This window comes from Miscanthus floridulus, chromosome 19 (assembly GCF_019320115.1).
Source record: "Miscanthus floridulus cultivar M001 chromosome 19, ASM1932011v1, whole genome shotgun sequence".
Classification (NCBI taxonomy): domain Eukaryota; kingdom Viridiplantae; phylum Streptophyta; class Magnoliopsida; order Poales; family Poaceae; genus Miscanthus; species Miscanthus floridulus.
In genome coordinates this window covers 54,422,793-54,492,637 of record NC_089598.1, presented here as the reverse complement: position 1 = coordinate 54,492,637, position 69,845 = coordinate 54,422,793, and the positions used below count along the sequence as shown (strand labels likewise).

At 43.0% G+C, this 69,845-nt stretch overlaps 6 protein-coding genes across 16 annotated transcripts; 2 read left to right on the top strand and 4 right to left on the bottom strand.

Annotated features, from left to right (window-relative positions):
• Positions 1–15,680: 15,680 nt before the first annotated feature.
• On the bottom strand, positions 15,681–20,585 carry LOC136529799 (uncharacterized membrane protein At3g27390-like). The gene is made up of 10 exons (XM_066522862.1): positions 20,223–20,585; positions 19,962–20,070; positions 19,659–19,851; positions 19,433–19,569; positions 17,357–17,645; positions 17,170–17,276; positions 16,864–17,032; positions 16,555–16,750; positions 16,193–16,433; positions 15,681–16,092 (listed from the first exon to the last, which is right to left on the bottom strand). Exons 1-10 carry the CDS (start codon positions 20,314–20,316, stop codon positions 15,861–15,863), a joined length of 1,767 nt encoding a protein of 588 aa, XP_066378959.1. The 5' UTR covers positions 20,317–20,585; the 3' UTR covers positions 15,681–15,860.
• A 179-nt stretch (positions 20,586–20,764) lies between these two features.
• On the bottom strand, positions 20,765–24,819 carry LOC136529513 (large ribosomal subunit protein mL46-like). The gene is made up of 6 exons (XM_066522583.1): positions 24,546–24,819; positions 24,375–24,440; positions 22,736–22,810; positions 21,760–21,889; positions 21,488–21,607; positions 20,765–21,275 (listed from the first exon to the last, which is right to left on the bottom strand). The coding sequence occupies exons 1-6, from the start codon at positions 24,746–24,748 to the stop codon at positions 21,126–21,128; spliced, it is 744 nt and encodes a 247-aa protein (XP_066378680.1). The 5' UTR covers positions 24,749–24,819; the 3' UTR covers positions 20,765–21,125.
• Positions 24,820–40,385: 15,566 nt separating this feature from the next.
• Positions 40,386–46,103, top strand: LOC136527791 (uncharacterized). Its single transcript, XM_066520633.1, has 8 exons — positions 40,386–40,533; positions 40,697–40,908; positions 42,346–42,426; positions 43,577–43,625; positions 43,718–43,808; positions 44,524–44,576; positions 44,940–45,002; positions 45,403–46,103. Exons 2-8 carry the CDS (start codon positions 40,715–40,717, stop codon positions 45,757–45,759), a joined length of 888 nt encoding a protein of 295 aa, XP_066376730.1. The 5' UTR covers positions 40,386–40,533; positions 40,697–40,714; the 3' UTR covers positions 45,760–46,103.
• Positions 46,104–49,154: 3,051 nt separating this feature from the next.
• On the top strand, positions 49,155–52,247 carry LOC136527570 (enhancer of mRNA-decapping protein 4-like). Of its 5 annotated transcripts, none has more exons than XR_010776849.1 (6): positions 49,155–49,847; positions 50,380–50,429; positions 50,702–50,858; positions 50,944–51,162; positions 51,414–51,569; positions 51,667–52,247. XR_010776849.1 is itself a non-coding variant. In XM_066520346.1 (5 exons), the coding sequence occupies exons 1-5, from the start codon at positions 49,158–49,160 to the stop codon at positions 51,676–51,678; spliced, it is 1,128 nt and encodes a 375-aa protein (XP_066376443.1). In that variant the 5' UTR covers positions 49,155–49,157; the 3' UTR covers positions 51,679–52,247. The 5 variants fall into 5 exon arrangements, 1 of the variants encoding a protein (XP_066376443.1); XR_010776850.1 differs by having other exon boundaries at positions 51,414–51,587; XR_010776851.1 differs by lacking the exon at positions 51,414–51,569 and having other exon boundaries at positions 50,702–50,850.
• Positions 52,248–52,416: 169 nt separating this feature from the next.
• Positions 52,417–53,011, bottom strand: LOC136527571 (chaperone protein dnaJ 11, chloroplastic-like). Its single transcript, XM_066520347.1, has one exon. The coding sequence runs from the start codon at positions 52,865–52,867 to the stop codon at positions 52,541–52,543; it is 327 nt and encodes a 108-aa protein (XP_066376444.1). The 5' UTR covers positions 52,868–53,011; the 3' UTR covers positions 52,417–52,540.
• A 4,252-nt stretch (positions 53,012–57,263) lies between these two features.
• Positions 57,264–64,131, bottom strand: LOC136528164 (ERAD-associated E3 ubiquitin-protein ligase HRD1-like). Of its 7 annotated transcripts, none has more exons than XM_066521086.1 (8): positions 63,836–64,131; positions 63,107–63,741; positions 60,680–60,856; positions 60,457–60,606; positions 60,166–60,371; positions 59,895–60,036; positions 59,504–59,720; positions 57,264–57,640 (listed from the first exon to the last, which is right to left on the bottom strand). In XM_066521086.1, exons 2-8 carry the CDS (start codon positions 63,637–63,639, stop codon positions 57,551–57,553), a joined length of 1,515 nt encoding a protein of 504 aa, XP_066377183.1. In that variant the 5' UTR covers positions 63,640–63,741; positions 63,836–64,131; the 3' UTR covers positions 57,264–57,550. The 7 variants fall into 7 exon arrangements, with proteins under 7 accessions (XP_066377183.1, XP_066377186.1, XP_066377185.1 ...); XM_066521089.1 differs by having other exon boundaries at positions 59,895–60,030; XM_066521088.1 differs by having other exon boundaries at positions 60,166–60,368.
• Between the last annotated feature and the right edge of the window lie 5,714 nt (positions 64,132–69,845).

Genomic DNA, 69,845 nt, shown 5'->3' with positions numbered 1-69,845 from the left:
TGCATGTCGCTTGGTTTGAAATCCTTCGTGGTTTCACGGACTACCGGGTTATACGTGCTTAAGTTTGCTAAATTATCTGCTTCGACAGAACATTTTCTTACTTAATCTCGTATAATTGGTCGATTCTATTACAGCTAGCATCAGAGAAAGGTTTAGCAGGTTACTGTTCATGCGTGTATTTAAAACAAAAGGGTTTTTTGTGTTACCAAACTAATTGCAAACTATAGTATATAGGTGTTTCAACCTCTAATTAAAAACTTAAGAGTGTGCCAGTGGTCATATCCTTTATGCCCAGTTAAGGACTCTAGGTGGCTTATTTAAGTATTAACTTGGGGGTCTTTGCATCATAATTCTATTTCGTCGCTCATACGACGTGCTATTGTATGAGTGCCATTCACTTGAGTGGTAATATATGGATTCTTTGCCTCTACGCCTCGGTAAGTGAGAGTTGTGAGAGCATGATCGGATACACTGCCGATCTAGGGAAGTGCTTGTATGATGCCGGATTATTTACATGCCATACGCGTGTTTGTATGAAGGTATCCGATGTGTGGGGAAAATTATGTCCTGTGGTGATGATGCCATCAATAGGACAAGGGTTCGGGTAGTTGCTACCGTTGTACGCGTATCTGGGGATGTGTGTAGAACGAGTAGATTACTTTACTGCTTTCGTGCATATTTTCATACTATCAGGGTTTGGGCTGAAGTGGATCTTTTGCAGGTACATAACAGCGCTATCGTATAGTACGTATTAGCTACATTATCAGAGACCGTTGTATGCCACCGTCTATGCCGCTAGCAATTGTTATTTTCCTAAGTTTGTGAGAATGTACGAAATGTGCATGCATCATGTTGTTACATATCGATCATGGCATTGTTCCTCCCCTTATAAGTTGATTACCTCATTTTGATAAAAATGACAACTTAAATTTGTTCTCACGTGAGTAATATAATAAATTTGCTACAGATGGCGCGCACAAAGCAGATCGCTCGCAAGTCCACTGGAGGCAGAGCTCCTCGCCATCAGCTTGCTCCACGTACCCGTCAGCGCCACATGTTTCTTGGAGAGTTTGGGATTCCTACACTCTTGTGGAGAGTGCTCAGCTATGTAGGCTATCCTAATGGAATGGAGCCCTGCTACTTCTGGACAAATGAGTAGTTGGGAGAAGGTCTCTTGGTTACTGTGGAGGCTGTTGTTCATCCCCGAGATGATGGTTCTGAGTGGATTGGTTGGCGTTATGAGTCAACTAGCAGGACCACTAAAGAAGCAGCTGACAGGGCAGCCTTTGGGATACTGAGGGATATCAAGGATCGTTTTCCTTAGGAGTTGGCAGCCGCTTTAGTTGGAGTCTTTCCAAGGGGCAACCCCTCCACTGACTCATGGCAGCAAGCAAGAGGAAGATCTTTGGAGATTGGTGCAGCAGAAGTGCAGAACAGTGATAACCCTACCATGAGCGCTATGTTCGCAGTGATGAAGGCTTTCAATGGAGTAGAAGGTAGCCTGAGACGTGTGTCTGGTGCTCTTGGTCATGCCCGAGATGATCGATGTCAGCTTCAGAGGGATCATGACGCTGAGATAGAGAGGCTCAGTGCAGAGATGGCACAATTGACTCGTTAGAGGGATCAGGCAACCTAGAGGACTGTAGCCTATGAGGGAGACGTGCATGCACTGAGAGAGCAGGTTGAGCGCCTGACCACCACCAATAGGAACATTGAGCGCATGTTGATCCATGTGCTCCACCAGAGGAATGAAGCCTGGTCTGCAGAAGATGTTCTGAGAGCTCGACAGGTTGAGCTAGAGCAGCAGCTGGCCAATGCAGAGGAGTACAACGACAACCTACATGAGGAGGTTCATCAGCTGAATAACCAGCTCCACCCTTACGTTCCGCTTGGAGTAGCAAAGATGGATCTAGATGAGGACGAGGATCTCGGGGAGCCTAAGGCACCAGCTGATGATGACGACGATGATGTAGACAGTGACGATGTTGACCTCTCCGACCTCGACAGCGACCATGATGAGTAGGCTAGTAGTTGTTGCACTAGCTACTAGGGTTTCGTTTGCAATGACCTTTTGCATGGTTGACACGTCTGGCATGTACTCCTGAATAGGACTAAAACCTTGATGTAATGTTGGAAAACTTGGATGTGTTTGTGGCGATATCTGAACATCAAAAGTCCAGTGTATGTATGCTGGCAATTGGGTAGGATTGGATGCGATGTGTGCGCTTCAGTAATCTATTTAGTAATGTTGTGTTAATTGGAATGACTTATTGTGCCCCTGTTTTATTGTATGAATTTATTCTCTCCAGTGAATTCAGTACGGCATAATTTTTCATTCCCCTGCAATTTCTACAACATCGCCTAATGACTACTGTTGCTGAAATATGCAGATGCTGAACACTCCTCATACCATGTATGACACGATTGAGGCAGGTGGCAGTGCCACTAGGAATGAGAACCGTGAACCACCACCACCTCCTCCTCCACCGTACACTGCGGAACAGTTCTTCACACAGTTCCTTGGAAGTCAACGCAACATGGAGGGCATGCAGCAGAATATGGAAGCTACATTGTGCCATATTGCTGACAACACTCGCCGTGGGTTAAACCTAGGTGAACATGAAGCAAATCAGCATAGCAGTTTCAAGGACTTCATGGACACCAGGCCACCAATTTTCAAAGAAGTCGCAGAGCCCTTGGATGCAGAAGAATGGATAAACACCATGGAAGATAAGTTTCGTGTTCTAAGGATGACAGAAGTATTGAAAACCGAGTATGCAGCTCATCAGCTACAAGGCCCTGCAGGAATGTGGTGGAAGCACCACCACACCACTTTCCCTCCCAATGCCCACATTACTTGGAGGGAATTCACGGAGGCATTTCGTGGAGTTTACATTCCCCCTGGTTTAACTAAAATGAAGTTTGGAGAATTCCTAGCACTGAACCAAGGCACCAAGACTATGACCCAGTATCTACATGCATTCAATAATCTAAGTCGCTATGCCTCTGACATGGTGAATACCGATGCCAAAAAGATCACTAGTTTCAAGAGAGGTCTGAATCTCAAGATGATGAAGCACGTGGGTACCAACACCAGAACTAGTTTCAATGACTTTGTTAGTGACTGCCTAAAGCAAGAAAAGAACAACAATGTTTATGCTACATCCAAGACCCACAAGAGGGCTTTTGAGTCAGGTCTGTCCTAGCCAAGGACCCTGATGACAAATTGTTCTACATATCGTCCGTCGGCCCCTGGTGCAAGGTTTAGGCCACTCCAATAGAGGAATCAGAATGCCCAGCAACCCCAAAGGAACTAGAAGCCATTCAAGATGGCGGTACCACAAGCCAAGGCCGGACAAGGCAGTTCATCTGGAGCTGCTACTCAAGTAAGAGGACCGTGTTTCAACTGCAATCAAACTGGGCACTTTGTGAAGTTTTGCCCATATCCCAAGAGGCAGCAGACTCAGTACCAAGCTCATGTGCACCACACCACCATTGATGACATTCCAGAAGGAGAGCCTATGATAGCCGGTATGTTTTCTATCAACAATCATCCTACAGTTGTTTTGTTTGATTCTAGATCATCGCATTCATTCATAAGTCAAGCATTTGCAAGAAAGTATGAGCAAAAGATAGTTGAATTGGAATGTACTTATCGGATCAGTTCAACTAGGGCTGATCTGTTAACTAATCAGATAAGTCGGGGAATAACCCTGGGTATAGCAAACAGGCAGTATAAGCTTAATTTGATAGTTATGCCAGGGCTAGTTCTGGATGTGATTATAGGAATGAACTGGATGACTAAGATGGGAGTAATAATTGATGTTGGAGGAAGGAGCATTTCTCTCAAGGAACCTGTTGGAGAAGGTACATTTCAAGTAACCTTACCTCAGAGAATAGATCTAGCCAGTACAACTTGTGTAGTCCGAACTACTCTTCTAGCCAAGATTCTAGTAGTGTGCGAGTTTCCAGACGTGTTTCTAGATGAGTTACCAGGTCTTCCACCAGACAGAAATGTTGAGTTTGCCATTGAGTTAATCCCTAGAACACCACCGATCTCAAGAAGGCCTTATCGGATGCCTCCAAATGAATTAGCCGAGTTGAAGAAACAACTCCAAGATCTATTGACTAAGGGTTTAATTCGTCCAAGTTCATCGGAATGGGGATGTCCTGCACTGTTCGTGAAGAAGAAGAAGGATAACTCCTTATGGATGTGCGTGGACTACCGCCCACTGAATGCAGTGACAATTAAAAACAAGTACCCTCTACCTCAGATTGATATCTTGTTTGATCAATTGTCCAAATCCAAGGTGTTCTCCAAAATAGATTTGAGATCAGGGTACCATCAGATCAAGATTAAACCACAAGATATACCCAAAACCGCATTCTCCACCAGATATGGTTTGTACAAGTATCTTGTCATGTCCTTTGGTTTGACAAATGCTCCTACATATTTTATGTATCTGATGAATTCGGTCTTTATGTCGGAGTTAGATAAGTTTGTGATTGTGTTCATTGATGACATTCTAGTGTACTCAGAGAACGAACAGGATCATGAAGAGCATCTAAGAATTGTCTTAACTAGACTCAGAGACCACCAGCTATATGCTAAGTTTAGCAAATGTGAGTTCTGGCTGAAGAAAGTTCCTTTTCTTGGTCATGCGCTATCTGAGAATGGAATCTCAGTGGATTCGAGTAAAGTACAAGAGGTTATGGACTGGAAGGCACCAAGCACAGTTCATGAGGTTCGGAGTTTTCTTAGATTGGCCAGTTACTATCGTTGTTTTATACCGGACTTCTCGAAGATTGCCAAGCCAATGACAAGTTTGCTACAAAAGGACCATAAGTTCATTTGGACAGAGGAGTGTGAGGCAGCTTTCAGCACCTTGCGGAATTTGCTAACCACTGCTCCTGTTCTGGCGCAACCGGATATAGCGAAGCCATTTGATGTGTTTTGCGATGCCTCAAAGAATGGTTTAGGATGTGTTCTGATGCAAGATGGAAGGGTCATTGCGTATGCCTCACGATAGTTGAGGAAGCATGAGGTTAACTATCCTACGCACGATTTAGAGCTTGCTGCTGTTGTGCATGCTCTAAAGATTTGGAGACACTACTTGCTTGGGAATGTGTGCAATATCTTTACAGATCATAAGAGTCTCAAGTACATATTTACTCAGGCTGAGTTGAATATGCGACAGAGAAGATGGTTAGAACTAATAAAGGATTATAATCTGAATGTGCACTATCATCCGGGAAAGGCAAATGTAGTGGCGGATGCCTTAAGTAGGAAGTCCCATTCTCTTGTTGTGCAACCGTTTGTTGAAGATGGGTTCAATCTGTTGCATCCTGCAGTGTTGCATAATATCCAGGTTAGCTGTACCTTGGAAAGCAAGATCATTGAGGGTCAGAAAACAGATAAGGGAATATTCCATATCAAGGAGAAAATGAAGAAGGAACAATCCAAGCAGTTTAGAGTGGATGAACAAGGAGTGTTATGGTTTAATGACCGTCTGGTTATACCTAAGGATCGAGAGCTCAAGAACAAATTGATGGATGAAGCTCATCACTCGAAGCTGTCTATCCATCCTAGAAGTAACAAAATGTACCAAGAATTGAGACCTCGTTATTGGTGGACAAAGATGAAGAAGGAGATTGCAGCGTATGTTGCTCGTTGCGACATGTGTTGTAGGGTGAAAGCTCTTCACATGAGACCTGCAGGAATGTTGCAACCTTTGTCAGTGCCCGATTGGAAATGGGATGATATAAGTATGGATTTTATCACCGGTTTTCCCACCACACCAAAGGGGAATGATTCGATTTGGGTAATTGTAGATCGCCTTACCAAATTAGCTCACTTTTTACCAGTCAAAACAACATTTCGACCACCTCAATATGCTGAGAAGTACAATGCAGAAATTGTCCGATTACATGGTATACCAAAGACTATCATGTCTGACCGTGGGTCACAATTTACTGCTCATTTTTGGGACCATCTTCATAAAGGTTTGGGTACTAGCTTGATTTAGAGTACAGCTTACCACCCACAGATAGATGGGCAGATAGAGCGAGTTAATGCTGTTCTTGAAGATATGCTTAGAGCCTATGTGTTATCGTCTAAAGGTTCATGGGAATCATGGTTACCTTTGGCAGAGTTCACTTACAACAATAGCTACCAAGAGAGTATCAAGATGGCTTCATTTGAAGCATTGTATGGCAGGAAATGTAGGACACCATTGAATTAGGTTGAGCCTGGAGAAAGAAGGTTTTACGGAATCGATTTTGTTGACGAGGCTGAGAAAAAGGTCTGTATTGTCCAACAAAACATGAAAGCGGCACAGTCATGCCAAAAGAGCTATGCCGATAAGAGAAGGAGACCGCTAGAATTTCAAGTTGGTGACTACGTTTATCTGAAGGTTACTCCAATGAAGAAAGTACAATGGTTTGGAGTTAAAAGAAAACTTGCTCCTAGATTTGTAGGACCGTACAAGATCATAGAGAAGAAGGGTCCCGTGGCTTATAAGTTACAGTTACCAGAAGTGATGGGTTCGATCTTCCCAGTCTTCCATGTATCATAGTTGAAGAAGTGCTTGCGTGTTCTAGAAGAGAAAATAGAACCTCAAAGCATTCAGCTCAAATCAGATTTGGAATACCGTGAGCAACCGGTTCAAGTTTTGGATACTAAGGACCGAGTCACTCGGAACAAAGTGGTGAGAACATATAAGATACAGTGGAGTCATCACGATGATGGTGATGCGACGTGGGAAACAGGAGAATATCTGCAAAATGCTTATAAGGATTTTTATAACAAATGGTTCATAACTCAAAATCTAGGGACAAGATTCTTATAAGTGGGGAGGGCTATAACACCTCGGTGTTAAGCAGGCATTAACATTCCATATCATGAGCATAAGCATCATTTCATTATGCATAAGCAACATTCATGCATTTCATTTTGAAAGAAATGAAGTATCATTTCATGTGGTGTTTAAAATGATTGAAATTCATCATGTTTAAACTATTGGGAATACCATGCTCATGTTTGGATGCCATGATTTCTTGGTTTGATCACTAAGATAGCTTATAAACAATTAGAATACAATTTGGAGCCAAGTTTATATTTAAATTCTTGCCAAATTTTGCTTTTAAAATAGTTCTTCAAAATTAGGGTTTTGGGATTTAATTGACTTTAATTCTATAGTTCAAAATCTAATTGGAATTTGACTTTGGTCATAAAATCAAAGTTGTAGAAAATAAAATTTTGAGCAACTTGTATTTTGGGCCAAAGTTTGAAACTGTTTTGAATTAGTCCAAAAAATCGTTTGAATGAAAATGGAATTTAAAATAATTTGAAAAATCTCGTTTTTACCTTAGTGGGCCTCGCGCCTCCCTTCCCGGCCCAGTTCGCAAGCCGGCCCGACCTAGCTCGGCCTCCCTCCCGCGCGCCGTGCGCCGACCGCGCTCAGGCGACGGCCACCGCGTGGCGATCGTACGCCGGCGCCGGCAGACAGGTGGTGCTCCTGTGGGTCCCACCGCCCCCCTCGCCTCGCCTAAGCGCCCGCTAGTGCCCCGCTTCTCCCCACTCGCCCCATTTCCACTCGCTCTCTCCCACTCACAGTAGCAGGCAGTAGCCGCGGCGTAGCTCAGCGCCGTCGCGTCATTCGTCGCCACGTTCCACCACAGCCACCGCACCATTCCCCGCTTTCTCGCGCCACAAGCCCCGCCATTTCGCGCGCCACGCTGTTGACCCGCTCGCCTCGTGAATCGACCGGAGGTGAGGCCCAATTGTGTGTTTTTCTTCATGTCACCGCTCGCCGGAGCTCGGCCGCCGCGCACGCCTCCGTGGCCATCCCTGCTCCACCTCCCTCTCTTCCTCCTTTCGCGCGCACCGTGCCCGCCTCGCAATGGTGAAGCTCGGTCGCGAGCCGAAGTCACCGCTCCGGCCACCATTGTGCCGCAACGAGCCCGCACCGCTGCCATGCAGCGCCACCGTGCGCCATGACCACCAGTCACCCTGCTCTGGTGATCCTCTGGCCGCGCAGGTAGTGCCAGCAGGTGCGCCTCCTCTTGTGGAGTCCGACGGTCGAGACCATGCCGCCGGTGAGATCTGGCCGGTCAAGGCCATCCCCTGTCTCCGGTTGGCTGACCAGCAGGGCCGGTTGACCCGCTGGGTCCCGCCTGTCTGTCTCTGTGGAGCAGTCTTGGGTGCAGATCCGGGTGCACCCAGCGTTTTCTCTACTGGTTTTAAAAAGGAATTAGGAAATGATTTTTTAGATTTCGGTTAAAAGCTTTGGAAATTTATAACTTGCTCAGATTGGCTCCAAATTTGTTGAAACCAATTTTATTATGTTCCTTGTCACCAGATCTACATGATAAAAATATTGCATGTCATTTTTTAGATACTATAATATAGAGCTTTATTTAATTCTTGATATTGCTGATATCTTGTGAAATGTGTAGTAAATTCTATATGTATCAGAAAAATATGATTCCAAATTTGTTAGTCTATTCTTGAGATGTACTTTCAGTGAAAAATATATGCCATGCAGGTTATGTGGAAAAACATGGCTAGGTAGGTTATGTGTATTAATTGCTGATTTTTGTAAAATTGCTAGGGCTAAAAATATGAATAGTACATGTAGGTGAAACTTTTTGGACAATACTTGTATGCTCTGTAGATCATGGGAAAAATACCAAATCTGTTGTTTGACACTTTTCGTAGTACAAAGTATTTTCATGCTCAATTATCTACCATGGATTGTCATTTTCGTGTAGGCTGTTATACTTAACTAAATGCAATGAAAATTTTATGGTAGTCTACTTAGAATAGTACTATACTACTATAATTTTCTCAAATTTTTATGAGCACCAAAAATATATGTTATTGTTGTAGCCCTAGATTAACATGAAATAAACAAATCTTCTTTAACGTATGATTAGTTAATAATGTTGGCTTTGGTGTATCTTTGAAGCATCTTAGATTGATGTGGTGATTTGGCATGTTAGTACAGTGGTTGTCGTAGTAGATAGTAGTACATGTTCTTGGATGATGTTGACTACCTTGTAGAAGAGCTTTGCTACGACTATGTCCAATAAAGTTAAACATGCTCATCTACATTTCATGCATCATGATCATTACATGTCATCTCACCGATGCACCTATGCATTAGCACTTATACATCTGCATCATACAGGATCGCAGGAGGAGTTGCTAGTAGCAGTTTAAGAAGAACAGACCAGGACAGATCCACAAGAAGTCCAGGCATAGGAGGTGCCAGAGGAAGAGGAGTCGGGAGAGGACTTGTCCGAGTGTGTGGATCATCAACCTAGTTCGTTCGAACAAGGCAAGCCCCAGAGCATTCTAAGTCTCCTACTTTATAAAAGCAATTCTTTTTATATATATGAGTTTATATATTGTTGCATTAAGTTGTAGGAGTTGATTGAAACCATTGATGCATTTATTACTATCCTTGCCTACCTTATTACCTTGTTACCCTGTTAGGTCATGATCGAATAACTGCTTAGCCTTGCTTAGACTGGTAGCGATTGGTGATATCCGGTCACCTACATTATAGGTGGTTACTAGAAGAATTTAGCTATGGAAAGAATGATATCCTGGAATTAACCTTATGTGATGGATAAATGGAGACCGGACGGAAAAAAGTTGGAGGCAACCAGACAAGGTTCTAGGGTGCTATTAGTTTCCGTCTGTGTCAATTAAGGACCAATCGTTGCTTGTCCCTCTTGTCATATTGAACGCATGCCTCACATTTAGCTAGCCGAATAAAGTACCTTTCGACAAGCTAGTGGCACTATTCGGGCCAGGATCTACACGGGTGCGCATATTGGTGCTGATGGGGGTATGATAGGGACGTGAAGAGTGAGCCCAAGGGCAGGTGCACCCTGATTCCTGGCAGTCAGGCGGTCCCTAGGTACTGCCGCTCCAGATTGTCCCACGGCTACCTAAATAGTGTCCTTGGTGATCTAGGCTACCCTGGCAGGGGAAGCATGGTTTGTGTGAGGAATAAATCACCAGCTAGTTAGGAATCGATTCGAATCGCCATCGCTCCTAGATAGTGAGCACTTGACTCGAGCTACAGCATCGTAGTAATTATGATAGAACAATGATGGTTATCTGAATGGTATGGGATATGCTCAATCTAAATTGGTAACTGGATGTTATGGGTTAATCAAGTGATTGCTATAGTACAGGTGATTACATAGATGGATAGGTTATAATAAAGATGATGCAAAATACTTAAAATGGTTTCTTCATGATAACTTATGCTTTTCGCAAACAAGTCAGCTAGCCCACTAAAGAAAGCCTTGCATAATCCTTGGTGTCGCTTTATTTTGGTTTAAGGCGGTTAAGTCTAGCTGAGTACCTTCTCGTACTCAGGGCATTGTTCCCATTGTTGTTGCAGATAGTCAAATGTACTACGGCTATTGCATTAATTGCCTGTACCCGGCGATGGGTGACAACTAGGACCAAGGGCAAATGGTCACTCCGTATCTCCCCTCTGATGCTTTTGTTGGAGACGGCTACTTACTGGCACTGTATCTGAACTAAGAATGTGTGTGTGGTTTTAAAACTATTTGTTTCCGCTATTTGAGATTAAGCTTGGTTTGTAATAACTTTATATTCTCAACTCTGATGTATCCAACGGTCATTGTGAACTTTATGTAACATGACCTTTATGTAACATGTGACGGTACTTGCTAAACTTGTACGATCTTGGTTTGCATGTCGCTTGGTTTGAAATCCTTCGTGGTTTCACGGACTACCGGGTTATACGTGCTTAAGTTTGCTAAATTATCTGCTTCGGTGGAATATTTTCTTACTTAATCTCGTATAATTGGTCGGTTCTGTTACAGCTGGCATCAGAGAAAGGTTTAGCAGGTTACTGTTCATGCGTGTATTTAAAACAAAAGGGTTTTTTGTGTTACCAAACTAATTGCAAACTATAGTATATAGGTGTTTCAACCTCTAATTAAAAACTTAAGAGTGTGCCAGTGGTCATATCCTTTATGCCCAGTTAAGGACTCTAGGTGGCTTATTTAAGTATTAACTTGGGGGTCTTTGCATCATAATTCTATTTCGTCGCTCATATGGCGTGCTATTGTATGAGTGTCATTCACTTGAGTGGTAATATATGGATTCTTTGCCTCTACGCCTCGGTAAGTGAGAGTTGTGAGAGCATGATCGGATACACTGCCGATCTAGGGAAGTGCTTGTATGATGCCGGATTATTTACATGCCATATGCGTGTTTGTATGAAGGTATCCGATGTGTGGGGAAAATTCCATCCTGTGGTGATGATGCCATCAATAGGACGAGGGTTCGGGTAGTTGCTACCGTTGTACGTGTATCTAGGGATGCGTGTAGAACGAGTAGATTACTTTACTGCTTTCGTGCATATTTTCATACTGTCAGGGTTTGCAATCCTTCGTGGTTTCATGGACTACCGGGTTATACGGGCTTAAGTTTGCTAAATTATCTGCTTCGGCGGAAGATTTTCTTACTTAATCTCGTATAATTGGTCGGTTCTATTACATGCGTCATCCTTGATGTAAAACCAAAGTGAATGCCACCCCTTGTTTGAGGTTGACAGACGCATCGACGAGTATTCATTTACCGATTGTTGCAGAGATGAATGACGGCACATCCCACCGGCATGCTCAGCTCTTACCTCTTCTCCCATTTCTTCAAGAGGGTGACGACAAAGAAATACCACCATAGGTCGAAGTGGGGACTAATCCCTAGGAATCCCTCACATAGGGCAACGAACGCCGCAATGTGTTGGACTCCATTGGGGGTAAGATGTTGTAGCTCCACCTTTTAGTAGTGCAGCAAGCCCCAAAGAAACTTGTGGGTGGATATGGCGAATCCCTGCTCGTGGAAGTGAGCAAAGGATACGACATACCCTTCGAGCGGCGACGGTGTGTTCTCATTGCTAGGCAGCCGCCACTCCTCGGCGGCGGTCCGTGGGCAAAGGAGGCCACGGTGAACGAGGTCCTCCAGGCACTGAAGGGTGATATCAGATCTACACCATGGCTCCATTGAACGATTGGGAGCGATGATTGGAAGCAAGCTTGATGGCGACTGTGATGTGGGTGTGGGAGGCTCAGGCGATTGGCAGCGAAGATTATAGATGCAAAGGCGAGGAGGCAAAGTACGGAACCCTAGGTGCGAACCCCTTGGTTTAATAGGGGCGACGGATGTGAGAAGGGCAACCGTCCACCTAGATCTCCGTGTCTACCATGATACACCACCATGTCATGTCGCGGGATATGCGTCCGCAATCCCTATCCTTTCCCACCAAAGCCGTGCCGGACGATTCGCCTTCCCAGGCGGAATAGGACTCTTTTCCTGTAGAGGGGATACGGGTCAAAAAGCATTTCTCTAGCCCACCTGGGCCCAGGAGTTCGAGGGCTGGCCCAATAAGTTTCAACGGCCGTCCCAACAAGGGATAGGCCCATGAGCGGCCAAAACTTAGGCGCACGAGCCTCAAGGGAGTCTCGATCTACAATCGAGTCTCAACCGGGCTGACCCTGGACAAATCCCCACGAACGGGATACCAGGGTTCCCTTTAAACTATATAGTTGTCAAGCACCAAATCTCACAGCCATACCCGCGAAGGATCTGAATCACCCCCCGGGCGATTCTATCTGAATCACCTAGGGGCTCGAGGGCTACTCCCGACGGGTGCACTCGCGCGCACCCTCTAGCGAATCGAAATACCCCCTGGGTGATTCTATCCGAATCACCCGAGGGCTCAGGGGCTACACCCATCAGGTGCGCTCGTGCGCACCCTCTGGCAAGTCAAATCACCCCTGGGCGATTCAATCTGAATCATCCGGGGGCTCGAGGGCTACACCCATCGGGTGCGCTCATGCGCACCCTCTGGCAACTCAAATCACCCCCCGGGCGATTCTATCCGAATCACCCGGGGGCTCGGGGGCTACTGTCGAGGACCTAATACTAGGGTACCCAATGAGGTGGAGCTAATAACCATTAAACGTTGATGCTTATGAATAGACAAAAACGCAGTTGCGCTTCTTGCCCAAACGACTAAAGATTGGCTCCGCCTCGCCTGACGTCCTGAGGGCAAGCTCCGTCTCGCCCGATGTCTGAGGGCAGGCTCCGCCTTGCCTGATGTTCCAGCTGGCTCTACCTCTTTTGACGTCTGAGGGCAGGCTCTGCCTCACCCAACATCCAAGGGCAGGGCTCCGCCTCGCCCGACGTTCTAGGCTGGCTCTGCCTCGCCTGACATCTGAGGGCAGGCTCTACCTTGCCTGACGTCCGAGGGCAGGGCTCCGCCTCACCCGACGTTCTAGGCTGGCTTCGCCTCGCCCGACGTCCGAGGGCAGGGCTCCACCTCGCCTAATGTTCCGAGCTGGCTCTGCCTCGCCTGACGTCTGAGGGAAGGCTCCACCTCGTCCGATATCTGGGGACAAGCTCCGCCTTGCCCGACGTCCAAGGGCAGGGCTCTGCCTCGCTCGACATCGTAGCTCCACCTCGCCCGACCCCCAAGGGTTGGGCTCCGCCTCGCCCGACGTCCGAGGGCTGGCTCTGCCTCGCCCAACATCTGCACCCTGCTCCTTCATAATGACGAGCACATGGTAAGACAGGACATTCGAGTCAACCGCAGTACCGAGGACCATATCCTGCACGCCTGCGGGCAAGTACTGTCAGGATATGACAGGACGGGCGCTTGAAGCCATTCCAGGCATGACAGAGCCTGAACAGTGTTGTAGGCGCCGACTTTTGTCTTACAGTGTTGTGGACGCTGCCATCAGCCCTCGGGCGTGGATCCTGACATAAGCATACAACAACCACTACAATTCAGAAGGGAACTCACATCATCTACAGTAACGGGTGTATGGTCACTTCCCCGTCTGCTCCCCGTAGGGTCACAGCTCGGCACCGTGGCACGCCGCACCATCCACCGGAGTAGGATGGGACGTAACCACTTGCTGAACGAAGCTAGAGCATGGCCCTATGAGGATCAGCGAGCGTGCTATCCCTAGCACTGTTTGCCATGTCAGCAGGGCAGGCTCAAGGGAAAAGAAAGACTCGGCACCTTCGAAGGACCTTCTCTACCTCTGATTTTTCCTCTTTCTCCCATCTATAATCCCTGCTCTCCCTTGGTCTATAAAAGGGAGGGCAGGGCACCCCACTAAGGGGACGGATTGATTTCAGACACAACACGTCACACAACACACAGCCAAGTAGCAACCGAGCTCTTGGCATCCTTTCGACCTTTCCATCAGAGACTTGGGACATGTCCCTCTCTCGATCATTTGTACCCCCTACTACAAACCTTTTTTAGTGCTAATAACACGAGCAGCAGCAAACTGGACGTAGGGATATTCTGCCCGAACCAGTATAAACCTTGTGTCCTTTAGTACACCATCCGAGCCTAACGCGCAACAAATATAAATTTACTAGTTGGTGTTTATTCGAAACACCGACAATGCTCGTCTTTGAAAATGAATCACAAAAGATATAAAAAATACTCGCTAGTGCGCCTAAGCCCACCAACATAGCTACCACCGCTGCCATCCTGCATTGTTGTCGTCGTTGTCGTCTGTTGATATCAACATTGACAAACAGATAAAACCGCAAACGCAGAACTATCAATGTAGCTTTCGCCTGGAAATATTTAAGAGTATCAAATTCCATGGAGAATGTAAAGTGGTCTAACAAAGGTGTAGGTTTGTCCTAGGATGAAACAAGGGTATAGATTGGGTAGAGGATTTCTATGGTTATGATAACCAGAAAGGTAAGGTAGATACAAAGGTTTTTTACTTCGGATCACTATATGAAAATTAGCAGTGGAAAGGAGTGAGAAGGGCACTAAGGCTCCTACAAGGGAAGGACCAACAATTTAAGAACTTGATCTAACGTGGTGGAATATAGAGATCAAACACGGTTGTCACCACCTTCTAATTACCACAAAACAAACCACCTATACACCACGTGTCTATAATATATTTACTACTCTGATCTAGATCCCAACAAAATTGACTAAAGCACTCGATAAGAGTTGAACCAGCTAACAACTCAATTAATTACTTAACAGATCTAGGGATTAATTACGATAAACAATCATGTATGCTTATTTATAAATAAGCCCACATTCATCAAGGTACAACTGAAGAAGATGCCGACAAGCCCGTCAATCCTTCACATTGTCCTCACTCTCTCTTTATTTTCTATGCTATCACTAGAGTAGGGCTTCACATAGGTATAGAATCTGTCCTTGGTGTCTTTAGAGTGAGGGAGTACCCACACACATATATATATAGTGGTTGAAGGTGGGTCCATTGATCCAAGTGCTCCAAATATAATTCATTGGATCAAACGCCATCAAACACACGATGAAGATAAGGAACTTTGTGTTTCTGTTTTGGCTTTTGGCTCGTGGGAGTTTTTTTGGCTTTTGGAACCCAAGAAGCTGAAATAAATAGGGCCTAAAGTACAAAGCCACCAGCGTGAAACAAAGACAAGCGTCAGACTTTTTTTTTAAACCATCATCGTTTGCTTGGGAGTTTTTTTCTAAAGGCCCTTATACTTGAGAGTTAATAAGTTTTATAAATGATAAATGAGGTGCGGAAATGACTCCGGCAAGAGTGAACAGGAGAACTGCTATTGGAGACAATAATACAAATAAACTACATCAACCACATCCCACAGAGGTCGTGCCTTGAATCCTTGATCCCTTAAACATGCCATTAACAAGTTTCTTTCCACAATAAACCGTATATACTAGAGAGATACAGCGATCCTAAATCAAGGCTCACGGGAGTGAGGCTGAGGAGTGTTCAAAATATCTTGTGCACACTACACTAGTACACTATCACACCATGTCAATGTTCGATTGAGGTTGAGTTGATGAACCGGCAATATCCTCCGCACCTCTGTCACCGAATCTTTCAGTACCAACATCTGCCTTAACTTTGCGTTTGATGTCACGCGATCCGTCGATAGCTCCTGCTTCGATCGCCTCTAGATACATTGCCTTCACCAGGTTGATGAAGCGCCTCCTGAAACTCGGTACTCGGGACATGTTGGCCACAATCCCTTGCAACCTATTATGAATAGATGGGTTTGTTACTTGGAGTTGCTTCAGGTTTATTTATTGTTGAAAGTACAGCATGTGGAAATAAGGGTGCGCTTGTACGATTGTACCTTCTGATTATCGCTTGCAGCTGACCTCTCTTTATATTGTCGTCTGACGGGAAACCGGAAGCATCCCAGTCAGATGGCTTCTCGTTCTTGTTTGTCATGATCAGCTTCCTCAAGCACATCTCCTCGTCTCCAGTGATCTCCAGTTTCCTCATTTGATCCTTGATGACCAGAAGTGGCCCGAGCAACCAGTCAAATACTCTATCTTTAGGCCAGTTGAAGTTTGTCACTTCGACATTATCAGCTACATGAACATACGAGCTATGTTGGTGAAACAAAAAGATGAAACAGGGACAGTGCACACTGAATCATATTGTTAGGTTTTGAAGTGGACATTCGTTCACATGTTGGGTACAGAATCATACATATGAGCAAACCGTCCGAATCAGAATTTGCAGATCGTAACAGACACTGAAAGAGACACCAGGTAGGTAATTTAACGCCTAACTTCTTGCATTTTCCTTTGGTGATATATTCCTCCATATCTTCGGCAGTTATCAGGCCCTCGCTCAGTAATATCCTTCCATTGATCTCACAGGAACGGAAGAACCAATCCCATATCTATGGAGTTTATAAGTGAAAAAAAAGAGAGGCTATTAAATCTTAGTTGCTAGAACAGAGATATAGATCAGGCATGATTAAGAGAGAGGCATGATTAAGAGAGATTTGCATACTTGAATCGGTCTTAGTCGCTGGACTGTTTGCATGAATTTCTTTGATGGATACAACACCCTTCTATGCTTATGATGGTCATTTTGTTGCCTCTCTTCAGGTTCAGTCGTAAGCTTGTGCCCTTCCTTGCCAGTTTCACACTTCCTGATATCTGCTTTCAGGTATTTGGGCCTGCTGTCAAAAGTGGCTTACTGACAAATTGAAGAAATAATCTATGCACATGGAAGAAATGGCATGCAAGTGATAAACAAATTGTAGAAGGTAACTGCTAAATGTAATGGAAATATGAAATATACATCGAAACATACCTTGGAAGGCATGATCCTTCTCTTAGGTAAAGCAAATCATTGGTGTACTCATCAAAAATTGCTACTGCTGAAATCATGTATGCAAGTCCCATTTGTAAAGAAGCCTCCTGTGCATAATTGTAAAAGCATATGAGTACAGCTTACTTCATGTGTATTCTTGTTTCATCAGAGGAAATACTAGACAGACCTGATAAGCAATCAGTCCTGCACGAAAACCGAAAAAGAAGCTGCTGAAAAACGAAGCTAGTAACCCCCCAATCACAGCAAGTGGCCATAGTATAATGGCCAAACCAGCAAAAGGCACACATACAGTTTCTAAAAATGGCCCTTCCCTTCCAACTAGATCCTCACATAACCTTTGCCATCCTTTCAACAACATGCAGGGGCTTTTCCACAAAGCCACTGCACTTATCATCAGCACATCCACTGGAACAGCGATGAAGGCAACGAGCATGCTTCGTGGTAGGTAAGACAACCTACATCAAAGCACCGTATAATGTTAGTAACAAAACTGCACACATGATTTGATCTTACCTCCGGTCATAAATGTCCAAAATTTATGTAGATTGGCAACAAAATATTGAGATTACTAGATTCTTAATGAAAAAACTTTATAATGTATATAATTGTTTCATTTAATACAATATACTTTTAGTTAAGACGAAAAAGGGTTTGGCCTACACCGTCCTTGGAGACTAATGGATGATGTTCTGTACACCATGGTAGCGAAGGAACCAACTTGTCACAGGAGTTAATGTCCACACCAATGCACCAGCACCCGGCTGGATTTGTGAACCCTAAGCCTGCTTCAGTGGAGGACCATGAACTAAGCATTGAACAAACAACTACACAGTCTGGTTTACAGCCCTTCACTGCACTGGCGGAGCCTCATGGTGCATTCAATGTGAAAACAGGTTCAACAAATGGAAAGTAAAGAGAAAACGTATTTTGCTACGCTTAATAATTTGATAGACTTGATAATTGACATATGGCACAATATGATGCATTTCAACTATGATCTTATTGAACAATTTGGCCCCCGCTTATTTAGTCCCCACGCTCCGCCACTTTTTCACTGGCAGCTGAAGTGGAAATGCAGATTGACAAAATCACCACCAATGCAGCAACTGTATCGGTGATGCAATCTGGCGGCACTAAATCCAGCTGTACTGCTACAACGAGTGATTTTTTTTAGATATACAAGGATAAGATCAATTCCTCGTTAGCATCACAACTACACTATCAGTACCATTACTAGCTGCATCACCCACAGGGAACACAAAGTAATCAACGAAAGAGTAGTCAGCTAGCTGATAAAAGCCAAGAACTTAAGGCAAAGATACTATCCAGTGGGCACAAGAATTCTCTAACAGAAGAGATTAGGTGAATTGTCACCTTTCTCCAAGAATATGGGTTCTGATCTGTTCAATCATTTTGCACAGCATTTCAAACAGCCCTTTTCCAAGATGAAGATGGAAGCATCAATGATTTTGGTTGAACATGGAATGCGGAAGAGCATCCAAGGCTGTGGAACTGACTATAAGGATCTGTCATAGTGTAAGGCCAATAGACCCTAGTGATCTGGTCAGAACTCAGAAGAACCCTGGTTGCTGCTATGTGATGACATGCAGTGGCCTGGAGAGGTACACATCAGTTTGCACAAGGCCCCAATATCCCCATTACATGGTCCCTCCTGAAATATCTTTGGTCGGAAACATTGACCAGGATGAAGGTTCTGTTTTTTTTTCCCCGGGGTCGTTTTCAGTATGTTGGGCTATTAATGATACACGTTGTTGCTCTAGAGCTGTTGTGGGGTCATCTCTTCTCAAAAGTTTTGCTGCTTTAGTTTTTTTTTTTAGTCATGTTTTAGTAGTCATTCCTGAGCAAGTTGTTGAGTAGTAGTTGGCGGGGAGTGTTACTCCATTGGTCAGTGGTGTTCTGCTCCCTCCTGAGCAGGGTAGGTGTTTGTTTCTTTTAAGGTTTTAGGCTCCTTATAAACTGGGTCAATTCTCTTCTTATAATAAAACTACAATAAAGTTCTTCCCGTCCTTTCGAAAAGAAATAGATTGACTTAGGACAAACCTAAACAGACTTATATTTATGATCTGAGGAAGTATAAGTATGCTTATTAGGGTGTATGTTTTGAAGTTCAATATCGGTTGAAGATATATGCATGATTAGCATTGGTTCTGAAAAAAGATGTAATATGCTCAATAGCTGGTCTTGATTACTGGGAGAGGGAAAATGTAAGTTCAAAACATACTTGATGTCAAGAGGGGCTTCATCGTCCCCCATTTTCTCAATAAGATCATCCATGAAAGAGAAGTACGAGTGGAAGCAGAAATCGGTGACATCACGGACAACCGTGCAAGCTCCAGCTATTGTGCTTACAGTTCCATCCTACAGCAATGAGATGATGTCAATAGAATTATTACACGACTCTTACCCGATCAAAGGAAAGAATCTGAACCTAAAAGGCACAACCATACCATAAAACAATGAGTGAGCTTGTCAGTGACACCCTCGCCAACAGCCTCAAAGGTCACCATAAGAGGTACAAAAACTCCATAGCCTATACCACCCAGAAGACTCCCAACAATAGCAAGCCCGGGCAAGAGAAGCAGCGGTAATGGTAACAGTGTTCCAATAAGAATCTTCAACTCCAGCCCGATCCTTTCGGTTCTGCAAAACCAGAACTAACAGAAATGATCACATTCATTTAATTAATCAGGATACAGATGAGAGGCAAGGAAATCACACAAAACTTGCCAATGTAGAGGAAGTTACCGTACTTAAGAACACAGTAGTATGTCCAGATGAAATGCGCAGGCCAGAGACCAATAATAACCGCAGAGCTCCCAAAGAATACGATGGAAGCCGTAACCGGACCGACTAGGACAGCTGCAGAAAAGAAGAGTGAATCATTTGCATCTGCCTGAACCACACATGACATGGACAATCGTTAACACTGAGCACAATACTACAAATGAAATCATCCACACAGAGACAATTCATAAATAAAAGCCGTGGCCAATCTGTGCTGCTGCTGTTACCTTTGATGGATCCCAGGAGCAGGAGGAGGATGAAGAAGGGCACGAAGGACACGAAGCTCCAGAGCTTGCCGAGGAAACCCGCAGGGACCTGCATGGATCAGAGCGAGGCCTAGGTCCTAACCAATCGCCTCGCCTCGCAGGTCAGTATCACGAGCTCAAAACTCTGCTGCTCGTATGTGTAGTCTTCTTGTTGTGCCCTGCCCTGCTCTGGCAGCGAAGCCGGAAGCCTCTGTAACAGGCTAGCAGCAGCGGGAAGAACAGAAGAGAAAAGGGACTTGGACGCCTGCAAGACGAAGGTGTTCATCGGCATGTGAGAATCAGAGGCGGTGTGCTTTGGGACTCGCCACGTGTTGGTCTGCATGAGCCACGGGCCACGGCGTATACACGACGGTGTGGGCCCACTCCCTAGAGATGTGCATGGCATCACAATAGATTAGAGGGAGGAAATCATGACCTTCTAACAAATCAGAAGAACATACTTGATTTTTTATTCAGGATGCAGAATAACCTGAATGAAATGCTATCAGGAGCGTTGCCAGAATTCCCCGAGTGCCGGGTCCAGAGCTACAGATTCCACAAACATTGACCAGGATGAAGGATAACAAAGCAGGGGAATCAAATGTCACCATGCTAATTATTTTTTCCCCATGGACAACAAACTGATAATACGTCATGTGAACATACAGCAGCTAGGAGAGGACTACATGCTACAGCAATGTCATAGTGCCAAACATTGATACATGATCAGCCCAAGGAAAGAAAGGCAAAATGGCCATGTGTCATCAACTGCCCGCACTGGTGGTTTCCTGCCAATGCTGCTCGTGACGATAAAATAGTGGCGCTAAACTTGTACACCAGTCAAGAAACAAAATGGTAATAGCCCATGGCCTGATTACAACAGAGCTATCTAATGTGGATGATCATCTTGTTGAAGAAATCCTTGTTCTCAGGAAAATACTCCAGCAGCTCGTCTTTAGTCACCCACGCGAAGTCCTTGCATTTTCCAATATGGTATTTCGTTGTGCCAACCACTTGTGACTTGAAAAAGAAACGCTGCGAAAAGCATAACAGGATTAATGATACAGAGAATTGCCAACGAACAGATCTTCCTAGCATACAAAGCCTAAGCAGAAACGCAAAAGCCAGTGTTGACAAGCGATGAGGAAACATGGCAAGGATATTAGTGAACTAATTTCCTTACAACACGCAAGGAACTACAATGTATTGCAAAGAGCTTTCATCAATTGGTCAAATGAATTAGGCACCTTGAATGGTGAAACACTTGAATCCGTTTGTTCAACTGCCATATGAGCCATTGGAGCATTGCCAACAAAGTATGTATGGTCAACTCCCCCAAGAACAGATTTTAATGCAGCCACGGCACACTGAAACAGAAGCCAGTATATAAGAAACCACAGATAACTTCTTCAAATCAGTTGTGCATTTAAGGATGTGATGTAGGCAAAAGAAACTGAAAGCAGACTACATCATGAATTAATTGACAGTTTTTCATTCGTAAAATTGCAGAACTGCATACCAGTCGCATAGTTTCTTCATTTTCGTATACTTTTTCCGGAAAATGCCATACAGGTTTTCCATCAGGAGCCCCGTAAGCGTTTCCATACAGCAGGAGATAAAGTTTATTATCAAGAGCTCGTTGTAAAGACCTACATAAAACAATGGTTTAGTAGGGGCTTGGACAGCGCAGTACTTAAGAGCTAAGAAATGACATGGAACTAATTCATAAAATATATTCAACTTAATGCCTATTGCAGTCATCTTTGAGCAGACACAGAGAATAACATCAATGAATGTTTTAGCTATGAACCCATCCAATGATGCTCTCCATTTTAGCTTCTAACAAGAGCAGACACATTGTAACGATCGTGAATAGCCTGTTGAGATCTGTATTACTTGCCCTCAAAACAAAAGTAGCTTAAGACTTCGACAGCTTGTACTGTGAACCATATGGAGCTATAAAAGTTGCTGTAGCATAGGTCATGATAGGCAACTAGCCAAGTACAACTAAAGCAATACACATATTTGAAGATTGTAAATCAAAATCAATTATACAACTAAAGCAATACACATATTTGAAGATTGTAAATCAAAATCAATTATAATGTGTGTAGTTGTGTACCACTGTAAGAAGCAGAACAGGGAAGCACCAATGAATTGCTAGAGAATGGGAGAAATCCATAGCTTTCAGGGGTAGAAACTCCCTCCACAAATCGAAAGAATAAGAGCGACCTAGATTATTTCATGACCAAATTGCAACGCGTATTTAATGATGTTTTGGGTGTTATGGTTGCCTAACAAATGGAAGCTATATTTTAATTAGAGACATGTAATTTCATTGCACAATCACATCTGCAGTTCAACTAGTTATCATAGTAATTAGAGACATGCAGGACACCTGAGTGTATGGATACAAACAATAACCTTAAGACATGCCAGTCTTTGCTCAGAAGAACCATATAGAAACTAATAAGACATGGAGGTGCAAAACTTACTTCCGGTCATTTGTTTTGTCAGCCTCCGTAATTCTTGGAGCAGGCACATAATCAATATGATAATCACCCTTACCCCTACAGAAAGAAAAGAGTTAGGATATTTTTCACACCCAGATAAAAAAGGGTAACTCAAAGGGATAAAACTGAGAAGGCCGTAGTAAAACTTCCATATATCAGAGCCCGAGAGGAGTCATAGCTTATAGTAAAACATGTAGTGACCCGATTCATGTAATGTAATGAAGACATGTCTAAGTTTATTTATCACTTCATCTTTTTAATCAAGTTCCAATCTAGTATGTTCTACATTTAAGTATAGAGCTCATGATGTCTATCATCTATCATGAGTCTATTTGTAATTTCCCTAAGTGTGACCCAACATGGGTACCTTTTTACGTTTTGGTCCTATTTTAGTATTAGTAGAATTGTTCGTCTACCACTACCGGTCGTGGTATTAAGGCTGCCCCAATATCAGTTTCAGGATTATAGGAGAAATTATTATGTTTCTACAACAACAACAACATAGCCTTTCAGTCCCAAGCAAGTTGGGGTAGGCTAGAGTTGAAACCCACCAAGAACCCCAAGTCACGGTTTAGGCACTTCAATAGCTACTTTCCAAGTACTCATATTCAAACATAGATCTCTAGGTATATCCCAAGCTTTCAAATCTCTTTTTATTGCCTCCCCCAATGTCAATTTCGGTCTTCCTCTAACTCTCCTCATATTATTAGCTTGGCTTAGGACTCCACAATGCACTGGTGCCTCTGGACCTTTGGACATGGTCAAACCACCTCAACCGATGTTGGACAAGTTTTTCTTCAATTGGTGCTACCTCTAGGCGATCACGTATATCATCGTTCCGAACTCGGTCTATTCTTGTGTGACCGCAAATCCATCGCAACATACGCATTTCTGCAACACTCAGTTGTTGAACATGTCGAATCTTTGTAGGCCAACATTCTGCTCCATACAACATAGCCGGTCTAATCGGCCGTTCATTTTAAATCCACAATTTCCAAATTCAAATCCAAACATAGCATATGGTCTAAATGCATAATAAGCTAATTCAAACATAAACATAGGGCTCGTACACAGAGCATCACACACTCCCATTTCCACTCCCACTCCCTCCATTCTTGATGCTAGAATTTGAAAATACATTTGCATTTTATTGACAATTGCCAAAACACTCAGTAAGTTAGTTGCATAGTATATGTAATACTCCCTCCGTTCTAAATTGTAAGTTGTTATGGCTTTTCTAGGTGGATAGCTTGTCCTTACATATACATTATGTCTAGATATTTAGTAAAAGCTATGTATCTAAAACAAGCCAAAACGACTTACTATTTGGAACGGAGGGAGTAGTTATCACCGCCTATGTCTTTTTTCTAAATACCAATCAAGACCCTGTACTAATGCACCACAAAAGCATACTCTTTTTCTCTCTTCTCGCAATTTTGGAAGGGTTATTTTAAGACTATGGTCCTTATGCACAACAAAAATGCACTCATCACATCCCATTTTAAAACTGAATTTGTTATCATACCTTCACAGCAAAATCGGAATAACCAGGAATGGGGTGGTGGGGGCGGTGAATTAGGAAAAATAAGTCTATGACACAAGGGAGGGGGAGGGGTATCACCTTGCGTCGGCCTTGACAAGGACCTCCTCGGGGTATTGCCGTCTATACTGCTGCCTCCACCGAAATCTAATTAAACAGAGAAACGAACCAAAGCCACGCAAAACCAAATAAGCATAAACGAAGCAAGATCATATAAGGAGAGAGCGAACTGGATGAACGGATCTGCCGTACGAGAATTCTTGGAAGGCGTAGACAACAGGGTGGATCTTGGGGATGACGACGGGGAGGCGCTCGAACAGCACCGACGCCACGAGCTTCCCGTCAGCCATTTCTTTAGATGAAGCCAGCAGAGAGGAGGCGGAGGAGTTGAAGCCGCGAGGTTCCCGGAGCGACCGGCGAAGAAGGCTCACCGTCGCCGGCAATCGGGACAACATGGCTGGGGGCGGCGGTCGGGTTCGGGGGTGGTGCCGCGCCGCAACGGTGTGAGGAGGGAACTGGGAAGAAGGCGAAGAAACAACCCGCGGCTCTGCCTAAACCGTAGCCTCGTGGGCCTTGTCTCTACGGGCCGGAGCCCCCAACAATGCGCTCCCACTCTCTTTAATTCATCGTTCCCCTTTTTCCGATTTCTTGGGGGTGAACCATCAAGCAATCATGGGCATCTACAGTAAATTTTTACATGCATATATAAAATTCAGGAGTGGTAGTGGGAAACAAAACTATAAATCTCCGTCATTGGATACATGTGCATTAATAGGTGTCATAAATTCGTGATAGCTGCTTCAGAGAAAGTGTAGTAAAGAGTTGTATGTTGAAGTGGAAAAGAAAAGAAAGGAGAGAAAAAGAAGCGGCTTATAAGTTTACAACCAGTTTATACATAAGAACTAAAAAAACTTTATGAGAGAAACACCAAAAAAAATAGAGAAGTTTGATGAGATAGATAAGTATGTGAATGCCACCACTGAGAAGAAGATAGACCTTGATTGCAGGACAAGATGGAAGTCAACTTACATAATGCTTAGTACTGCATTACCATACAAGGCTTTTTTTCATGAGAGCAAATTGTGTGGATAGGCAATATAATTGCTGCCCTAGCAAGGAAGAATGGAAATTTGCTATTGATGTTGTAGAAAGGCTTAAGTTGTTCAAAGACATATCTGAATTGTTTTCTAGAACGGACTCAGTGACAACAAATATGTTCTTTTATAAGATTTGTGAGATTAAAAGTTTCATTAAGGAGTGGTCAACTTGTGGCAATCCATTGATAGAAGAAGCGTTAGTTGACATGGAAGCTAAGTTTAAGAAATATTGGACTGATATTCAAGGGTTGATGGGTCTTGCTACTTTGCTTGATCCTCAATTCAAACATTTCTTGCTGCAGCATTGCTTTGATGTGTTACTTGGTACCACCCGAGAAGATTGTGAATACGAGGTTGCAAAAGTGAAGGAGAGCTTGAGTGATTTGATGCTTAAGTGTAATTCCGAGGAGGATGGTGTAGGTAGCAGTACCAGTAAAGCAGCGACGATATCTAATTCAGAGTTCTTGTCTTCCCTCAGTGCTCGTGTTGCAAATATTAAACCAACATCTATGAGCTTCAGATCTGAGCTAGATTGCTACTTAGAGGACTAGATGGAAAAATACATATGTTCGATATAAGAAATATGTTACCTATGTTGATAAGGTGTTATCAACAATTTGGCCGGGGAAATAAAAATATATAATACTACATGCCAGAATCCTTGATTTGATGTTTGCAACATCAATCATTCGGGTGTGGAAGACTATACCAAAGAATATCCAGAAGGATAAGACCATGCGCGACAGAGGACAGCGCAAAAGGGAATATACAGTCACTCTACTGTAGCCAGGACAACTATTCTCCGTCCAGCTGTCCAAGCAATAGCAAGAAGGAATAATTGAAGACTTCGCCTCGAAAGCTCCTTCAAACGATAAGCATGAAAGACACTCCCTTTGTGCTACAAAGCGAGAAGCCGGGCGCATGCATTGATCATCGAAGAACCTAGCATCGAATGGAAGAACCTAGCATCGCATCGAAGAGCCAAGCATCGAGCCTCAGACACGCACTCTCATCCACCACCCACTCCACCAACTCTCCACTCACACATACACCATGAAGACATGACCTCAGAAGGACTCTGAGGATCATCCACCATTAGTAGTAATCATCCACTATCGCTGTATCACTCCACCTTTGTAAATTATAGAATAAATGAGGTCCCCGTGATCTTCCTACGCTTATAAGGTAATCTCTAAGGTTTTTGCTAAGTGCTTAGGGTTTTCCGAAAGAAAAAGCTGTATGTAAGCTTGCTCTATAGAAATGAATTAAGCTTTCCTGTTCTAATACATGCCTTCCTTTAAGCTCGTTTATATGGGGTGATGTCTCTATGCTAGAGACCCTAGAGGAGAAATATATGTGTGTGTTGTTCTCGTGTTAGCCCTGATAGCGGCGTTTGTATAGAACCCTGTGTGCGCAGAGAAGTGTTTCCTTCGGGTGAAACTACCTAGGGAGACGATAGAGCCTGAGTCATGTGTGTGTGGCTGTGGATAGCGAGGGAGAAGACCGGGTTAGCCTGGTTCCAAAACGAGCTAATGATGCATACGGTGAGTGCCGAGTAGGACTGTCATAAGCATAGTCGCATGACCGGCTGAACTGTTGGTCTCGCCAGCCCGCAAAAGATCCTGTGAAATATTAATCCGCATAAGCATATTCACTAAGCACTTGCTTAACTAATCGCGAAAGCGATATCCCACCATATTTGCAGAGGCCCCGTGCCTTGAATAGTAAAGTGGTTGGGTGAGCGCTCGCGCACTGTTCATATTCGGAATTTGAATAGTAGCCACGAATTTGAATAGTAAACATTGAATTTGAATAGTGCTATGAATAGTAACTCAAAGTTTTTAAGTTTGAATTTCGAATATGTTTGAGTTCCCAGTGAAAGTGGTATCAGAGCCTAGTTACTAAAAATGGAAGATTATCCCAAAGAATATCCAGAAGGATAAAACCGTGCACGATGGAGGATATATATATATATATATATATATAGTGCTAGTTGGTACCAGGGTACTGAATATTATTCGGTACCCCACCGTCCGATCCACCTCGTGCCCCCAACTGTGCAGCGCGCGCCCCTACGGACGACCTACGAGCCGGTTTTTTCAGCACATGCTGCCTCCACGATCAGCGTCTGGTTATCCAGTCGATTTTTATTTTTTGAATTTTCTGATGACAGCTTTTTAGCTGTTATCCATCCGTTTTTTAATGACATGTAGATCGGGATTACTGGTTTGGTTTTTTTACAAGCCAATGTTAGGAACATGAATGTCCTTTACCGTATGGATGAAAATATAATTTAATTTCCTGAAGGAACCGAAAAAAATGAAACTTGTGGTTAGGGATATGGAATTTTATTGTTCGAAAGTGCTCAATCATAAAGATTTGAGATTGAACAGTATGACTATAATTATTGTGCTTTGGCAAAGTTATACTTGTTTGTTTGTATACATGGCTGTAGGGATTATTGCGTTATTCTATGAACGACACCATACACGATTTGTTAAATTATTTTCTACGGTGTGGAAAGGGCGATAATAGCACTTTTTTGCCAGCAATGTTTCAACATTAGCAGACACATATAGTCGTCACACATATCCACCAAGTAGTATGTAAAAGAAATTACGCCTGGTCTATATGAATATGCGCCCAAGCTTATTTACATTACTATAAACAGCAAGTTGGAAGTGCACGGCTACTTCAAGCTACAACACTAATCAAGGAAAATGAATATGTGGTCAAGTTGGCAGCGCATCGGTCAGAGAGAGCTCCACATGGCAAAGTTCAAGGCTTCTCCCAGTAGACCTTCGTCCTATTTAAGCCACAAAGAAAATGTGAGTGGTTTGTGGTTTAATTTGAAAACACCGGCCCACAGAATCGCTCAATTTGCATGGAAAACAAGATTTTTTTCTGAACGTAACATGGAAAACAAGATATACCAAGCTAAACTAAAAAACAAATGTTCCAACAAGAAGATCCAGCATAATTTACTCTTTTGTTTATGCATTACATGCCAACTAAAGCTATACAACCAGGCATCAGCTTATTGCACATATAAATCTTACTCCCTCTGCTCTAATTTATAGGTTGTTTCGGCTTTTCTAGAAACACAATTTTTATTATGTATCTAGACATATCGTATATCTAGGTGCATAACAAAAACTAGGTATCTAAACTAGAAAAGCCAAAACGAACTATAATTTGGGATAGATGGTGATAATAATTATGTGTAACCAAGGTAAAGTTGTAACGAAGATGACATGTATCCTGAACAGCTAACTTCAGCTTTTGAACTACTATACATCGACAATGTTTCAGCTAGTAGTATTGAAGCATAATTAGTTCTTAGTTGTTCCCATACACAACATGGTTATTTGAGATAGGTGCTAAGATATTACCAGTTACAGAACCAAATAATTTGATCAGATTGTATACATCTATTGTATATGAGAGCACATATATAAATTCAGTTCTAACTAAGCCATGTTTGGGAGCTAACAAAAAGCTAGAGTATATCCAGATATCTTAGTAGCCAATTCTAACTATAAGATAAATCTTTATCTAAAATAGGGAAATGATACTATTACTGAAATTGATATATTCTAATCTGTTTTAGTTGAACTGAAAACACATCAAAATCAAACACGCCTAGATTTCTGATCATAATCTGACCATGCACACGGTACTTTTAAGTCCATATAAACCCATAAAAAACAGCAGCCTCGGCTAAAGAAATACAAGTGAAAAGCAACATACCTAAATGTATTTCCTACCATAAAAATTCATTTGTCAAACCCCAAGGAGTACTTTGTTGAGTTGATAAAAGCTCATGCATCAACTACTCAAGAAAATTATATTTGACCAAAAAGCATTAATTCTAGTATATAGCTATAAGTGCAAGAAGTATTTTATTTTCCTATGTAATATTGAACGAAGTGAACAGGAAAGGAGTAAAAATTTTCTATTTCATGAAGAGGGATACTTGGAGATGTTTACTTAACTAAGAAAGATTAGTGAACTGGATCACCAAATAAAAAGCAAATCACTGTTGTGAGTATCTACGGCTCTTTATTCTGGACGCACAAAAAAAATAGAGATCAGGATATCAGGACCGAGTGTTCCTACTGAAACATATTTCATATTTGTACTAAAGCATTCTCAAGTGGGCAATAGGTAGAAGATAAAAACAACAATATGAGTAGCAGTTCATTAGATTAAACAAGCAAAAAAAGATTAGTGAAACAGGACAGGAGATCAGGTCTCACAAATGTTGACTGAAAGTTAAAAAAAAGGGGTAATAATAAGCACAGCTAAACTGAAAAGAAAAAGGCAGAAGTACCGAGGGAAGCAGAGCATTTTGCAGATGGCACAAAAAAGACTAGACATCAACATCATCCAAATTAAGGGAATATTTTAGGACCAAACTAACATGATCCAACAATGAGAGCACCTGAAATCACACCTTTTTTCATGAATCGATAACAAATAACAAGTTCTCCACAACAATCCGTCAAGATTCGGCTCAACGTCCAAAATTGTCCTCAACCAAAGAATAGAGCTTGCGTAGAAGCACATCAGGACAGGAGAAGGCATAGCAGATAATGCTCATGGCCACCTCAAAACAATTGAAACGAGGAAAAATATTTTTGTAGGAAAATTATTTTTGGAACAAAGAAATTGATAATAGATGCAAAAAACAATTAGTGCTCGGGAAAACGAACGATTATAGTTAAGGACAAATTATTCATAATGATTTGGGGAAGTGTCGGTGTTTCGAGTTACCACCGGCGAGTAAATTTCTAGTATTACGCGTTTGGCTCGGATGGTGTGATTAGAGGACATGAGGTTTATACTGGTTCGGGCAGAAAATCCCTACGTCCAGTTCACCGCTGCTGCTCGTGTTACTAGCACTGAAAGTTTGTAGTAGGGGTTACAAACAGGCGAGAGAGGGACATGTCCCAGGTCTCTAGTGAAAGGAGTGAAAGGGTGCTGAGAGCTCGGTTGCTGCTCTTGTGTGTATCTGGATCTGATCGGTTCGGGGTCGGATCGAATTCCCTTCATGGGACGCCCTGCTTTCTTTTTTATAGGCCAAGGGAAAGCAAGGTTACAACGGAGAAAAAGAGAAGAACGAGAAAGAGAAGGAGTCCTTCAGGATCGCCGGATTCTTCTTATCCTTCATGCGGGTCTCGTCGACCCTATAGATGTCAACAAGAATAGCACCATGTCGTGGCCCTGTCCGTCACTAGCGTCATGCGCAGGCATCATCTACCGGTTATGGCGTTCCATTCCGTCGCAGCGGGCATCGTAGTGAGCTGATGCGCCTATCAGCGTTCATACGGGGGTTAGGCAGAACAGCACCGGTACAACCAATGCTGTTCCTGATGTGAATCCTTAGGTATGGCCCGTCGTGGCAACAGGTTACATCGGGGCATGCGGGTCTCTTCCTTGGTGTCAGAGTTTTGACCCAGACCCATACGCTTGGACCTAGAGTGGTTGGCGGCGGTGTGGATCTTCATCAGGCGAGGTGGAGCCCATGACCTCAGGGTCGAGCGAGGCGGATCCCGCCCCTAGAGGTCGGGCAAGGCAGAGCACGAACCCAAGGGTCGTACGAGGCAGCGCCCACCCCTAGAGGTCGGGCGAGGCGGAGCACGAACCCAAGGGTCAGGCAAGGCGGAGCCCGCCCCCAGGGGTCGGGTGAGGCGAAGCGCAAACCCAAGGGTCGGGCAAGGTGGAGCCCGTGGCCTTGGGGTCGGGCGAGGCGGTGCACAAACCCAAGGGTCGGGCGAGGCGGAGCATGTGCCCTTGGGGTTGGGCGAGGCAAAGCCTGTGGCCTCAGGGTTGGGTGAGGTGGAGCTTGTGGCCCTAGGGGTCGGTTGGAGCTGTAGTCACGCTCTTGACTGCTCAGATGGATCGATATTGATGGTCATTATCTCCTCTTCGAGTACCCTAGTATTGGTCCCCGACAGGAAGGAACATAGGAAATATGAATTGTGATTTCAATAGTGAGATGTGATGGTTAAAATTCATCATGAATACAAATATTAGTGCTGCAAATAGGTTTATATGGTAAGCAAAGGAAGTTTACCGTTAGGAAACTCCGGCCTCCGGACCCTAACAAGAAATTTTAAAAAAACACATCAAATGAAGAATAAAATATATTGCAATATAGCTTCCCGTCTAAGATTACATCCAGACAAACATTATTTATAAGCTGAGAGTTTATGTGAAAGCAAATTGTCATATAAAATTTTCGTGATGACATTTGAATATTGCATTGTGTAGCTGATTAGGTCGTAGCAACAAACATTTTAGCTCTTCTGAGATAAAAAAAACTAATATATTCCTTAAGCTTAGAAGATTCAGTTCAGTTGCAAGGAACTGTGGTTAAGAAAAATAATTTATGCTTGTTTACGAGAAACTTGATCTAACTAGCACAAGAGGCAATACCTATCAGCTATTGCGCATAATGACACACGACATTGATTAGGTAATTTTTTAAATGTGAAAATATGTGTTCTACCAAAAATAATTACTAGGAATCAAATTCATGGTAGTTTCTTAGGTGAGTGTCTCCTTAGGTGTGATTCATTATTACAACCAGTTCACTAAGCTCATAAGTACATAAGACCACGAATAAAGTGACAAGATCAAAATAGTCTCCTTGATCTATTTCTATGCATGTCATCATAGATCTGAAAAATGACATTGTTGCTAAATCTATGTCAAACCAAATAAAGAAACACGTGGCTGGAGCATGATAACAAAGAAAGAATCCAGGAGCCTGACACTTGAAAAGCAAGAGCACATTTGATGCATTTTGGTTTGGTTATAGCAAGTGTGGACTAATTAACCTAGAGAACCTTCAAGTCAGTTGTGCATGTTCATGGATTGCATGCTGACTCTCCCATGCCCTCCTGCATGGTCCTAATAATGGCAAGCTGCATGCGTGTGAGATGGTTTATACCTCAGAAAAATCAGAACAAATCCATGTATGAAACGAACCTTCGGAAGGCCTAGCAATGCCCTCCGCCGTCGACGAGGCCATGGGGCATCACGGCACTGTGCTCATGGTGATGCGTCACACCCAGAGGCACTGCCACCATGGGGATGGAGATCACAACCTAGTGGGTGCCACCGACGTGGTGAACGGGCCAGGGGACGGTGTTGTTGGGGCCCCACGATGGCACAACCACGTGGGTGAAGCGGATATGGGGCGACGCCGCTGTTGGTGAAGGGGAGATGGGTCACGACCACTATTGTCGTAGGGGAGCACCGTCCGCGTGGGATGGCCATGCCGCGACCGAATGCAGGGGAGGGGCCCTGCTACCACGACCACCACCAGAGGGCTTGGGAAGGCGAGTCATGATCTGATCCACCACGTGGAGGGGAAGGGACGCTATGGCCAGGGACCGCTGTCGTAGGGGGCCGTGGAGGGCGCTGCTGCCTAGCCAAGCCAGTGGCGCCAGGAGCGCCAGTACGAGGCGCTAGATTTGCTAGGGTAGGGGAAGCTAGGCTCTAGCCCTCGGTGGGTTCAGAGGCTGGGGCACGCTGACCAAGAACGCCAAGATGGGCGACGCGATGCGTCTGCGCCCACACAACGCTAGGAATTCTAGTGTTCTTGAACTCACTACCATTATCACTTCTAACTCTCTTGATGTTTGTTTCAAACTCATTGTGAATACCTTTGACAAATGATTTGAACGTTGCAAACATGTCACTTTTGTCCACTATAAAGAATACACATGTGTATCTAGTGTAATCATCTACTATCACAAAGTCATATTTGTTACCACCAATACTAGTGTATTGTGTTGGCCCAAATAAATCCATGTGCAATAACTCAAATGTTTTACTAGTGCTCATCATGCTTTTCTTAGGATGGGTGTTTCCAACTTGTTTTGCCTGCTTAACAAGAGCTACAAAGCTTATCCTTTTCAAACACAACATCTTTCAAGCCTCTAACCAAGTCATGCTTAACCAATCTATTCAATTATTTCATTCTAATATGACCAAGCCTTCTATGCCATAACCAACTCATGCTAGTCTTAGTGACCAAACATATAGATAATTTAGCTTCACTAGCATTGAAATCAACCAAGTATAGATTCTCATATCTAAAGTCCTTAAAGATCGAGTTAGAACCATCTACACTTATGATCTCTACATCATCTACCCTAAATATGCATTTGAATCCAAGATCACATAATTGAGCCATGGATAGCAGATTGAAGTTCAAGCTCTCTACTAGTAATACATTGGATATGCTCATGTCATTGAATATTGTAATCTTACTAAGACCTTTGACCTTGCCTTTGCTATTGTCACCAAATATGATACTATCATAAGCATCATTGCTATTGGTGTTGATTGAGTTGAACATTCTTGCATCACCGGTCATGTGTTGAGTGCACCCACTATCAAGAACCTAATGCCTTCCTCCGGCTTTATAATTGACCTACAAAAGAAAATTAATTCTTTTTAATTACCCAAACTTGTTTGGGTCCTTGCAGGTTAGTGACCAAGCTCTTTGGTACCCAAATAGCTTTCTTCTTTGAGCACATCCATGGTTTACCAATGAACTTAGCCTTTACACTATTTGCACTCTTGGTAAGTATATAGAAAAAATCAAGCTTAATGGAGGATACATTAGCATTTTTGCTCTTGTTCTTGCGCTCACGCTCTTTATGACCAATTTACTTGCAACTCGTGCAAAATCGACCATATTGTTCTTCATAAAACTAGTCTTGTGTGGAGCAAATACTGTCTTGCCTTTCTTAGGGTTATAGCCCAATCCCTCTTTGTAGAGAGAAGCTCTTTGGCTACCGAAGCACATAAGCAAGCGGTCCTCACCACCATAGACCTTAGCCAAGGTGTGAGTGAGCTTATTGACCTCCTTCTTGAGGGTCTCATTCTCAACCATTAGTGAGCATCACAAGTGAAACCATCACTACTAGATGAGGTAGAAGTAGAAGTGCTACAAGAAGGGTTAGTAGGAGCAACAAAGATAGGCATAGATAATGATTCATCAATTAGGTCACAAGTTAAGCCTACATTGCAAGTCTCAACATGCTTCTTTTTTATTTTACTCATCAAGCAAAAAGGAATGAGCCTTTTCAAGCTTTTTGTGAGCCTTGCCAAGCTTCTCATGGGCTTCTTCTAGCCTCTTATGAGATGCATTGAGCTCATCAAAGGCTTGCTTAAGGGCTTTTAGTTCCTTACCAAGCTTTTGCATTCTCTTCTCTTAATATCAAAGTGTTTTTAGCATCTTCTAGCATGTTAAATAGTTCATCCTTAGTAGATTCATCATCATCACTATCACTTTCATTTTCATTTTTATTTTTATGTTCCTCATCACTTTCATCATCATAAATTTGTACCTTAGTGGCCTTAGCCATGAAGCATAATGGAGTGTCGAAGAGAGAAGACTTCTCATTGATAGCAATGCTTGCAAGTGCCTTCTTCTTGGTGGTCTTGTCATCATCACTTGAGGAAGCATCACTATCCCAAGTGACCACATATGAACCACCCTTCTTCTTGAAGGTCATCTTGTCTTTCTTCTCTTTCTTTTCCTTCTTGTCCTTCTTCTTGTTCTTCTTGTCATCATCTTTGTCACTATTGTATGGACATTGAGCAACTAGATGATCTTTGCTTCCACAATTGAAGCACCTTCTTAACTCTTCCTTGTTCTTGGATGAAGATTTCTTCCTTCTTGCATGGTAGCCTTTCTTCATCATGAACTTACCAAATCTCTTGACAAAGAGAGCCATCTTCTCATCATCATCATCATCCCATGAGCCATCATCTAAACTTGATGTATCTTGCTTTGCCTTGCCCTTGGATGATATGGCCTTGAATGCCACGCTCTTCTTCTTCTCATCTTTCTTTTCTTTCTTTTCTTCCTTCTCATTATCATCTCTATATGTATCATCGGTTATTATATCTCCCAATACTTGATTTGGTGTCATGGTATCTAAACCACTCCCCACTAGAATAGTGACCAATGTGCCAAATCTTGAAGGCAATCATCTCAAGAACTTGTGGGAGAAGTCCTTGTCCTTCACCTCTTCTTCAAGTGCTTTAAGATCATTGACAAGCACTTGAAGCCTATGGAACATCTCCGGCACACTCTCACCCTCCTTTATCTTGAAGCTTGTAAACTTCTCTTTGAGAATGTATGCCTTTGCACCCTTCATGGCTTGAGTGCCCTCAAATGATTCCTCCAAATTCTTCCATGCTTCATGAGCTCTCTCAATGTTCTTGATTTGCTCAAAAGTTCTCTCATCCAAAGCATCATGGATGGCACTAAGAGCAATGTCATTATTTTGGAGTAGCATTTCTTTGGCAGCGGTGGGAGCCTCTTCATCTTCAATCTCAATGTTTGTCTCTACCACCTTCCAAACCTTCCTATTGATTGACTTGATATAAGTTGTCATCTTAGCTTTTCAATAGGAATAATTTGAGCCATCAAATTGGAGTGGCTTCTTGGTGTTGTTGATTTGAGCTATTTTTACACCGAAGGTTGTTAAGCCTCAAATTATGGTAACCTCGGCTTCGATACCACTTGAAAGGTCCTAATGGCTAGAGGGGGTGAATAGCCTATTAAAAATTTCTACAACAACACTTAACAAACCGGTTAGATAATTATAAGGCAAAGCAAGTGTTGTGCTAGCCTACTAAAAATACAAGTCACCTACCACAATTCTAGTTTATATAGTTTTTATCCACACAATGGCTATGTCACTATACTAAGTTAGTGCGCTCTCAAAAGCTAACTAAAGAGCCACACTAACCAAACTAATAAGCTCTCACAACTAGCTACACTAAAGAGCTTGATAACTAGTTTGCGGTAATGTAAAGAGAGTGAATAAGATGGTTATACCACCATGTCGAGGAAGGAGCCAATCAATCACAAGAATGAATACCAATGAAGACCAATCACATCGGAATCAAATGATGACACAATGATTTTCACCGAGGTTCACTTGCTTACCGACAAGCTAGTCCTTGTTGTGGCGATTCACTCACTTAGAGGTTTATGCGCTAATTGATATCGCACTCCAAACCCTCAATAGGGTGCCGCAAAACCAACACAAGATGAGGATCACACAAGCTACGAGCAATCTACTAGAGTACCTTTTGGCTCTCTACCGGGAAAAGGTCAAGAACCCCTCACAATCATCACGATCGAAGCCGGAAACAATCACCAACCTCCGCTCGACGATCCTTGCTGCTCCAAGCCGTCTAGGTGACGACAACCACCAAGAGTAACAAGCGAATCCCGCAGCGAAACACGAACACCAAGTGCCTCTAGATGTAAACACTCAAGCAATGCACTTGGATTCACTCTCAATCTCATAAAGATATTGAATCAATGATAAAGATGAGCGGGAGGGCTTTGGCTAAGCTCATAAGGTTGCTATATCAATGTAAATGGCCAAGAGACTGAGCTAGAGCCGATCATGGGGCTTAAATAGAAGCCCCCATGAAATAGAACCATTGTACCCCTTCACTGGGCACAACACAGGGTGACCGGACGCTCCGGTCAGATCGACCGGATGCACCCTGCCAGCGTCTAGACAACGGATGGCTGCCACGTTATCCCGCTCTTTAAATACTGAGCGTCCGATCTCAACGGTTAAGTGATGACTGGACGCAGCACAAGTGCCACGACCGGACGCAGGACCCCAGCGTCTGGTCACTTCTAGTAAGGTTCCAGCTACGACCGGACACGTTAGTTGGATCACAACCGGATGCAAGACCCTAGCGTCTGGTCACTTCCAATAAGCCTCCACTCGCGACTGGATGCGTCCGGTCACGCCTGACCGGACTCACCCAGCGTTCGATCACTCACTGACCCTTCTGTGCACTTCCATGTCAATAGAACCAGACGCACCTCGTCAGCGTCCGGTCACAAAGTGACCCAGTGTTCGATCGAAGACTAACGCCAGCATCTTCACTGCTTCCACTGACCGGACGCGCCGGTCTAGTTGAGACCAGCGTCCGGCCGACTCTGTGAAACCCTATCTTTACTGTACAGGGCGCCGGTGGCATTGTCGGACTGTCCGCTCTCTACGGGTGGACACTCCGCCGGTGAAGTTTCTAACCCTTACTCAAATGTGTCAACCATCAAGTGTATCACCTTGTGCACATGTGTTAGCATATTTTTTACAAAATGTTTTTAAGGGTGTTAGCACTCCACTAGATCCTAAATGCATATGCAATGAGTTAGAGCATCTAGTGCCACTTTGATAAACGCATTTCGATACGAGTTTCACCCCTCTTAATAGTACGACTATTGATCCTAAATATGATCACACTCACTAAGTGTTTCGATCACTAAAATAAAATGGGTCTTACGACTTATACATTTGCCTTGAGCCTTTTGTTTTCTCTTTCTTCTTTTCAAGTCCAAGCACTTGATCATCACCATGGTATCGCCATCATCATATCATGATCTTCATTTACTTCACCACTTGGAATGTGCTACCTATCTCATGATTACTTAATAAACTAGGTTAGCACTTAGGGTTTCATCAATTCACCAAAACCAAACTAGAACTTTCAGAAGCGCTCGTAGTTGGCTCGATCATTTGAACTCAGGTACTGAATAATAATTAGTACCTAGGGTAATACATACTCTAGGTACTGAATAATAATCAGTACCCAGGGTAATACATATAATATTAGATTGATAGAAGGTTGGAGGAACACATTATCGTACTTTGCGGAAGATAGCAAGAGATGCTTATGCAATTCGTATTACTACAGTTCATTCAGAATTTGCATTCAGCACCAGCGGGCAACATTGCAACAGACTTACTTGTCACATGTCGGAGGCTCTAATGTGCTACTAGGATTGGATCCAAAATAAATACAAAAGTACATCTTTTGGTCTTGCAATTCATATTTTTCCTTCTTTATTAGTTCATACTACATACTGTAGTAATTTGGAACAGAGGGGGTACATAGGAATTGGTTAACGATGAAGAGCAGCCTGCTAGCTTTTGGTCTATTCTTACTAACGAATCTACATCATTAACAAACTTATTAATATAAGGGGGAATTCCTTGTTTATTATTAAAAAAGATCGCAATGTCCTATATGTCTCTGAAAAAGTTCAGCAGTCTTCAGCGTCACTGCCCCGACTTTTTTGTGCCCTCTATACCACTACCGTCAGTTTGGGCTCTAACGCCGTCAAACTGTAGGTGTGAAAAGTAAAAAATACCCTTAAGTCTAAATATATCATTAATTCTTTTGAGCATCTTAACGACTTCAAATGAAAAACTCAAAACTAGAAAGTTGTAGATCTCGTCGATATCTATAATTTTTATATAAAAATTATCTTCATTTAATTCCGCAAAAAAATATGATTTGATATGATTAATATATTTTAGAAAAAATCATATTTTTTTTTAAAACTAAATGAAGATAATTTTTATATGGAAATTATAGATCTCGATAAGATCTACAACTTTCTAGTTTTGAGTTTTTTCATTTAAAGTCGTTAAGATGCTAAAAAAAATTAATAACATATTTATACTTAAGGGTATTTTTGACTTTTCACACTTTGACGACGTTAGAGCCCAAACTAATGGCAATGGCATGTAGGGTATAAAAAAGTTGGAGCAGTGACGCTGAACTTTACCAGAGACACACAGGACATTACAATTTTTTTTTACGTCACGCAGGGAATTCCCCCTTGATATAACCAAACTTATTAACCCAAAAAAAGAGAAAATTGCAATTATAGGACTCCAAACAGCGCGCTTCGTAATTATAGGACTCAAATCGTCGACTTTGTTAAAATGACCCTTGAAACGTTGGCTTCTTGTTTTCCATGACATTAAGTATATTTCACCTCTTTTTGAATCTTAATACATGTATTTTGTCCCTAAGATGCCCCTTTTGCCCTTCTGCTGTTAGGAACGTTTCATTCACGTTGGTTGGCTGGTGCAGGGCGCTTTTGGCTGGCTGGCGGCGCTGGCTGGCCGCCATGTACAGTTAACGTGATAGTCATGCTTGTCAGTTAACGACATATGAACATTCAGATCGATTTCAGAAGGGAAAAGAAAAAAGTTTTTTTTTTTTCTGTTGTTCAGTTTACGTGATAGGCATGCTTGTCATCAGTTATCATGTGGTTAGTTAGAATTCGTGAATCGCATCACGGTCAAAATGTCACTCAGGTCAGGTGGAAGTATCGCGTCTTCCTTCTCTGACAGCACGAATATGCTGCTGAGTCACGGAGCGCCGTGTTTTTCTTCTCTTCTGATTATGAATCGCTGCTGTTTCATCCTCTCCGTCGCCCGCACACCCCCGTACCCGCAAGGCCATGACACCGCGACTGCGCCCTTCCGGTCCGCCATCACGGCCCCGCGCCTCCGTTCTCGTCTTCTCCTCCTCCATGGCTGGTGCCAGCGGGCTCCTCCGCGAGTTCGCGTTGTCCTCCGTGCTCCGCCAACAGTGTCTGACAATGCTGTGGAAGGCACAGTTCGCATGTTTTCTGAAATTTCAGCATGTTCAGTTTCAGAACTTGCTGCACTGCAAACGGGGCGGCCAAGCCAGAGCCGTCGAGCGGCTGGGGCTGGGGTCGAGCGTGGTCTGCGGCTGGGGCCGCAAGGGCACCGGCGATCGGCGGGAGGTCCAAGTCGTCGGCCTCTTGCCCATCCATGGCGGAGCGTCGAGGAACGGCGACGGCGTCGGATCGAGGTTAGGGCGTACAAGAAGGGTAGACGAAACGATAGGAGGATAGAACGATCAATCGCATGCAAAGGGGGCAGAGGGACAAAAGAGTCACAAGAGAAGAGAAATACATGTATTTAGATTAAAAATAAATTGAAATACACCAAATGTCATGGAAAACAAGGAGCCAACGTTTCAAGGGTCATTTTAACGAAGTCAATGTTTGGAGTTCTATAATTGCAAAGCGTGTTGTTTGGTGTCCTATAATTATAATTTTCTTAAAAAAAAAAATAAAATAAATCTACGAACAGACGAGCTTCCCGTCCCCGCGCAGAATTCCCCCTCCTTCGCCGGTCTACGAACGGGGAGCGAGTGAACGGCACACCTCTCTCGACCACGACAGGCCGACCTCAGAAAACGAAGGCACCGTGTTGTCCCGCCGCCCGCCCCGCCGCGCGCCGAAACTGCTGGTGAGCTCCTCTTCCATCACCACCGCCGCTGTTACGACTCCCGTAATCCTAGATTGCAGCGCCCCCCAGTGCCTCGCCCTCGGAATGTGGAAACCCTAGCCACCGTCGCCTGCCATGCGCCCGCGTTATTGTCTGGATTTATGATTCTTCGCCTATCTTGCAGAATTGGGAAAAACCACGAATGGAGGGTGCCGCGACGGAGAATGCAGCGGTGCCCGTGGCAGCGGCGGCCCCGGAAGCCGCTGTCCACTCGGATCAGCGCGTGGAGAGTGGTGCGGTGGTGGAGGACTCTGCGGCGTCCACGGTGGCTCCAGAGTCAACTTCTGACGCAGATCAGGCTATCGAGGATGCAGCCCCGGAGGACGGGGTGGACGAGTAAGTGATGCAGATTTATGTGACAGCTATTGCTTTGTATCACTGTATGTGCATTCTTCGATGATGGTTCTGTATAAAATCTCGATTTGCTTTATAGAGTACTATGAAGATGTCCGTGTGATGCAATTGATGTCACCAGGGATACATCCATCCTAGTTTTGCACGATTTCTCATTGAGAAGGATGTTCATTTGAAGCAAAATCTTATAAGCATGTACAAGCAAATAGCCCTAAATGCGACCAAAGTGGAAGGGTGACGAAGAGAGTTCCCTTTGCGATTGGATCAAAACGTGGGCATGGCCTGGTTCATTGCACAGACATTGGACAAGTGTGCCTTTCTTTTTACCCCTGTGCTGTGGTATCTCTTTGACTCTGCACAGCATGCATTGAAATGCTAAATTTCAGCAGAAATTTGGAGACCTTTTAGCTTGATGTTTTTTTTTTCTCTCGAAAATGCTGGAGAACTGCATGTGCATTATAGACTTGAAAGAAAATGGGCACAAGGGTGGCAAAAAGGATTACCAAAAATAAAGCACAAGAAAAAGGAACAGAGGGGGGGGGGGGGGGGGGGGGGTTGGGGGCGGTGTCAAAGAGCAAAGGAGATCTTTTACCTTTATGTTGTCATCCCATTTTTGCATCATATGGTTCTTTTGCAATCCGCAAAGTGAAGGGCGGGCCTGGTGCAAGCGGTAGAGTCTTACCGCCTGTGACCGGAAGGTCCCGGGTTCGAGTCGCGGTCTTCTCACATTGCACATGCGAGGGTAAGGCTTGCCACTGACACCTTTCCCCAGACCCCGCACAGAGCGGGAGCTCTCTGCACTGGGTATGCCCTTTTTTTTATGGCTCTTTTGCAATCCAGATCACCAAGCATGAAAGCACCATCCCAATTTCTCGTTCAAGATATATTTTTTCAAATTTATTAGATTGCATAGTGATTTTTTAATCTTGTAATTTTGAAACTCTTGATCCAGTCTAAGTCAAGTAGTTTCTTCTTTCGTCATAATGTCAAAAAAATAATTTCATTAAAAAACAGGTTTGCTTCCTAGTTCTTACACAACATGGTATCCAAAATAAACTTCAGCCGTGCATTGCTAAACATAATTTGGGGTCAATCTTTTCATATACATGGCCATACAAAAAACCAAATATTCACTCAGATACTATTGAAATTCAAATGGTTACTGCATTTTCCTCATGGCAACACCTTTTTTGACGCAGTGGAAAGTTTTGCATGGACTCGAAATTATCCAGGAATTACAGCACGTCCACTTTGGCCAGGGTTCTTGTTTTCTTCCATGTTTAAATTGCATCTCTTTGGCTCATTGTTTGTTTTAATATGGTAGGATAGCATAAACATTGCTGGTCTTCGTCTCCAATTTTGTTTACTGAATTTGACTCTAATTTTACTTTGCTTATGTGCAATGCATTTTCATTTCAGGGATACAGTGACAAATGTTGATGTCAGTCCTGAGGACATGAGAAACATCATTAAAGTTATAGCTGACACCGGAAAGTTCTGGTATTAAACTTCTCCTATACTGCTTCATAGTTTCTATTCATGGATGAGTTTTCTGTTCTTTTGGAGTTTTAAGTTTTGACACTGTGAGTGCCTCCATCATTTTGCACAAAAAATAGTTTATTGCCTCATTTAAACTGATTGTGTATGTGTTTCATGGTCTTTGAGTAGAATCTGTTGTAAAATGCTAACCAGGCATGTACCAGGACACTAGGGTAGCGTTTGGTTGGGAGTCAAAGTGGGGTGGGATGGTCCTGACTCTGGTTCGTGGGACGGGATGGCTCCATTCTATGTTTGGTTGAGGAGGGATGGGATGGTCCGTTTTCTGTTTGGATCAAAGACAACAAAAGTGGGATTTGCTACTGACAGGTGGGACCCAATTGTCAGTTTTTTTTTTTCATTTTTTGTCTCCTTTTCTTTCTCCTCTCCTTATCTCTTCATCCCAACCGCATGGAGTCGCAGTCTCGCACACGGGTACGGCGCCGCCTGGCTTCCCCAATCTGCAGTGAGCTCGCCCCGTGCCTTCTTCCCCCATGCTCGCGCTCACCCACGAGGCAGCGGCGCTCGCCCATGAGGCAGCCCGCGAGGTGGCATGCTTGCCCGTGAGACGGCGGCACTCGGCCGCGAGGTGGGCCGTGAGGCTTCGTGCTCGCGCTCGCCCATGAGGAGGCCCACGAGGCGGCGGCGCTCGCCCGCGCGTCGGTTCTCGAGACGGCGTGCTTGCCCCCGTTGGGTTCCTTCGTCTTCGAGCTCCTCTGTGCGTCGTCGTTCTTCCTCGCATCCTCTCCCGCGCGCCTGTCCTTCCTCCCATCCTCTCCCACGCGCCGTTCGTGAGCGAGCACACCTCCTCTCTTCTTCTTCTTCCTCTCCAGTGCTCGTCCCACTTGGGCTGCCCCCGTCCCCTCGATTTCGTGGGACAGGGACGCCCCGGATCAGAGCCGAATATTCCGTCGCCTCTGGCTGCCCCTCATCCAAACACCCCTTATCCCAGGACCGTCCCATCCCATCCCATTTGATCCTCGGAACCAAACACTACCTAGGTTGATTATGTTTCTTGCATTTTGTTTTATAAAAATGCATTCTTGCTGCATCCAGAATACTGGGACAAAAGATTGGAGCAGAACATTTATACTTGTGACTAACTCCTTTGCAGGCATGACTGGAGGTTCCTCAAGAGTGTACTGTCTATTCAACTGAAGCAGGTATGTGTATTGGGTTTGGGTATGTTGGCTGTAGTGCGTGGTGATTTGTGTTGTGTATGTTTATCATCTAAACTGATGTTCATCATGTGAAGGTCTTGGATGAATATTTTGAGGTTGAAATGGTGAGCCAAAATGATGGGCAACAGAGGTATTTCTCAGAGCTATTTAGCCAGCTCAATGGTGGTACGACCTTCACACTTATTTTGTGCTATAAAGTTCGAGTAAATTTCGGTTGTTGTAGTGTATATGTATTTCTGAATATTTTCAAGGTGGAATGGACCTATTATCCTGGTTCACTGTAGATATCAAATTCGTCTTCCTTTGCCCTTTGAGTTATGCAGTAGCTCATGTTCTTAGCTGTGCATAGATATAGCTTATTTTGGTTGTTATGAACTTGGAGCATTGAAATAGTACTCTTCCATGTTATTGGAAGCTAGACACTCTAATCTGCACTGGATGCCTTGTGATTGGCTGGTTCAAAGATTCAATGGATATTATTGGTAAAAGAACTAGTGCTTGAAATTATTGGTGTCGCGCCTCTTGCATGAGTTTCCAACTGAAAGTTGGTGTAATGGTGCTTTTATATTTATGTGATATAGCTACATCATACTCCTGTTCTTTTATTACTTCTGTAGAACATTATTAAGTTGAGAATAGCATTTCATGGACCTTCTACTTGTTTGTTAACATTGCAAAAGCATTTAAATATATGATTAGACCAACTAGGTACTTGAAAGCTGGTGGTGGGTTTTTCATTGCAGCTCATACAAGGCCTACTTGCACATCAGCTAATTTATTTCTTACAGATAATTAGAGATAACTCCTTTTGTGGACTAGTTGCAATACTTGTTTTTGGACTATTTGCAAATATGTGATTGTTTGTTGAATTACTTTGCAGCCCTCGAGAGGTTTGAAGAGGGTCCTCCATTCACACTGCAAAGGCTTTGTGAGGTGAGACTTTCCCCCTCCATTTTGCTTCTAAAACTTGTCCTAGAAATTTAGAGGGTGTTTGGTTTGAGGAATCAAACCATTCTAGATGAGGTGGTGCATCATGAATCCATTCATCAAATTTGATGGAATGACTACATTCCTCATACTAGTACTAATTAGTAGCTTGTGAGGAATGAGGTGATGATGTGTCAACCCATTCCATTCCATAAACCAAAAAAAAAGTGAGAAGTGAGAAGATGATGGACTAACCCATTCCTCAAACCAAACACCATATTAATGTCAGTGACACAGTTACATTTTCATTTATACCTTTCATTCATCCTATTTCGAAGCAAATAGTCTTACATTAGTTTCCATTGACAGATTTTGTTGGATCCAAAAGGAACATATACAAAATTATCAAAGCTTGCATTGGCCCTGGAGAAGGTTTGTCAGTTGAGCTTTCACTATTGCTTAGATATCAGTACCAATGTACCATGCAGTTCTTAGCTATGTTATCGTGTACTCTGAGTTTGCCCTATTGATCTAAAGTGCAAGTTTTTTACTTGTTGGTTTACCACCTAAAGTGAAAATAATGTACCTTGGTTTGAGTTATGATTTTTTGAAACAACATTGAGTGCACCTTGATAACAAAGATCAATTAATTTACAATGCAGCAGTTGCTACAGTTCTTCTGTAAGTAAGAAAGACAAAATAAGGTTTCCCATGTCTTGGTGGACATTAAGTTGAGAGTTTATCTGCTGACAGTTTTTTTCATTCATTATGTTTGTGTTCTTATATTTGTTCTGAAACATTCATTGCCAACTATGGTCTCTCTTGTTTGTAGAATCTCCTAGTTACATCTACAATAACCAAGTGCACTGATCCATATCCAGCTGCTCATGGGCTGCCATGTTCAGATTGCACACAAATTACAGAAAATTCTGGGCCTGCTGATGTAGAGTCAATGAGCACACCTGAGCATACAACAGCAGTACCAAATGGAACAGAGCATGTAGCAGGTGATGGTGACGAAGAGATGGCTGATGCAGAAGCTGAGGAATCATCTGGTAGCCACGATGTAGAGATGCAGGAGGACAAGCCTGATCAGGTTGATAATGTTAATTCCGATGCTAATCCTGGTGCTGCAGCTGCTCCTGAAGCAGTTAATGCCAGTGAATCCACATCGCAGCCACAAAGTTGAGCTTGCTAGAAAAGAAAGTCATAGAACCAAGTTTCTAGTACAGCTGTCCATTTAGCAATCTGCGTGTTGCTCACCAACTCTTGGGATCCGCTTTCCTCGCCTCCTCAAACAACCAGAAAGGGAATGTGGATTCAGAAGCTTACAGGGATTAGCTGATCTTACTAGATGTTGGTCATGCCTGAAACACTTTAAACTTTCCAGGAAATGCCTTACTCAAAAAGGCCATGGTATGTTTTGATCAATTGTACCTTTGTTTCTGAGGCACCACATTGGTTAGAAAGTCTGTGTATGGGTTGCCAAAATCCATGAAAGATGAGTAAAATGAATATCTTCACTCTCTACTGAACTTATGATGTATCATGAGAAAGTGAATTTCATGCACGTCTTGCCCCCTGTCTACTCCAGTATTTATTAGTGAACCCTGCACAGAATCTGTCATTCCATCATTCATTTGTAATGACTTTGCCCTGATGCCTCAAGCAGGCATCAAACATTTTGTACCACGGATTGTCCATGCCTGCTACAATGTGCTTTAGAAGCTACTTAGTCATTGCTGATGTGCACTAGATTAATGATAATGCTAAATTTGTCTTCAATTTCTAGTTTCCTAGTCCGAGCAAATATTTATCTTTGCTTGAAAGGTCAACAAGTCATAGTGTTTATTCCTTACCATGAGAGAATTCATCATAACCTAAAAGAATACATCAATTTCTTTGTTCACAAGTGCACGTCAGGCTATCTATCTTATGCTTCCCCATATCAGGTGGTGGAGATCGATAGTCAAATGTGAAATGTAGCTATGATGTGGTGCAATGGTTCATGTTGCTATCAACTGGTGACGCAAACTCTTGCGTTTGTGTTGGTTTTGGATTGGTTCTTTGGTTGGGTGTAGGGCGACAATGTAGCGGCGTTATAATGACTGGATGTCTACCTTGGCTAAACTTTCTACTTATTCTTTGTTTCTTTAAATGGGTATATGTTGTCTTTGGTCATGGCACCTGGTGAGTAGTTTGGTGTCAACTGCTGCAATTTCTGGCGAAGTCATGGGTAGTGGCTTCTGTTATACAGTAATAATTTTATTTTAAAACATTGATATGGGCCTTAACGAATGCAAGTTTAGTTGGTTCATTGTTATTAGGTTATAATATGGTGTTTGGTTAAGAAAATATATTGTGATGGAGGCGTTTGTTTTATAACTTGACACCAAATTGTTTCCACCTCCACGTTTAACTTCTCAAGATTCACATGGATGCTATTTTTGAATGACAAGAGTGAAGTCTTCAACATATTCAAATCTTTCATAGAGAGGGTTGAGAATGAGTTTGAATTGAAAATAAAAAAAGTAAAAAGTGACAATGATAGTAAATTCAAGAATACATGAAATGGATAAGTTGTGTCGTAAGGTAAGATCAAACATGAGTTTTCGATCAAATACACTCCACAATCAGATAAGAGAAGGAATATGACTCTAATTTATATGGCAAGGTCTATACTTAGCGAATACAATATGACTAACTCTTTTTTGGCAAAGCAATCAACATTGCTTGTCATGCAAGTAATAGGCTCTATTGTCCATATGAGTGTTGATTGAAAGGAAGCAAAATATTTCATACTTTCGGGTATTTGGTTATGCATGCTATATTCGCAAGAAAGACACAATATTGAACAAATTTGAGAGAAAGTGTAATGAGGGATTTCTTCTTGGTTACTCCTTGAGTAGCAAGGCATACATAGTGTACAACAAGACACATGGTATTATTGAGGAGTTTAATGATGTGGAGCTTGATGCAACTAATGGGTTTTAAGTAGAAAATGAAAATTTGGATGATGTGAGAGGTGCCAAGCTAAATAAAGCAGTGAAGTATGTGGCTATCAGTTATATTAGACCTAGAGAGGTGCAACAAGTTGATGATGATTCTATTAGAGTTGTGCCTCCAACTAGTGTGCAAAATAAAGATAGTGCAAGAACTCAACAATTTCATTGGAACCAAATGGATGTTTAGAAATGAACAAAATAAAGATGGTGTGGTAGTAAAGAACAAGGCAAGATTGATAGCTCAAGGATGGCTACCACTCAGAGACTTCGGATTTATACTTGTTCAGGCAATGTACCCTGCGTCTAGTTCGGTGGTGTTCGATCATGTTTTTAAGCACAAGGGCTTGATGTTTGCAGCAGGGGTTACAAACATGGGAGAAAACTAGAGGAAGGATGAGTCTAAAATCGAGAGGAAGAGTTCGGTCGAGAGACGTCTCTTGGCTTCCGTTTTTCTCTTGAGGAAGAAGAGGCCCTTGTTGCCTCTTATATTGCTGGGGAGCAGGGTTACACAGTGAGAGAGAGGAAAAAAAATCTTCATGCGTAGTGGGTCCTAAGAGTGATAAGTGTTGCATTGCGTTCCTCTGTGGGTGGTCATGCTCTCATGTTGTGCAGGTGGCGTGGAAGTCTCCCCCAACCATGCTAATTGGAGGTGCCATGCGTGACTCATTCTTGGGTAGGTGGAATAGTCGCTATAGTGTTGCCTCGCGCCAACCTTGCCCGGCCTCACCTGCCGACGACCGTGTCGGAGCTTGAGCTTTGCACGGGTGGGAGTGGTAAAGAGATTGAGGAAGAAAGGAAGGGGTCAAAATAGACTCTCGCGTGTTTCTTCGTTCGGAACTTACATGTTGTATTGCTGGTACGGTGATCTGTCATGTCACCTCAGCAAAATTGCAAGATATAATGTAGCTACTATCCAACGGCAGATATGTAGTTAGCCGTCTAAAACTGATAGAAGTAATGATAAAAAAGAGTTAAATATGCCATGAAATAAAACCGCAAAAAAACAAAACTACACGAGCAAACAACAAAATCACTATGGGTGTGTTTGTTTCCCTCGTGCAAAAGTTTAGCCTTGTCACATCGAATCTTTGAAACATAGGCCAGTTACAAAAACTAATTACACAGATTGAAGCTAATTTGTGAGCTGAATCTATTAAGTCTAATTATTCTAAAATTTGACAACGTGGCGCTACAGTAAACATTTGCTAATTATAGATTAATTAAGGCTTAATAGATTCGTCTCGCTAATTAGTCTACACCTGTGCAATTAATTTTATAATTAGTTCATGTTTAGCGCTCCTAAACAGTCTACTCCCTTGCCTCCTCGCCCTGGAGTCTGCCGGTGCTGCTCCCGCCATTTTTCTTCTTCAACATGGTATCCACGCCACGGCCACCACCTCAGATGGCGTTCCCGTCGGGTAACACTAAGGCCTTGTTTAGTTCTCCCAAAAATTTACTCTCTATCATATCGAGTGTTTTGATATATGCATAAAGTATTAAATATAGACTAAAAAATAATTAATTATACAGTTCACAGTTAATTTACGAGACGAATCTTTTAAGCCCTGTTAGTCCCGTGCAAATGTCCCCTTTCACTTCAGCGAGTTCCTCCAGCCTCCGCCCAACCCTAACAACCCCACCACCTTCCCGACCCCCACGGGCGTCTTCCAGGGCGCGCCTGGCCCCCGCCGCCGCGCTACCGCCCACGGGGCCCTACTCCTACCAGCCGGCGACCCCGCCCTTCCACTGCGCCCCGTACCTCCAATACACGAACGACCCCCACGGTTTCCACCACCCCGCTGCGGCCTCCTTCGCCACTAACCCCACCGCAAGCCCTATCCTGAACTCCGGCCCGGGCCCTAACCCGGGGGCGCGGCTGATGCAGCTGCTAAGAAACACCGCGCCCACCCACCTTGAGTCGGCTGCGTCTATGCCGCCGTCGTCGGAGTTCTCCACGAACCCCACGGCGGCGCTCCCGGCGTCGTCTTCTGCACCGCCGGCGAGGATGCCCAGCAGCAAGATGCCACGAGGGAGGCTGCCCGGTCCCGGGGACCGGGCGGTGCACGACGTGGACTCACGGCTACCAGGGGAGGCGGAGCCGCCGCAGCTCGAGGTGACGCCAATAACGAAGTACATCTCGGACCCTAGATTGGTCCTTGGCAGGCAGATCGCGGTGAACAGGACGTACATCGTGTACGGTCTTAAGCTAGGCAACATCCGCGTGCTCAACATCAACACTGCACTCCGCTCGCTCCTTCGGGGGCACACACAGGTATGTGACTGCTGTAGTCGTGTTGTTTAGTTTATATGGCCATGAACTAGTGTTAATAATGTCTTTGAAGCGAGGTATTGCTCTCTTCTTAGCACATGAACACCTCAGGCTCAGTAAATGCAGTGTGTTTTGTAATTGCCTTTGTTCTCTGGCTTATATTATATATTCCAGGCTGTAAAATTAGGTTTTGACTATGTTCCAAATTAATTGATATGATTGCTGCATGTAGCAGAAATCCAAACGGAGGGTGAACCCAAGCACACGAGTTAATTAAGGATATTAATATCAGCTTATTTTATGCCCCTTCAAATTTGCTTTCAGTATTTGTTTATATGCTAGACAGGTGCATTATTCACATATTTGGACAATAGTACCAGATAATTTATCTGATGCAAGTATTTATTTTTTGGTTTAAGCCAGTTTATTTGATAATTTAGCACGTTCACCATGCCTTATTATATTTTTTACTTTAGTCATCCTGAGTTAGCTTTTCTTATTTATGTTTTGATGGACTTATTTGTGTTTGCTGCAGAGGGTGACGGGCATGGCCTTCTTTGCAGAAGATGTCCATCGTTTAGCAAGGTACTCTGTGTCGATGTATATGATGTTTTCAGACATGTTTCTCTTCTTGGTGCAGTGGTAAAGTGCACATGTATCTGTTTTCTTCTCCTTGCCTTTGTGGAGTGGACAACTGGGTGGTAGCATTGCCTTGTCAACTCTTATCATCCAGTTGTTGATGCAATGTAAACTTTCTTTTTGTTAGTCTAAAACCATAGCATGCTATTTAAGATTGGCACAACATAAACCATCTCCATGTCCTCTTAAACTCTCCAACTTATTTTATTCATCTACAGTGCAAGTGTAGATGGGAGGGTATATGTGTGGAAGATTGATGAGGGACCTGATGAGGAAAATAAATTTCAAATCACAGGAAGGATTGAAACCGCCATCCAGATTATAGGAGATGCTGAAACCTATCATCCTAGAATATGTTGGCACTCTCGTAAGCAAGTAAATCCTCATCTCCATGACCTCTATCACCTGAAATGTCTTGATTGTATTCCTATATACTGATCTATGTAGTTTCTTCTTGTAGGAGATTCTGTATGTTGGAATTGGGAATTGCATCTTGAGAGTGGACACAATAAAAGTGGGAAAAGGAAGAGACCCCTATTCGGAAGAACCTGTAAGATGCCCACTTGACAAGCTGGTTGATGGTGTGAGCTTAGTTGGTAAACATGGTGGAGACATTACTGATCTCTCCATATCTCAATGGATGACTACGCTTGTGGCTTCAGCATCCAAAGATGGCACGGTTTGTACTCTTTACAGGACATCCTCTCGTTTGTTAGGAAAACTACGTCATGATAGGCTAGAGCACAGTATTTGAAGCTGCCTTGAAAACCACAGATCCCAAACTTTCTTCATGAACTTCTATTTCATTGTGCACATTTGTATCAAAATTTAGCTTGGTTTCTGTCTAAGAGCATCAAGAATCTGGAATGTAAAATGCTATTTCTTATTCTTCTGTTACTCAATAGTTGATATGTTCTCCTTGCTTTCTAGTTCCAGCGCAAGTTGATATGCAATCAGCACACAGATGGATGCTACAATTATGGAACTTAGTTTCATTTATCATATTGTTAATCCTGCTGCACTCGGACAAATTCCACTGCCCCGGATAAGAGAATTGTTATTCCTTCTCTGGGTGTTACGGCATAGGTTACCTTGTATTTTTTGGTACCATACTGGATTATACATAACATTATTAAGTATCGCTGCGTGCAGTTTATAATGTTGTCCCTTTTGTTTGTGACAGGTAAAGGTCTGAAAGGAGAAGAGGAGCTGAAATGCCAGCAAGATCAATAAGCAAAGATCAAAGTTTATTTTAATCCCATCTCATCTTCCTGTTCATATTGAAAGTAGCAGGACACTCCACTACCCTACGGAGGCCAAATGGAAGGATTGAAGAATCATGATGTGGATTTCCACGAAAGTGAAGGAGACTGACGCGAAAGTATGATTTACTTCCCTAGTTGCTGATATGGCGCCACGTAGGACGGATAATATGGCACTACATAGGGTGACTAACATGAGGTTTCAAAAGTTAAAGAAGTTCAAAAATCTAGTTTTCCGATCAAAGGAGACAAATCATGCATACTAGTCGATAATTTTGAGGGAGGTTAGATGGACTTTTTTAAGGTGTGCACTTGAGTCTCGTGCCAAAAAAGTCTACACTTGCGGTTTTCGTGTGTTTGCAATGTATTAAGCCTGATATTGTAAATAAGATTATATTGGTTTTAAACTGACAGTAACTCACCTTGTTGGGTTCCTTAGGTGAAGCCTGTCCACCTGGTTTTGAAGTAATTGAGTTGACATGAGTGTTCGTACTTTCCTGAATTTATTCTATGATTCGACGGAGGTGCCTGTATTTTTCTTAATTTATTTCAGGATTTAACAATATCCTTTCAGTGGTACATCTACCACAGTTTTCTAGAGATGCTCATAAGCTGTTACTGTTTGTGTGTATTAGTAAAGATGAGTGTAGGTATGTATAAGTGTATGCATATTGGGGGGAAAAAAGACTATTAGCTTACAGTTATTTACACAAAAGTTATGGCGCCAATATGTGGGACCTACTGCTGAGCCCCTGGCAACGCGACGCGACTACAGGAGCAGACTATTGATGGCTACTACCAGCACTGGTCCGTTTCCCACCGACGCACCCGCAAGACGCCGGCGCCCGGCCGCGGCCGGTGGGGCGGCCCGAGCGAGCGGTCATACTGCCCTCGGGCGTCCGGGTCCGACAGCGTCTCGTAGGCGCGCTGGATCTCCAGGAACGCCGCCGCAGTCCGGGACGAGGACGAGCGGGAGGTGTCGGGGTGAAGGCGCTTGGCCATGGCGCGGTACGCGGCCTTGATCTCCACCTGCGTCGCGGCGCGCCCTACCCGCAGCGCCTCGTACAGGCTCCCCGCCGCTGCGAGTGCCGGCGCCGTGGCCAGGGGCACCGCTCCCGCCATGAGACCGCCGGCCGCCTACCGCTCCTTTTGCCTCCGCCGCTTATTGCTGGTGTCTCTAGGGAAGAAGGAAGATGATGTGAGCTCTGCCTGAGCTGTGGAATGACGACTTGGTTGGCGAGTGCGAGACTCAGTGACGGTTTGGACGAGGTGGATTGGGTTTATAAGTGGGAGGCCCGACCCCACCTGCAGAAGATGAGTGCGCGCGGTACTATAGGCGCGCTAGCCATCAAAGGTGCCGTCGCGGGATGCGGCGTTGCTTTCTTCTACAAGAATTAGTTTTCTTTGAGAGTAAGAAGAATTAGTTGAGGATGGGGCGTTGCTTTCTTCTAGAGGATGCTTTCTTCTAGAAGAATTAGTTAGCTTGGTCATTGCCTGTGTCGGCATCGGAGGCGCACCTTCGGGCGAGCCAGCATGGACGGGTTCAGTTCACCTTGGGCTCCACGCCAGGACTTCAAGAAAGTGACGATGCCCAGCTGGTGACCTGATGTTGTTGTTGTTGTTTTTTTTTTATTTTTTTTTTATTCATCATCATCTACTCTCGGAGCCATTCAACAGTGATTTATAGGCTCTGTTTGGAATTTTCCGGTAGCTTTTACTTCTCCAGAAAGATAAATAAAAAGCTAAAAGCTTCTTCAAACATGGTAGCTTCTTCAAGCTGACAAAAGCTCTAAACATATTATTTTATATTTTAATAGAAAGCAGAGAAAAGATATCTTCTCATCAAGAACGTCTCATCCACACTTAAGATCATATAAGATTATTTATATTATAAGCTATACACTTAGGCGTGGCAAGCCAACGTTAAATCTAGCCATTCTAATGGAGATGAAACCCGAAAGAAAACCGTTGGGACGTAACCCTCTTAGCGACGCGCCATATCGGGACCCGGGTATGGTGTTAAATGAGCAAGGGCCGGGTCGTCACCTCCATGACGCGCCGTGTCGCGATCTGGACACAGTGTAAGTGAGCAAGGATCGGGTCGTCGCATCCTTAGTGGCGCGCTACATCGGCGCTCGGGTGTAGTGAAAAATGGGCAAGGGTCTTCGCATCTGAGTCGACGGGTGCGAAGGGTAAGGAAGCTAGTCGAACCAACTAGGATCCGTTTAGGTAGTTGGAATATAGGGCCGCTTACAGATAAGTTAAGAGAATTAGTTGATACCGCGACTAGGAGGCGTGTAAATATATTATGCGTTCAAGAGACTAAATGAAAGGGCCAGAAGATGAAGGAGGTGGACAATACAGGTTTCAAGTTTTGGTACACAAGGACAGTCGCGAATAGAAATAGAGTAGGAGTTTTGATTGATAAGAGCCTCAAGAATAATGTAGTGGGAGTGAGAAGACAAGAAGATATGATTATCTTAGTCAAGCTTGTCATTGGTGATATGGTCTTGAACGTAATTAGTGCATATGCCCCCCAAGTAGGCCTCGACGAGAATGCTAAGAGACAGTTCTAGGAAGACTTAGATGGCCTGATTAGAGTTGTACCTAGTAGTGAGAAGCTTTTTATAGGAGAAGATCTTAATGGGCATGTAGGTACTACAAGCGCAAGTTTTGAGGCAGTTTATGAAGGTTTTGGGTATGGTAGTAGAAATCAGGAGGGAGAGGAAGTTTTAGACTTCGCGGTAGCTTTTGACCTGATGATAGCCAACACTTTCTTTAGAAAGAGAGAATCTCATCTAGTGACCTTCAGTAGCGGACAACACTCTAGCCAGATTGACTTTGTTCTCGCGAGAAGAAAGGACAAACGAGCATGCTTGGGTTGCAAGGTGATACCAAGGGAGTGTGTTGTTTTTCAACATAAGCTTTTGGTGGCAGACTTTCATTTTCAGGTGCGTGCCTGTAGGGATAAACAAGCTAAGATTAAAAGAACAAAGTGGTGGAAATTGAAAGGGGAGACGTCAGAGGTATTCAGGGAAAGAGTTATCAAAGAGGGCTCTTGGAAGGAAGAAGAGGACATAAACAACATGTGGGAGAAGATGACAACCAACATTCGGAAGGTGGCCTCAGAGGTGTGTGGAGTAACCAAAAGAAGTAAAGGCGAGGCTAAAGATACTTGGTGGTGGAACGAGGAAATCCAAAGGGATATTAAGGAGAAGAAAGAATGCTATAGACGCTTGTACCATGACAGGAGTGTGGACAACATAGAGAAGTACAAGGTGGCAAAGAAGACCGCAAAGCGAGTTGTAAGTGTGGCAAAGGGTAAAACGTATGAGGATCTTTACTAACATTTGAGTACGAAGGAAGAAGAGAATGATATTTATAGGATGGCTAGGGTTCGTGAGAGAAAGACAAGGGACTTCAACCAAGTTAAGTGCATTAAGGACGAAAGGGAGCATCTCTTGGTGAAGGAGGATGAGATCCGACATCGATGACAAAAGTATTTTAACAAATTGTTCAATGGCGAGAATACGGACACAACCTTCCAGTTGATGACTCTTTTGATGACACCAATATGTGCTTTGTGCGGAGAATCAAAGAATCTGAGGTCAGAGATGCATTGAAAAGGATGAAAGGAGGTAAGGCGATGGGACCGGATGATATCCTAATCGAGATGTGGAGATGCCTTGGGGACATAGCTATAGTATGGCTAACCAAGCTGTTTAACCATATTTTTTGATCGAACAAGATGCCTGATGAGTGGAGGAGAAGTATATTGGTACCGATCTACAAGAATAAAGGGGATATTCAAAGTTGTACTAATTACCGGGGAATTAAGTTGATGAGCCATACTATGAAGCTATGGGAGAGAGAGGGTTATCGAGCATCGCTTGAGAGCAATAACTCGGGTCTCTATGAACCAATTTGGTTTCATGCCCGGAAGGTCAATCATGGAAGCCATTTTCTTAATAAGACAAGTTATGGAGCGGTATAGGGAAAAGAAGAAGGACCTACACATGGTTTTTATTGACTTGGAGAAGGCTTATGATAAAATACCAAGGAATGTTATGTGGTGGGCTTTGGATAAACATAAAGTCCCAATGAAGTACGTCGAGCTCATTAAGGACATGTACAACAATATTGTGACTAGTGTTCGAACAAGTGATGGAGACACGGATAACTTTCCGATTAGGATAGGACTATATCAAGGGTCAGCTTTGAGCCCTTATCTATTTGCCTTAGTGATGGATGAGGTCACAAGGGACATACAATGAGACATCCCTTGGTGTATGATTTTCGCGGACGATATAGTGCTAGTTGATAAAAGTCGGACATGAGTGAATCAGAAACTAGAGTTATGGTGGGAGACTTTGGAGTCCAAAGGTTTTAGACTCAGTAGAACTAAAACTGAGTATATGAGATGTGACTTTGGCACTACTACTCGGGAGGAGGAAGATATTAGTTTGGAAGGTCAAGTAGTGCCTAGAAAGGATACATTTCGATATTTAGGATCAATGCTACAGAGAGACGGGGATATTGATGAAGATGTTAGCCATAGAATCAAAGCAGGGTGGATGAAGTGGCGCCAAGCATCTGGTGTCCTATGTGACAAAAAGGTACCACAGAAGCTAAAAGACAAGTTTTATAGGACAGCGATTAGACCTGCTATGTTGTATGGTGCAGAATGTTGGCCTACGAAAAGATGACATGTTCAACAGAAAAGTGTCGCGAAAATACGTATATTGTGTGGATTTGCGATAATACAAGAAAGGATCGAGTTCAGAACGATTATATAAGTGATAAATTAGGGGTAGCAACAATTGAAGAAAAGCTTGTCCAATACCGGTTGAGATGGTTTAGACACGTACAACGAAGACCTCCAGAGGCATCGGTGCGTAGTAGAATCCTAAGCCATGATAGTAACGTGAAGAGAGGCAGAGAAAGACCAAAGTTGACTTGGATAGAGGCAATAAAAGGAGACTTGAAAGAATAGAATATACCCAAAGACTTAGCCTTAGATATGAGTTCTTGAAAAACAGCTATTCACATGTCTGAATCTTGATTGCTTCTGCTGGGTTTCAACTCTAGCCTACCCCAACTTATTTGAGACTTAAAGACTTTGTTGTTGTTGTATAAGCTATACACTAAAAGTTAATATCATTAGAGAAGCTACCTTAGAGCTAGTATCTTGTACCGTTTGAGGATGCCGTTGAGGCTTCATTATTTATTTATCTTTCCCAAATCAGAAAACAGCCTGTGTCAAAAAAAAAAAACAGAAAACAGCCCTAGTCCCTCCCCTCCAATCCTTGTAACCCAAATCCTTGCCAATCTCCCTCTAAAATTCCACTTCAGCTCTCCAGGTTCGTGACAACAAGCATTATAACATAAACCTGTAAATCTGGTGTTTCATTTTTCAGAAAGGCCCCCATCAACAGATAAGAACCAACCAAATTGTAGGTAGAAGCAAAAAATTCAGTCTCCATACGCCCAGTAAATCATCGATCGTATTCCATTCTAGTGGCATAAAAACAACACAAACATCTTATATCACGGATCGAAAAGCTCCATTCTATTTTTTATCGGCAGATAGATTTTGTTTAATCTCATAATTACTGTGAAACTAACCATTGTTACAACACGACAACCTCTATCTATCAGCGGTGTTACAAAGAGAAAAGAAACATTATCAGTAAGAGTGCAGGAACATGAAAGTACAAAATCTGGGCAACGAGGCATCATGTAACAGTTGCCCCTAGGTATTACCAATTCTTGTCGTTTAATTCTGTCCTCTGCCTATTTACAGCTTCAGTCATTCCTTTTGTGCTCGTCATTCTCATTGTTAGTCACCGACACAGCAGCACCGTGCCGAATCATTTGAAGTTGGATTTGTAACATCTGGGATGAAGAGCTATAGCTTTTGAGTTCTTTCGGATATAGATTGATAATATCAACACATTATGGTAAGCACGCGACTGTATACTAAAGTGAAAGTAATAACTACCATGCATGCATGAATTCAACAACAGGCTGGTATGATTAGTTACTGAGTCGGCTGTAGGAGAAAGCATTGACAACTTGAGCAAAATCGCTGACTATGTAATCTGGCAGTAATGCTGAAAGCTAGCTGTTCAAAGCTCATGAACTTGCAGTCTAGAGTAAAATGCAGATCATAGATGCCAACCAAGATTGTTAAAACCGCTAGAGAAGATACTTGCATGCTACATACTGTTTTGTAGGAATCAAATGGTAACTAGATGGCATATTTGCATACGACATCTAATTCAAATCGCCTAATAGATCCTAGTCACGAAGGCACCGATCAGATGATTAGAATATTAGTTGACCCTTGTCAACCTGTCTATAGTTGTCCTGTATATACCAGGACCAACATGCTTATATGGTATATAGTATAAAGCAAGAGAGTAAAAAAACACTAGAGCAGCAGATTCTTGTGAAATTTGATGGCCAGTAGAGCTACAGGAGCAATAAAGCAAGAGGCAAAAGAGCAGCAGCAGAGCTAGAGCAAGACAGGGTCGCAGATCACAAATCAAAACAGAGCAGACGCAGCAAGATGGAGGATTGGAGGACAGGAGCTCATCATCTTCAGGAAGGAAGAAGGGACCAGGTCATTATCAGGTAGAATCTGGCAGTGCCTGGCTGCCACGATGGTTGAGGGACGAGAGTACCCGTCTCTGGTTAGTCGATCCCCTCCATTTCCTAATTTCCTCTCTTCTTTTCCGCTCAATTCTAGTTTATTAGATTCTTGTTTAAAAGAATCAAAGAAGATGAATAGAACTAAGAACACATAAAAAAGAGCATAGAGAACCATTACCAAACGTTCCTCCTAAGAATCATATTGGGTATCTGTCCCCTTCCTTTTAACCCTAGGATCGAAAATCTAGAATCCTCGTGCTTGGTGCCTGCCAGAGGTAGGGGTGGGTGCCGGTAGCGGTTTGAGGAAGGGATCCAGCGACAGCAGCAGAAGGGAAAGCAGACAGCAGAGTGGCGGCCCAGGCTCAAGGAGACATATGTATCTGGCATCTCCCATGGGCACATGTACTGACCCTAATGGGCGAAATTGGAAGCCCAAAAGCTCTAACAGCGCCCACGTGCATAGGGCCGCCCAGCGCCCAGCCCAAAAGCCAGTCGACCAAATCAGGTCAGTGGACCTAATCGGAGGCAGGAGACCAATCAGGCCAATTAATTGAATGACCTGATAAACTCCGCCTATGGTGGGGCGCCTTCGGTGTCCCAGCATAGCAGGTCCCAAGCCCTGATAAAGGAGGAGGGCTGTGTTAGGCGCGGCGAGCCAATGTAAAAACTTAGCCACTTTAATGGAGATGAAACCCAAAAGAATCCCGTTGGGGCGTAACCCTCTTAGCGACCTGATAACACAGCCGACACCATAACTTCATGACAAGCAGACTGTTACATAACAATAGTGGTAGCTTACGTTAACATAGGATGAAAGTACTAAAAACATGACACAAACATACCTGGAACCAACTCATCTTTGTGCCAATCATGCAAACTACTATCATATAAACACATTAGACATGGAGATTGCAGAGTATGCAGGTTTTTGTGATTGCAACTAAAGATGAGCTTTCAACAGAAATATCTACGATATTGCAACATGCAAGCTGTCAATGTTCACCAATCTAGCTCACTAGTTCATACACAGCGCTTCTTGCTCGCATCACAAAGTAATGTAGAAGATGTAAGCTGAGTACTTTCGGAATCAAGATTCTTTCTTACCTCTATCTGGCTCTTTATAAAGTTTTCCTGTGCCTTCTGCAGTGAATTTTCAAGATTGCTGGTGCTTGGTCCTGAACCAGTGGCACCATGTGCGCTAAAAGGCAAAGGTGCTAAACCATCACTTGAGTTTTGGATCTGGAGTTCTTGGTCTTTCTGTGATTGATTGGGGTTACTTGCTTCAGATTGTGGTGTACTTGATGTAGACTGAGGACCTGACCTGATGATTGAATATGGCATACTTATTAGTATGCTTTATGAAAGAACAAAGCACCCCCTACAATGCTATTAATTCAATACAGTAACAATTAGATTAGATTCAGTGATTACAAAGTACATAAAAGTAGACAAGCGTCGTCAGCCACCCATGTATAGACTGCTCCAGAAACATTACCTATTTAGGGTGTTTGCTGGAGGATAAACAAAAGATCTTCCATATAAAGAAGCAGCTGCTACAGCAGCTTCGAGTTTTGCTTGGCGCCTGCTCATATTGTCACCTGGAGCCCCTTCTGAGGCTGGAGTGTCAGTACCTGCAGCTGCATTCTCAGACTAAATCACAAATCACAAATAGAACTTACTACACAGTACAGTACTCACTGATATGTTGGACTGAAATCAGATTATGTGACAAAGAAAAAAGAACAAATCAATAAAATGAATCTCACCAGGCTGAACACCAGGTTGACCTCCATATTGTCGTGCTGATGTAGAACGTCCATTGTCTGGGGGAATAATTGGAGCTCTGCACGTAGGGCAAGTGTGTTGGCGCTCTAGCCATGACCTTAAACAATGCACATGGAACAGATGCCCACAAAGCAGCTTCTTTGCTGTAGTCATCTCCTCACGGCAAATAATACATGTAGCATCACTACTGAATACAACAATAAAATGTAAATCACAAGAATTTTTACAGTGGAGCCAACAAGATAGTGTGAATGGAACAATATAAAACTCACGCATTGAGCTCTTCTGCTGTAGCATCTGGAAAGCGTTCATTCATGTTGGAAGCGATCTTTCTGTAGCGTACATAATCTGCAATGCGAATTCTGAAGTTGCGGAAGGTCTCATATAACTCACGAATCAAGTGCAGTGGGACACCATAATTCCTGATATCAGTATAATGGATCATCAGCCATAGTTTACACTATAGTTTCAAAGGAATAGTACCATTGAACTTACAGGAAGATAGCTATGAAGAAGAGCATGTATAGTGACAAGTGCACAAGGTCACTGATCAGCTCCAAGTAAAATGTATATACTGCCTTCCTCTCCCATTGACCTTCCATTAGCATGTCACTGACATAGAATACATACTTCACAAATGTTGATACTGTCGATGTTGCTAGTATCATATACCTAAAACATGATTTGTACTTAGTAACTACTATGAGTAATTTGAATCTTAACTTAATACATCAAAAAATAATTGCCAGGCAGTTAGAAATTAGAACAACAGAAGCACATCTTCAAACCATCATAAGGTTAGCCAATAGGGTTGTTACCTTGCCTGGAAGGTATGCCCTTGCTTCAGAAGCAAGAGGCAAGAAGGAATTCTATAGCTGGAAGGTTTCATACTAAATGGAGCTAATACTTCGCAGTGTTATCACTTAAAACTATTGCTCAAACCTAAACAGACAACTGCACAAGTTGCTAGACTAACATTTTGTAATAGAGCAGTCAGAACAAATATATGTGAACAGATTAGAAGCTTGAGGCAGTTGAGGTAGTCAATGTATCTATCTATATATCTTATAAAGATGGAACCAACTAAAGTCAATAAATGTTATTTCTCTACTCTCACATTGTGCCACGTCACCTGTAAAACTAAGGCTGTCTGATAGCAAGTGCCAGTTTGATCATGTCCGTCAGTTTGTCAGGAATACCCCCTTTCATGTTCTCTTGTATCCTCACAATTAGCCATTTACTACCCCTTATATCTCTTCTAAGAGTGAAAAGCGACAAATCACTGCCTGTTTCATTTGCTACTTACCCGAATGTGAAAGAAACAGTTGGCTGTTTGGTCTTCTTAGCTTCTCAATGCTATAGCTACATCTGTATTCTCAGTTCCTGCTGTCCTTGGCCACTAAATAATTTAGCTGATATCAATGTTCCATCTATTATTTCCTCTCAACACACATTCACATTGGACATCAGCACCAATTTTTGCTGCTCCTCCCAGTTCCAACTTTACTACCAAATTCACTGATGCACACACACACACACCGTATATGTGCCCTTTGATTCTCTCTTGCATAGACCTTGGTTCATCACCAATATTCTTCTTAGTAACCGATGAGTTCTGCTAACTAATTAATATCCAGCCCTGCCTTCCTTCAAAGTACCCTCTTCAGTTCTCAATCCTGGCTACTATTTAACAGCCAAAAAGGAAGAGAAGACACATTCCATGCCACCAGACCAGACTACGAGGCTATCCCTCTCACTCTCCCTCCCTCTATGCAATGACACTATTACTTTTTCATCAATTTTTCTAAAATTGGTTTCTTTGTGGCGTTTATGTGCCTGAACCGTGACTAGAGGCTCTTGGTGGGTTTCAACTCTAGCCTACCCCAACTTGTTTGGGACTGACAGGCTTTGTTGTTGGTGGTGGTGGTTTCTTTGCGGCGTTGTGCGACTAATTTGTTTCTTTGTAATGACCAGTTTAACCATTTTTCTCACCGCTAAGCATTTGTATTTGTTCTTCTAACCCCATCTGACTGGATGGACTTGCTAGGCTGAATAAGAGATGCATGTTAGTTACTGAAGGGTCAGTTTGAAAGAAATTTGCACATTTCTTTACCATGTTCAATAGAAATACAGATGGACCATGTCGTTGCAAAGGAAATGGAGTAGCATTTTTTTTATCCATAGAGATTTTATGATTTACATGGATGACCATTTCTAACAGTACTCCTGTAGCTAACACATATCTCTTGTGTTATCATTGCTTTTCAGTGCTTCCTTTGCCTTCTCAGCTAACGGCTATTTTGTTTAGTTTCGGCCCTTCCATAATTTTCAGAAATCGAGTTTGTTCTTACTGTATTCAGTATCTGTTGTACATTGTATCTGCTATCTATAGTGTAATAACCTATTCTACCAAATATAAAAAATTCATGTTTCTTCTTACAAATTCACGCAGCAATGCACAGGGTATCACCTAGTAAGTCTAAGATATATTGAATAAACAAAAGCAATAACGGTGAATCTGATATTGTTCATAGGATTCAGGGTAAGGCTCAGTGCAAAGGATGGTAAACAAAATGTAAAGAGGATGCATTACTATAGAGTAAAGACCTTTGTGGTAGGCTTCGTATAACGAAACTAAAAAAGATCGTCATATGATATATGGACATGGACCTAACATGTAGTACATCTCCTATTTGCAAATATTTGTCCATTATCTTGGGAATTGTCATTTCACAGTGTTTGATCATATTAATTAAATCCCTACCCCTACTCTAATGTTGCAAAAGAGGAAAAAATTGTTGTAGTGTGCACATTGATATAGTGACAAAGGAAATAGCACAGATACATTTCCTGCAATTTTTACGGCACAATGCAACAAAAAAAAGACAATTCATGGCAGTGTAAACTTTAAATCGAGCTTACTCAAAGGAGAAGAAGATGGCAACCGATGCCTCCCACTTCTGTATGAGTGGCCTGAGTGAGTTGGACAGGAAGAGGCAGTCAACAATGAGGAGGAACACCATGAAGGAGACGATCCTGATGTGTGAGAGCAAGGGCACCGAGGGTGTGGTCTCGATGTACTCGACCCTCTTCTGGGCCAGCCAGTGCAGTGCCTTGATAAGGAGCAACGCGGCGACCATGGCCAGGAAAGAGACTGAGAATTCCTGCCGGAAGATGGTGACCGCGAAGAGGATCTCAACGACCTCCCGCCAGGCCTGCTCGTTGAGGCGCTCGACCTCGGCCTCCCGGAGTGACCCCAGGAAGAGGCGCTTGACGAGCTGCCAGGCGACGCACATGGCGACGAGGCCCGTGTTGAGGAGCAGAACGAAGCAGATCTTGGAGGTGGAGAGGTAGACCATGGCCGGGTAGAACTGCTCCCGGCTGCTGAAGGCGTAGTACACCGCCGACGCCGTCGCCAGCAGGCTGAACGCCGCGTACGTCTGAAGACGGATCATCGTCACCTCCGGAGCAAGCGCCCGCCCGCCCGCAGAAAAATCAACCAAAATGAATTTCCGCAACAAAACCGCACCACAGCACACCACCACCGAATCCGATATCTAGAAAGAACAATCCAGATTATCAAGCGAAATAGGAAAATCGTTCTCCAAAATTAGCCCGTAAATCGAAACCGTAATTTGGCGGGCGGCTTACCCCTTGTGAGGCAATCACCTGATCGACTCCACGCGAGCGCGGTGGAGGTCCGCTCTAGCTCTAGGAGAGATTCGACAGGGACGCCATGTCGGCAGGCTTCGATGAAAGTGGATACGCTGTCGCCCCTGCCCCCTGCGATTTTGGGAGGAGAAAGGGTTTGGATTTTGGAATTTACTTTCCTTTTCTTTTCGTTTTTTTTTCTACTTTTATTATCTATCTCGAGCTCTCGACTCTCGAGCCGTTGAGCGAGGTAAGGCGAGGTCCATCACCTTCACGCGAGACGAAGGCGTGTGAGTTTTTTTTTCCCTGATGATGATTCTGAGGTGACGATGGCATGGGGCACGGTATTCAGCTGCGGCCTGCGACACGCTGGACTGTTGGCTGTTGATGCGATGACATGTTCCGCGCCAATGAGTAGCTTCCACCTGTGTGCCAATCATGGACGCCAGGTTTTTACGGCACAATGAGTAGCTTCCACCTGGTTGATTGATAAAAAGATGGCTAGGAGTAAAAATTGCTTGTTGGACTTTTTTTTTTTAGCTGGAACAGTATTTTTCTCTCGTAACAATTCAGTCGATACAGTATTTTTCAGCCAGTTTCATCCAAGTTTTAGACCAGCGAACGGGGCCCACGTTTGTTACCGACCCAGATTCACGGATTTTTTTTCTTGCCACTTTTACGTTTAGCCAGGACTAAATTGACAGCTTTGGGAGAGTCCTTAGGCTGTGTTTAGTTCCAAAAACTTTCCCAAAAAGTGCTACAGTAGCCATCACATCGAATCTTGCTATACGTGCATGGAGCATTAAATGTAGATGAAAAAAAAACTAATTGCACAGTTTGGTTGGAAATCGCGAGACGAACGTTTTGAGCCTAATTAGTCCATGATTAACACTAATTATCAAATAAAAACGAAAGTGCCAGCCAAATTCCTAAATTTCACAAACTAAACACAGCCTTAATTTTGCCACGACAATCACCAAAATTGCGTTGTTTTAGACATTTTGTCGACGTGGCTGGCCAAGTCACCCTTCCAACATGGCAGGGGCACGCGACAGACCTCTCGCGGCCCTGCCTTATCCCTTAGGCATGTGTGGGCTCACTCCCCGTTCCACGCCGCCCCATTCTTCTTTTCCACCTGCATTCTTCTTTTTCTCCACCCGCATTCTTCTTCTGCACTAGCGCACTGGAACGCCGCACTCCCAACAGGCAACACACTCCCACATCGCGCCCAGGGACGCTCCCTCGCGCTGACCTCACCACCCTCGGCATGTTTTGTTGGTGTGGAGGGGAGAGTCATCAAGGCAAGGGAGCAGGGCATCTCACCTAATGCTAGATCAGCCATTGGCCCTAGGCCCTGCGACTTGGTTGGAGAGGAGACCAGACTCCTCCTCATCGAATGCCATGTGGCATGGCTCAAGTCATTGAGCTACGGGCATGGACAAAGGAGAACTATGGTAGAGTTTTCTTCAAGTGCCCAACAACCATGCAAGGGGGGTGAGATTTGTTTGCTCCTAATCTCGTTTCTTAGTCATATTTGTTGATTGGAGAGTACATGTCTGAGTTTGAAGCTTGTACTGCTTGTTTTTTTTGTAGGATCTAACTACTCGCGGGTTCTTTGAATGGCAAAGACAATACCTGGACAAACTGGTTGAGTTAGGCAAGGTGACAATGCAAGATGTTGCTGCTGATCATGAAGGAGGAGAGGTTGAAGCAAAATCTATTCCATCTATTGGTGCAAGGCAAATGGAATAACTGATGGAGAGCTTGATCACAATTGTGAGAAGATGTTGGTGTGGGATCTAGCTAGACTACTAGTTGTAGGAATTATGTACCTTATGAAGTAGAAATGGAGTAGGAGTAATGTTTGGGTATATATAATTTGGCATGGACCTATGAACCTAATGTATGGAATATGTTATGGTAAATGCATTTGCTTGTTCCCTCCATAACTGGTTGAGAAACTGAACATAACAGTGCTTAAAAACTTGTCCATAAGCATGTAGTTTGCAATAAAACAACTAAGGCAACACAATTATTATAGGTTCCAGCTACACTACGAAGGCAACATATCCAGTACAATTTGCATAGTCTTCTAGCTAACAAGTTCAGTAGTTTCTAACTAGAGCAGCAGGGCAACAAAGGCATTACATGTTCTTGCCTAATACTGGCAGCACTAAATAGATTACATAGCCATTGTTTGCAGCTTGTGAAGGCTACATAGCCATTACAAAATAGCCCAAAATCAGTTTCATTGTTGCTTATCTGCCAAACTAGGTCTTGGTTGGAGTGGTCTTCTTCACCTTTGTTGCCAACATTCTTCTTCTTAGCAGGTGCAGGTTGATCTTCACATAATATCATCTCTAGTGGTAAAGGCTCATCCAAGGGCAACTTCTTGTTAAAACAGAATGATGGGATGCATTCTTAGCTCATTGAACCAATAGTATAGACAAAATGCATGGAAACTCCATGAAACATACCTCTTAGCAGGTGGAACCAGAGTTGGTGGTCAAACACTTCCCTACTCAACCTTAGACCGGTGAAATAAAAAGCCCTATAAATATACGTTTGCCTTCCGCATTCCATTTTATCTCCTCCATCGGTGATGCTACGCAATCATCCAACCTCCATCTTCATCAAATGATGAACAATGATCATCCATTAGCATAGCCAACCATGTTACCTTTGATTGTTGTCCATGGCATTAAGTCCTTCATCGTCCACTGTTAAGCCACTTGTTCATCAACTCGAATCAATACTCGGCTTGATCTCTCTTGAATGATATGGCCCACTTCATAGCTTCATGTGACTGTATTGGTTCATTGATCGTAGCTTCGATTGCTCTTCATCGTTGCCTCGGCCCATCGGTGTCAAACTCTCTACTCGCACTTCATCCCCTTGATGGTCCATTGCACCCGAGCCTCTAGCTTGCCCTTTATGCTTGTAACCTAGTCCATCGTAACCAAGCCATGTCTCTTAATCATATCTTCTCCACCTAGTCACACGACTCCACGTCATATCTATTGGCATTTCTTAGTGCGATCACCAAGTATGGAGGTTTCAAGTCCATCCCCGGTAAGGGCGCTAGGAATGTCTATTGGTATTTCTTAGTACCATCACTAAGATTGAGTTAACCTTAGCGACGCCACCAAGAAACATCAACTACGATAGTTATTAATGATTACAGGAAATATCCGCAAGCGCACAGATCTATCGTTAGTGACCGCCAATAAATCCCCTAAGCTTAACCTTTGCTCGTCCCAAGCAAATAGCTAAGTACTTGGTTGTTGATCAAGAGCTGCTACTATGCCGAATATATTTCATAAGTTCTATGCCTATAACAAAGTATTCTTCCACAATTCAAATAAGTTGGCATTTTTATCCACCCTTTACCTTGATCCCTATGTGGCGTATAGCTTTTCTAAGTTCTTGGGCGGTTGCAAGATAGAACGGTTATAACAGAATCACCAATCATTCATTTTTGATTAACCATCTATTCGGAGGTTTTATAATTTTTTGTAAAATAAATGTAAGTTTCACAAATTATTCTCTCGATCGCTCAATGGGTATGAAACCTCATCAAGACATTTTGATATTTGCCTTCTTTTTCATATCCTACCACTATTGGCTTTTGAGTGGAGTTTTGGGTATGTATGAAAAGTGGGGCATACTTGCATCACATATTTTGCTAAGTCAAAGACCGGACCTCAGGGAGATGCAAGTCATACACTTTGATCAAGTCGTGCAAGTGTGTGGAGTTTTTACTAATTCTGAATATTTTTTTACACTCCTTTGAATCATGAATCTCTATCTTTTGGATGAATGCCTTTTTATTTGAAAGTATGGGCTATCTTTCTTTTTTTCTTTATTTGTTTTTCTTTTCTTTTCTTCATACTCTTTGGCATGCATTTTTTTCTCTCATGCCTTTTGGCACGGATATTTTTCTTTTTTCTCTCTTCTTCTTTTTTTAGCATAGCCCACACTAAACTTTTGGCATGTGAATTTTTTTTGAGAAAGACACATGATACATAAATAGAGTAATTATTTCATAGACAAAAACATGTTTTTGCATAACTCTCAGCGTAAGAGTCAACAGTTTATTTGTGGGTGTATGTGAGTCTTGATCATGGGTGCATGGCGAGAATCTCAACAAGGGTCATAACAATTGGACAAAGCTCAATGCTCAAACAAGTAGCATATGACTAAGGTTTTGAATGTTTATCATGTCATATGGCCTTGATAGGTATTCATAATCATTGAGGAACTTTAAATTTTATATTTTTAAAATTAAAAACTCCGGATGTCAAGTCTCTATTAGATCAAAGTCATAGTAAATTATATTTGTACCATATCATAACTTGTAATAACTTAGAAAAGGAGCATGCATTTGCAGCCGACAAGTTTTCAAGTTTTAGGATGAGACATTTTTAACCAACAAACTTAAATCTTAGAAAATACTAAGTTACAGCCTAGGCACAGATGAATTATAGACAGAGCAACTATTCATCATTTCAATTTAGGAGAAACTAAATATTTCTTAATCACATATGAGAGTGGAATAAATATTTTTGTTGTTTTTATCATATTTTTATTTTTTTGGTATTTTTGAAATTTTGTTCAGATTTTTTATATGCTTAATAAATAAATATAGAAAATAAATTTGAAAATTTAAAAATGCGAAAAGATACAAAGTACCTCTATGGGGTCCTCCCCCAAGCTAGCTCATGGCCTGTGATGCGACGAGTTGCTTGATGACGACTTCGAGGTAGGTTATTATATATATTTTTATATAGTTTTACTTATAGGTTTGTACTTTTTGTTTATCATACCCATGTCTATACTTAGTAGATTTGGTTCAATGATCAAACTTAGACATCATGTTTAATTTGATCAAGGTAGGCTTTTTCAACCTAAGCACCATGCTTAATTTGAAAAGCCTATGAATGTATGATCACTAGAAATCATACTTTAAACCAAAACATGCTTGTATAGAGCATGGAAGGAAGACCAAGAATTTATTCTATGGTAAAGAAATGTAAGCTTAAACTTTTTATTAATGCATAGTTTATAGTTTTACTATATAAGAATTCTAAGCAAATTATAATTGTAAAGGATAACTTTCGATTTACCTTCAACACGGGCTCACCGTTTAAAGTCCAATGAGCAGGACCCTTCTCCCTTAATTTCTTGTATGAAGATGATACATTTGTGCCTAGAGAAGTAGGTTGTACCTTTTTCACCTGCTATACCTGTTAAACACTTTTTTGTGGTTGTTTCTTGAGCTGTTTGTTTTTAGCATATTTATGCATGCCAAACCCATTGAATGGACATCTCATTGTGTTGTCCTTGAATGTGAAAGCTAACATGCCCTGATCCCACGTGTAAAACTGCATTTGTAGTATTAAGAAATGGTCTCCCTAGGAGGAGGGGACTTCCTTGTTGTGGCCCATGTCTAGAATGGCGAAGTCCATAGGGATGTATGTGTCTCGAAGTTTCACCAGGATATCCTTAGCTAATCTCTCCGGTTTTCATGAAGATTGATCTACCATCTGCAGTCGAAAGTGTGTAGTAGACAAAGGTCCACCTAAAATCTTATCGTATATTACCTTGGACAAGACATTGATGCTTGCTCCAAGGTCACAGAAGGCATTGTGGAAGACATGCGGGCCAATTGAGCATGTGATTGTCGGGCGCCCAGGATTTTCTTTCTTGGTGATGAAAGGTAGATCTACAAGATAATCGTGGTTTTCTCGACATAGAGGCTTACCAAACTTCATTGAGACCATTTTAACAGATTCAAGAGGGGTTTCGGGTTGCCCCAAAATCTTTCCTGAATCAGAAACAGGTAGAGCGGCAACAATTTGAGCTATTTGAGTTTCTATCATTTTATTAAAGCTCAGTTGATTTTTAACGGAAGAAGCTAAACCTTCAATTTTAATATTTATGTTTTCAAGCATTTTGTCATTATATGTAAGCTTTTTGGTTAAACTTTCATTTATTTTCGCTTGGCCTA

What these genes read in the sequence shown, in the direction of transcription:
- LOC136528164 (XM_066521086.1), bottom strand. Translation starts at nt 63,639, where the DNA reads ATGATCCGTCTTCAGACGTACGCGGCGTTCAGCCTGCTGGCGACGGCG. An exon ending in GCCATCTTCTTCTCCTTTGA is followed by an intron (nt 60,857 to 63,106) that starts GTAAGCTCGATT and finishes ATCATGTTTTAG; the next exon opens with GTATATGATACTAGCAACAT. An exon ending in ACAGCAGAAGAGCTCAATGC is followed by an intron (nt 60,372 to 60,456) that starts GTGAGTTTTATA and finishes TGTTGTATTCAG; the next exon opens with TAGTGATGCTACATGTATTA.
- LOC136529799 (XM_066522862.1), bottom strand. Translation starts at nt 20,316, where the DNA reads ATGCAGGTCCCTGCGGGTTTCCTCGGCAAGCTCTGGAGCTTCGTGTCC. An exon ending in CAGGACTGATTGCTTATCAG is followed by an intron (nt 17,277 to 17,356) that starts GTCTGTCTAGTA and finishes AATTATGCACAG; the next exon opens with GAGGCTTCTTTACAAATGGG. An exon ending in GAAGGATCATGCCTTCCAAG is followed by an intron (nt 17,033 to 17,169) that starts GTATGTTTCGAT and finishes TTTTGACAGCAG; the next exon opens with GCCCAAATACCTGAAAGCAG.
- LOC136527791 (XM_066520633.1), top strand. Translation starts at nt 40,715, where the DNA reads ATGGAGGGTGCCGCGACGGAGAATGCAGCGGTGCCCGTGGCAGCGGCG. An exon ending in CACTGCAAAGGCTTTGTGAG is followed by an intron (nt 44,577 to 44,939) that starts GTGAGACTTTCC and finishes TTCCATTGACAG; the next exon opens with ATTTTGTTGGATCCAAAAGG. An exon ending in TTGCATTGGCCCTGGAGAAG is followed by an intron (nt 45,003 to 45,402) that starts GTTTGTCAGTTG and finishes TCTTGTTTGTAG; the next exon opens with AATCTCCTAGTTACATCTAC.
- LOC136527571 (XM_066520347.1), bottom strand. Translation starts at nt 52,867, where the DNA reads ATGGCGGGAGCGGTGCCCCTGGCCACGGCGCCGGCACTCGCAGCGGCG.
- LOC136529513 (XM_066522583.1), bottom strand. Translation starts at nt 24,748, where the DNA reads ATGTTGTCCCGATTGCCGGCGACGGTGAGCCTTCTTCGCCGGTCGCTC. An exon ending in GACAAAACAAATGACCGGAA is followed by an intron (nt 21,890 to 22,735) that starts GTAAGTTTTGCA and finishes TGTTTTATGTAG; the next exon opens with GTCTTTACAACGAGCTCTTG. An exon ending in CAAGTGTTTCACCATTCAAG is followed by an intron (nt 21,276 to 21,487) that starts GTGCCTAATTCA and finishes TGCTTTTCGCAG; the next exon opens with CGTTTCTTTTTCAAGTCACA.
- LOC136527570 (XM_066520346.1), top strand. Translation starts at nt 49,158, where the DNA reads ATGTCCCCTTTCACTTCAGCGAGTTCCTCCAGCCTCCGCCCAACCCTA. An exon ending in TCCTTCGGGGGCACACACAG is followed by an intron (nt 49,848 to 50,379) that starts GTATGTGACTGC and finishes TGTTTGCTGCAG; the next exon opens with AGGGTGACGGGCATGGCCTT. An exon ending in GATGTCCATCGTTTAGCAAG is followed by an intron (nt 50,430 to 50,701) that starts GTACTCTGTGTC and finishes ATTCATCTACAG; the next exon opens with TGCAAGTGTAGATGGGAGGG.